At 33.3% G+C, this 70,922-nt stretch overlaps 7 protein-coding genes, 1 long non-coding RNA gene and 1 other non-coding gene across 17 annotated transcripts in view; 4 read left to right on the plus strand and 5 right to left on the minus strand.

Moving 5' to 3' along the window:
- Positions 1-3,798: 3,798 nt before the first annotated feature.
- Positions 3,799-10,283, minus strand: LOC115976858 (protease Do-like 8, chloroplastic). 3 transcript variants are annotated; one of them, XM_031098370.1, is made up of 13 exons: positions 9,951-10,281; positions 9,113-9,243; positions 8,535-8,617; positions 8,300-8,395; positions 8,003-8,069; positions 7,464-7,539; positions 7,307-7,373; positions 5,855-6,072; positions 5,589-5,656; positions 5,198-5,277; positions 4,688-4,774; positions 4,432-4,539; positions 3,799-4,001 (listed from the first exon to the last, which is right to left on the minus strand). In XM_031098370.1, exons 1-13 carry the CDS (start codon positions 10,178-10,180, stop codon positions 3,873-3,875), a joined length of 1,440 nt encoding a protein of 479 aa, XP_030954230.1. In that variant the 5' UTR covers positions 10,181-10,281; the 3' UTR covers positions 3,799-3,872. The 3 variants fall into 3 exon arrangements, with proteins under 3 accessions (XP_030954230.1, XP_030954232.1, XP_030954231.1); XM_031098372.1 differs by lacking the exon at positions 9,113-9,243 and having other exon boundaries at positions 9,951-10,106; XM_031098371.1 differs by lacking the exon at positions 3,799-4,001 and having other exon boundaries at positions 4,490-4,580; positions 9,951-10,283.
- Positions 10,284-22,380: 12,097 nt separating this feature from the next.
- On the plus strand, positions 22,381-24,439 carry LOC115967050 (protein FEZ). Its single transcript, XM_031086145.1, has 3 exons — positions 22,381-22,819; positions 23,320-23,621; positions 23,735-24,439. The coding sequence occupies exons 1-3, from the start codon at positions 22,639-22,641 to the stop codon at positions 24,437-24,439; spliced, it is 1,188 nt and encodes a 395-aa protein (XP_030942005.1). The 5' UTR covers positions 22,381-22,638.
- Positions 24,440-25,458: 1,019 nt separating this feature from the next.
- Positions 25,459-26,640, minus strand: LOC115972302 (F-box/kelch-repeat protein At3g06240-like). Its single transcript, XM_031092541.1, has one exon. It carries the CDS (start codon positions 26,638-26,640, stop codon positions 25,459-25,461), a length of 1,182 nt encoding a protein of 393 aa, XP_030948401.1.
- Positions 26,641-37,159: 10,519 nt separating this feature from the next.
- LOC115978353 (glutathione S-transferase T3-like) lies at positions 37,160-40,029 on the plus strand. 2 transcript variants are annotated; one of them, XM_031100373.1, is made up of 3 exons: positions 37,160-37,393; positions 38,775-39,223; positions 39,313-40,029. In XM_031100373.1, the coding sequence occupies exons 2-3, from the start codon at positions 38,777-38,779 to the stop codon at positions 39,982-39,984; spliced, it is 1,119 nt and encodes a 372-aa protein (XP_030956233.1). In that variant the 5' UTR covers positions 37,160-37,393; positions 38,775-38,776; the 3' UTR covers positions 39,985-40,029. The 2 variants fall into 2 exon arrangements, with proteins under 2 accessions (XP_030956233.1, XP_030956232.1); XM_031100372.1 differs by lacking the exon at positions 37,160-37,393 and having other exon boundaries at positions 38,501-39,223.
- Positions 40,030-45,474: 5,445 nt separating this feature from the next.
- On the plus strand, positions 45,475-47,541 carry LOC115976860 (protein STRUBBELIG-RECEPTOR FAMILY 6-like). 4 transcript variants are annotated; one of them, XM_031098374.1, is made up of 4 exons: positions 45,475-45,885; positions 46,802-46,848; positions 47,118-47,183; positions 47,279-47,541. In XM_031098374.1, exons 1-4 carry the CDS (start codon positions 45,670-45,672, stop codon positions 47,445-47,447), a joined length of 498 nt encoding a protein of 165 aa, XP_030954234.1. In that variant the 5' UTR covers positions 45,475-45,669; the 3' UTR covers positions 47,448-47,541. The 4 variants fall into 4 exon arrangements, 3 of the variants coding, with proteins under 3 accessions (XP_030954234.1, XP_030954233.1, XP_030954235.1); XM_031098373.1 differs by having other exon boundaries at positions 45,475-45,881; positions 46,802-46,873; XM_031098375.1 differs by having other exon boundaries at positions 45,475-45,881.
- A 3,205-nt stretch (positions 47,542-50,746) lies between these two features.
- Positions 50,747-54,394, minus strand: LOC115974694. Its single transcript, XR_004087993.1, has 3 exons — positions 54,268-54,394; positions 51,372-51,687; positions 50,747-51,258 (listed from the first exon to the last, which is right to left on the minus strand). It is a non-coding gene; the product is annotated as an uncharacterized LOC115974694 (long non-coding RNA).
- A 3,634-nt stretch (positions 54,395-58,028) lies between these two features.
- TRNAL-CAG lies at positions 58,029-58,109 on the plus strand. The gene has a single exon. It is a non-coding gene; the product is annotated as a tRNA-Leu (tRNA).
- A 2,720-nt stretch (positions 58,110-60,829) lies between these two features.
- LOC115976861 (60S ribosomal protein L34) lies at positions 60,830-63,125 on the minus strand. Its single transcript, XM_031098376.1, has 4 exons — positions 62,975-63,125; positions 62,700-62,779; positions 61,283-61,392; positions 60,830-61,151 (listed from the first exon to the last, which is right to left on the minus strand). The coding sequence occupies exons 1-4, from the start codon at positions 63,051-63,053 to the stop codon at positions 61,058-61,060; spliced, it is 363 nt and encodes a 120-aa protein (XP_030954236.1). The 5' UTR covers positions 63,054-63,125; the 3' UTR covers positions 60,830-61,057.
- Positions 63,126-70,552: 7,427 nt separating this feature from the next.
- The window catches only part of LOC115976862, a 4,479-nt gene continuing 4,109 nt past the window's right edge, over positions 70,553-70,922 (minus strand). For 2 of the 3 annotated variants that reach the window (XM_031098378.1, XM_031098377.1), the window contains exon 6: positions 70,606-70,922. This exon is cut by the window's right edge and continues 35 nt beyond it. In XM_031098378.1, the coding sequence (XP_030954238.1) occupies positions 70,706-70,922 (217 nt within the window). In that variant the 3' untranslated portion in view covers positions 70,606-70,705. The other variant, XM_031098379.1, reaches the window with a different exon arrangement.

Raw genomic sequence — 70,922 nt, forward strand, 5'->3', positions numbered from 1 at the left:
AAAGTTATGTCAGGATGATGAGGCAAGTTCATTAATTAGTGCAAAGCATGCTATGGATAACGTTAGGCTCAGATTAATTAGGCCTAAGAATTGCAGAAGGCATCACATAGCTCTTTTATCATGTGGTTAAACAAGGCCATAATTAAAATTTCAAATGAAAGATACAAATTTCATTATTAAACAAGTAGTATTTCTAAATTTTGAATCCATTAAAATTATCTATCAGAGAAAAAAGAAAATAAAATAATCCATTAAAATTTCAAATGAAAGATGCAAAGAACAATGAACATTCCCATAAAACTACTGCTTCTGGCCAATTAGAGAAAGACTAAAAACAGAAATATCCTTACTCAAATGCAAATTGACAAGTTTTAGAGCTCCTTCGGAACTTCATTAACTTCTGGCAAATACGAAACTTTGCCTTTGAGCTTAGATGACTTTCAACAGTTATATTCATTGTCTTTAACACTCTTGCTGCCTTCAGAATTTTTCTAACAATTTCCATTTCAAAATTTTTTCCTAAAAGGGTTTTATAATGACATGTTGTAAGGTGTGATGACAGACATTCAGGGACATCCAATGGCTCCTCCAACCGATCTTTAGGTGCATAGCAACTCCTGAGACAATGGGGATGCAATTCAAAGACAAGTACTTGTAGCTTTGGAGCCTGAGAAAGCAAGAGATATATCGCATGCCATGCATAACACTTAGATCAAAGCCAAGGATTACCATTAATCTTCAAGGAAGACAAATTATGAAACATGGGAAGATCATTATCATTATAAGCATTCCAGAGGATCTGCATGACCACATAACAATATGACAATTTCACAAAGTCACAATTCCCTCACAATAATATTATTAACTAAAGTAGCAAACTGATAGTGATAAAAGAGTTAGAGCATAAAAAAATTATACTGTGCCCTTACCCCTGCGGTGCTTATGCACAATTTCATGGACATAACATTATAGAGTGGTCTCATGAAATCCCATACCCTCTTTGCATAATCTTCAATATTCTCAAAATTACTTTTTCAGCATCAAGGACTGATTCAAATAAGCCGGGGAGGTTTTCTAACACAACATTGTCGCCCAAACGACCATGGAAATAAAAGTACTCGAGAGCCAGGGTGTTTATCCGGAGTTTGTACTCCCATGCAAGAAAAAGGCAACATAAATGTTATCTTTTTAATGTAGGTACGAGTACAGCGATATTAAACTTACTTGCCTGCCTTTATGTCCAAAATTGTCAAATCTGAAGCAATCACATTGAGGCTAAAATGTTGGAGGATCGGGCAGACAGCTAGGAGTGTGGCGAGAGAGTCGTAGTTTGCATAGTTAACAAATTCAAGTTGCAGAATCTTGAGACTTGGGAACTTGGAATCAAAAGGAGGATTGAGAAGAATGTGACCATTCAATTTGAGAACCACTAATGCTGAACAAAAAGTATAAACTACAGGGCAACTCGAAAGGTCTTTTATGATCATCAGTATGTATGGAGAGATCGAGCTCTTGCAGCACGCTACCGCCACGCAGAATGGTGTCTCGGACCAATGTGTGGACGTATAATGAGTCACAATCCAAGGACCAATGGAGGAGAAACTTGCGTAAGGGAATGGCTGCGTTGCGAAGTGTCCAGATCCTCGACACTGTATCCACAAAGGGGAAAGCGTCATCCGCCACCCATCTTAACATGTGACGATGTTGCATCTAGTCCAAGTGAAGAACTGGGACGAGTTTCCAGAGAGGCCTCCACCTGCTCGATAAAATGCCTGTGAGAACAGCGTCTCGAGTTGGGAGAAAGGAGAGGATGTGGGTGAGGAGACAGTCCGGTAGACCGCTGATTATGTCAATTCTCTGCCTCCGCACTCTCCTCTTCTCTGCTCTCACGTTTCTCTGCTGCAGCCTCAGAACATCCCTCCTTTTCTGCCCTCTCTGCTCTCTCCATTCTCTGCCTCTCTCTGTCCTCCATTTCTATGCTCTGCCGCTTCATGACACTAATGATGAAGGCACCAGGATTTGTAAACAAAGCTACCCAAAACGCTTTGTTTTGGGTAATCCTCTTTTCTAGCCTAAGTATCAGCATATTGGTTAACTTCGCGGAAGCCGTGTTTCATCATCACATGAGAAATTTGATTAAGTCCGTGCAATTGATAATAAGATTTTGAGTGTTAGTAAATTACTGCTGTGAGTAAGCCAATAAAAAACAACCATAGCCATCAGCTTCAATTTCAACTACGTTAAGATTAAGGTTAATACACATGGTCAATCCATCACATTGAAATATTGAATAAGAAAATGGTGCAGTGTGGGTTTTTGCAATCAATTTTTAGGAAAATATTGTGGACATACCAAAAATTCACAAAAATTTCAAATTAGCATATTAGAAAATTTAAATTAAAAATTGTGATGGGTCCATGTGTGAGCTGACATGCTAATTTAAGAATGTTGTGAAATTGTTATGACATTTTGTTGTGTCCATAGTATGACTCATTTTATTATTATTTATTTATCTATATTATCTTCTTTAATGTATATATAGGCTGGTATCTTTGTATTTTTAAAAAAAAAAAAATTTATTGGTATATATTATGGGTCCTGAATATGCGCTAAACACACATACACACAATTATACTCTCACTAAGCTCGAGCACATTACTTAACTCAAAGTATCATTATAGAAGGGTCTAAATCTTGTAGTAGTAGAGTGGTGCTTTAAGTAATGGAAAAGAGTTACACTCAAATGATGTGGGACAACACCCACTTTTTTTTTTTTTTTTTTTTTTTGAGAAACAAACTAACTATTAAACACATAGACTGTTATCTAAAAGCTAAATTGACATAAACAACATTTTTTGACACACCTATCATTTTAAGAATCGCCTTTTCAATACGCTTTAATTATTACTTTTAAAAAACGCATATTTACAAATAGCTAACACAAACATTTTAACCAGAAGTTGTTGGTTGGTTACAATGAGATACTAGAAACGACAAATGGAAGAAAATCTGGAAAATGCTGTGCGCTTTATCTTTCTCTAGTAACGCTCAGTATTTCGCCATGGGACACATGATGCTGCACGCAGTTCTCAGAAGATGCAGTGTGGTTTGAGGTGATAAGGACAATGTTAGGCTTAGATTAATTAGGTGTAAGAATTGCACAAGGCAACAAATAGCTGTTTTGGCATAATCCATTGAGAAACTTACCTCTTTGTTTTTTTTAGATAGAAGTTGAGAAACTTAACTTAATATCATATTGTTAAGAGGCCACTAAATCATAGAGCAATTAGTCGGTGTAGTGAACAAAACTGGTTGGGCTCCTGCACAAGCTGAAGCTAAGCTATTATGCTAGGACTTGTGCTAGCTTATCCAAGTTTCTCAAATGATTCAATTTTCTGTACCTAATGATGGATTTGGGTATTCAAATCATCTAAAGATACTAATAATTCATTCGATTATTGTGTGAATTTATATCTCATTGGAAGTAAGTGCCCATTTTAGATGCTAACCAAAGCACAATACTGTATTAGAATAATTTCATTTCCGTAGGATCAACAAACATGTTTTTGACTCTTTGTCACATATAAGTTAACAAAAAAAAAAAAAAAAAAAAAAACATAAATTACTCAGCTCTTGCTCAATAATCGAAAAGTATCAGTACATCCGGAATCAGCCACTTCCACAAATAGAATAATAATAATGTGTACAACAGTTAATCGTTTAAATTAACTAACTACCTGGGCCCTTTCGGGTCTGGTTTCGCAAAAAAAAAGAAAAAAAAAAAAAAACTAACTACAGCACAGTTGTTTTCCTAGTATACAGAACAAAACGAAATGATGATATCTTGTAAAACTCAATATCAACAGAACCTGTCACAAACTCTTTTCCTCCAATACTACAGGTAGCTCCACATACTCACTACCTCTCAGAATTTTCAAGACTACTTTATCCCCCACATTATAGTCATCCCACACTTTGTACAGCTCTGCTTTGTTTTTAACCTGAGGATAGGATGTAAAAGACTAATTGAAAAATACATCACACCTTTTACTGCTATATTTCAGAGTACAAAATTACATATTAGCAGAAAGCAGTTCTAATTATGTTCCACATGAGTACTTGTCACGCTGGCAAACCCACCATATGTGAAACTGGGTTTGGTTAACCCTAAAGTTCTTAAATTTCTATCTCATCAGTTATCACCCAAGAAGAGTGAAATTAATATATATATATATATATATATATATATACATATATCGGGTTATAAATTGATTTCTGACGGACTTTTCTCCAGCAGCACCACGTGTGCAATTTTTTTTGAAGGATATCTTAACTTTAATGATATATAATACTTAATCTTGCATTTTCTATTAACAAGCAGCATATCAGAATGCATAAATAGAAAAAGGGAACAGTTTTAGAAATACTCACAGATTTGTTGTCAACTGCAACAATGATATCTCCAAGCATTATATTACCAGCAAAACCTCTTGTAGTTGGTAGTAGCCCAGCCTTTGCTGCAAGACTGTTTCCAGGGACCTACAGTACCATACGATAAGCTTCGGTAATCAGAAAATCATCTGAAAGAAATTATCAGATGAGAAATGTAAATAATCAGATAACAGTATGGCAAAAAGGGAAAATCAATCAATATGCAATCTCAAAAGTCAAAACTCTGAAGGGATACCAGCAGAATGAGAGCTCCATTTCGAACGTTAAGTTGATTTGCAACCAGGTCTGGAGCAATCTCCACATTCAAACCAGCTCGAACAACCTAAGATAGAGAAAGTATTAGATAGGAAGGTTTGTAGCTTTTAGAGCATTTCGGGTGAAACAGAATACAAAACTTTACTATTACCAAATGAATTGTGATTCTTTGTTCACAAAGGCAATGTCATTGTCAAAATGCAGAAAAAACCACTAAGGATATAAGATAAAAAGTAACAAGGTTAATATATATTTTTTGATGGATAGATAGTGGGGGTGGGGGAGGGGGAGGTGGGGTTCGAGCCACAAACAGCAAGCACTACAAAGGGTGTCACTACTCGCTACCACTGGGTTATGACTTGAACCTCAGTAACAAGATTAATAATAGAATGAAGTTTCATATAGGTGGAGGTTGTGTTACGTATATTTTCTAGCAAAATATAACATAATGATAATTCGACCTGAACAAATATTTAGCAAGACCACTTACTTTGCCAAATTGGATCAACTGAGGTACAATCTTTAATACAGTTGAGGAAGGGATGGCAAAGCCTACACCAGCAGATGTCCCTGCCATACAAGAACAGAAGTACAACACTCAATACTATAGGAAGTGGTTCCTTCATATGCCATGTATAGATGGAGTTCAATAACGCCAAATAGAGGCTACACCTAGAGAACTTACATACACCTAGAAATTAACAAAGTGGAATGCGCCATTCAAATATTGATTCACTACACAGAATTCCAAAGGGTTTTCTTAATTATCTAATCTCAAAATATTTTTGGGTTTCTGTCATTTTATACTTTCTAATAAGACTGTAATAAAATTGGTGCAACAAACATACTGTCTGATTATTATCCAAAAAATGAAAGCATACCTGTTTGAGTAAATATTGCAGTATTAATCCCAATCAAATTTCCTTTGGAATCCATTAGAGGACCTCCACTGCCAGTCACAAGAAAAGTAGGCATTAGGCAGTGCACAAGTAACAATGGAAAGAAAGTATCACTAGTTTGAACACCTCTGAAATTCCAATGAGGGGAGAAATGCATCCACTGAGATACTCCTTAAAGCAGAGGAGGCAAAGGAGGAGAATTGGTCTTTTTAATGGAGACATTTAGATTAGAATGGTCCCTGACTGACCTGTTCCCTGGATTAATGGCTGCATCTGTTTGAACTCCACCACCAATTGTGACACCAGTTTGACTAAAAATGTCTCGATTCAGTCCACTAATAACTCCAACAGTAAGAGTATGATCAAAACCGAATGGATTCCCAATTGCTAAACACTGCTGCCCCACTCTCAGAGAAGATGACTGCCCCACCTTAATTGGCCTTAACAGATCTTCAGAGGCTTCCACCTAGTTTGTTAAAGATATTAATACCTCCACTACTTGTATTCTGTATAGTATAATCGCAATGCTAGTTGCTACACAGGTATACCAGTTCCATAGAAACTTCAAAGCATTGCATAACACCTCCAACTATTTCTACAGCACAAAGATTTACAATAACTGAGACAAGGAAATATAACATATAACTTCTTAATGGTGATGATCTTACAGATTTTGTTCCTCATGACAGCAGATTTACAGATGTCCGCTAAGTTGGTAACAAACATTCTAAATTTAGTTTTCTAGTGATAGCAGATCCCCTGCTTATTTATCTTTTCAAAGGAGTGCACAATAATTGACACGAGTTTTTAATGGAACAGATTTTGACAGGACTTGAGTTTTTAAAAAAAAAAAAAAACCTTGGATGTGAAAGATTAAGTAGTTGAAAGACCAAGAAAGCCTAAGATAACTTGTGCTGAGGCTAAAGAGTAAAGACTGTAAGTAGATACCAAAATTCTATGATAGATAGGTTCAACTTTGCTTATATAACCTAAACATTGAAGACAGAAGGACTACACTATGGTGTTCCAACGTGATGAAAAACTAAATCAATTCTCTTCACTAGGCTTCCTTGGGATTTTAACACTCATAGTCACTAATAAATGGATGAAACAAGTGACCAGAGGAGAAACAATATCATAACAGTCATCATCAACCTATATGGGTTTATATTCTATCTTAACATTTTTCAGAATGCATGTTTTTTGTTAGATTGATGAGACCAAAACACTGCATAAACTGCCAAGATAAACATCATGCAGATTTTAATTGAGTGAACGAGGATACCTAAGCATTCATTTTTAAAGCAGTGTATGAAACTTGGAAGTGTGCAATCTCAATGACAAAACCAAACTTAATTGGGGTCCATTACATGGATCCTTTTTTGTCACTCAGCCCTATCTAAGGCCATATCCCCTTTTACCTATGAATAACCCATGTCTTTCTGTATAACTTCTATCCATATCATTTTTGGCTTCCCTTTTGCCCTTTTGCTCCTTCCACATTATCGTAATCATCCTTTAACTCTTTCACACTGGCATGTGCATAGGCTCATAAGAAATGAGAAAAGTTTTACACTGGCTGTCAACATATCAAGACCCACATTTGTCTGGGGTGAGGACCCACTAAAGGATATGATATGTCATAGGCAGAATTAATGAAAAATATTATTATGAAACAAGAAGTTCAAAAGAAAACATACCTTCAAGACAGCAAGATCCTTTGCACGGTCAGCACCAATCAATTTACCCTCAAAATTCTTTTGTACCCTTGAGAAATAAAAGAAAATGAGAAATATGGATGAATCAATAACATAAATAAAAATAGTGCTATATACTAAAGGATTTTGTATGTCTCACCCTTCAGATGCTAGAATATTAACTCGTGCAACAACCTGGCCAGGGCTTGGATTTTTAGAAAGGGCATTACCAATTACTGAGGCAATAGAAGAACATAATGGTTAACTTGGGATTTCACAGTGAGTTTATGAACTTAATATCATTGACTAGCAGATTATATTCAGTTTAATATATGCATAACATTCACATACTAGTACATAAGAGCACATTATGTTCCCAAATCCTACCTTAAGAGAATACTCTCTAAATTTTTAAAAAGTGTTTAAAATCGAAAACGTACTGAAGGATGTATTATTTTGCTCAAGAAGAACCTGATAGGTGATCAATTATAAGGTTTAACATTATGGAAAGAGTAAAAGCATATAGATATCTCACAAGGAGGAATTAATTTAAAAAGTAATGTAGTGTGATGTTCTGGTTAAATCAAGCATGAGCTCCCCACTACAATGTGAAGCCATGTGTATACAGATAACATCATTCAATGGAAAGATGCATTCATCTAGTGTTTTGTACTTGTAAATTCACTCACTAGCTCTTACCATGATAATTTGTTACTATGTGCCCTTGTCCATCCCAAACTACACCCGAACCATTTCCTTCAGGAATCTGTCAATATGGACAATACGAATTATATGTGCTGCCACCCAATTTTTTGCATATAAGCATAGAAAGATATTATATTACTCAAGACAGCTATATGCTTAGTTTAGCAGAAAATTTCTTGAGAAGCTATCTAGTTTTATAAGTTTGCTTCTAGATACAAGATTATTCACATAAAGCCTTTTTTTTTCTTGGGATAGTAAATGAATCCATTCTTAATTTAACTGCTTATATACCTCAACCCCACCAGCATTAAGTTGAGGACGCAATGTCACATCAAAAATGTTGACAACAGAATATGTGTTTTTCTCAAAGAGTTGGACAATTCTTTCCTGCAAATCAGACACATCATTTTACCTACCATGAACATCTGTACAAAAGAGAATGTTACTTAGAAAAAAATTCAAATTTTCTTTTGGAATTGATGATTCAAAAACCAAGGATAAGAACAAAATATAGTTAATGATAAACCTCAACAGGGAAGAGTGAGCCAGATGGAAATACGGGAGGAGTTACTTCTTCAATTGTCACAGATGGATCCCCTAAAGCTTGTGCTGTATATCCACATGTAATCACATTTCAAAAGCAAGTTAATACGTCCAAAGTCAAAAATCAAACCAAATATTTCACTGATCCAATGACCATTGTAATGAAGGAAGAACTTATATTTAAGCAAACCCGTTATCTAACCAAGAAAGAAGAGAAGTATTAAGTAATCAAACTTCGGATTAGTTATAACAGAAGGAGCATTCTCAGTTATGCTAGAGTTTTCTCCTGACCAATATTTTCTTTAATCTTTTCTTTCACAATCTCAATGTACAAATTGTGTAGTTGGAGATCTACATGTCAGATGTTTCACTTTACTACATTCTGGAAAGTGGCAATCATATTTTTTCCTTCAAGGTTCATTTTCTAATTGAATGAAATTCATACAAAAAAAAAAATATTAGTTGAACACAATTAGTGACTAAACACAATTAAATCATACATTCTGAGGCCTTGAACAAATTGCTAGTCTACCATTGATCACAAAGCTGAACCGTGCGGACCTGATAAGTAGTACCTTGAAGGATGATAACAGGAATACACAAATAAACTTGCAAACAGCATCCGCCGAGTTGTGACCAGAATATTATTGCATACTACTTTCTCCAAATTCTTTGAACGGCTACTAACACTCCTAAAACCATCAAAGGGATTGATATCAAAATCCTCAAAACAGCTTATTGGAACTAAAATTGATATTGTAATGCAGCTTCAATTGCATTACACAAAATTTTCCTTTCAATTGGAAGCTACACATGTATCCAATGAATTTTGAATCCACTAGCTCACCCTTCATACATTATTGTAGTAAGAGGAAGTGTCATTTGAGTCAAAGCTCATTAGCAACATTGTACAAATACGCTTTTTCAAGACATTTTCACAAAATGCTGACATGACAAATCGTTCTTATTAATGTCACTTTATTGTTTACCAATCATAACTTGCCACGTCAGCATTTTACACCAAGTTGTGTTTATAGAATTACAATAAATCAAGAAAAACTACAAATTTCACATCTTTTTACAAAACTTATATCTGCTAAGGCGAAAGGTACACTATAAAGTGATGTTAGTGATGGTGGTACCATATTAAAGTAACGTTACACCAATCATAATTTGTCACGTAAGATGTTATGAACAAAGTTGTAAAATTTGTCGATAGACTTGATGTCATACAAAGCATCCCTTAAAAAAAAAAAAAAAAAAAAAAAAAAAAAAAAAAAAACATTTTTATGGTGTACAATACATAGCTTTTACCTATAAAAATTTGGACACTAGGCATAAAAAAATGCTCATATTTAGTTAGTACTATATAATATACTCAAGTAATGGAAGAGCAAACCTTGGAATGGAAATGGGTTGTTGGGAAGGAACGAAATGGTTGGAGTTGAGGGAATCATCGTGGGGTTGAGACTGAGACTGAGACTTAGAGCACACTACAGACGACATGCCGTCGAAGCAGAGCTGGCGGCGACCCAAAATTGTGTGAGGTTGGATTTGGTATTGGAGAGGCCAAGAATTAGAAGAAGAATTGAGTTTGCATGATGATGCTATTGCTAACACTAATTGCATTTTTCAAAAGCTTATTAGAACACAAACAAGAAACAGTGTACTGTGTACTGTGTTCTATTCTATGTTGTTGTAATAATAAGAATCAGAGGAAACATAGATAAGAGTTTCGGAGACTTGGCTCGCTAGATGTTAAGGTTGTCCCTGGTGGTTCAAGTTGAAAGTACAAGTGTGCCCTCTGTGCTTATACAAATTTTCCAGTTTACCACTAAAGTTAAGCGTATGAGTTCATACAATTTTCCAGTGTGCGCTCTGTGCGTTTGGATTGCGCTGAAAATCAGCGCGTTTGCGTTTTTCACCCTCTTTCTTCTTCTTCTTCTTCTTCTTTTTTTTTTTTTTTTTTTTTTTTTTTTTTTTTTGTTTTTCAGATGTGCGATTACTGTTTATGTACTGTTTAATAAACAGTAAACGTAAATTTTGACTTTTCACACTTTTTTTTAACCGATCAGAGCACATTGTGTACTGTTTATGGACTTACAAATTTCACTTTTCAGCAATTTTTTCATTAAAAATGGGTCTCATGGTACTATTCACACATTTAAAATTATTTTACTACAGTATTTTTTAGTTTTCAGTTTCAATTTTCAGTTTTCAGCTATATCCAAACAGAATTGTATCGAAATCAATGTTTAGTTGTTTTCTGATTCTCCTCTCCTCTTCGTTTTTTTTTTTTTTTTTTTTTTTTTTTGCTGAGAAACAATTTTCTGATACTCCAAGTCCTAAAGCATTTTAAAAAAGCATACCGAATATAAAACTATAATCTTATGCTTGAATATGTAATCAAGGTTAAAACTTTTCATATTTTTCTCTTTAGTGAGATTAAAGTTAAAAAAGGTGGAAAATGTTAATAAATTGGAAGGTATGAGTGTGCAACTATGCATCCAAACCATCAACTCAATTTGACAATGGTTTTTTATGGATTGATGGGTTTTTATTTTTTATTTTTTTAGGGTCTCAGTTTGGGTTGATAGTTTTTTTAACCTATTAATATGACCTAATCTGACCTAGTTTGACACTTTGAGGTGATTTTTCATGAATTGATGTGTTGAATTTTTCTTTTAAAGTCTCAAGTATGAGTTGATAAATTTTTCAAAATCATATGGCAAACCCGACCCAACTTTGCCTCAAAGCATTAAGGACACTATTTAGCCACCAAGGCTTACAATCCCACGAAGTTGTATTGATAACCTTGATAGCCTAGGTTATATTGTGCAAGAAAAAACAGCCCATTGACTTGCTACCATTTATGGTAATTGCCTCTAAGAGACTAAGACACAACTGCCTACTGTCTTGGATAGTGCCACTTCTGTCAAGGATCAATGGTCTAACATTAGGGTACTCTGGAATGTTGTATTAACAAGTGTTGGTAAAGAGCTGCCGTGAAAAAGGTAATCTCATTCAATAAATCCAGTGATATTAACACACAATTTTGCACAAACTATTTTTATTTGTTTTACAAATATGTCTACTGTTGTAAGTAGTATATAATAAAAGTGGTATTAATAGTAAATTCATATGAAATATATTTGTTTTAATTAAAATTTCCCAAGCTAAGAGTGAAAAAGAAAGTTATGAATTTTTTTTTAACCAAACATTGCTCAAATCCGGTTTTTTTATTTTATTTTTTTTTTTAACTGCGTCATGACTCGTATTATTTCTAGTTTATACTAGTAATAATTAGCAAGCACACGCTTAGCATATTCATAACCGGCTAAGCTTCAAGCAATGACTCTGGTCCATAAAATAAAAAACTAATTACCCTAATTGGGCTGGAAAGCTTTGGGCTGGGTCGCAAGTAACTGAGATAGTTTAGGCCTAATGAGAGACAAAAATAAATAAATAAAAGAAGTATTGTATACATCTACTAGGACCAATTAAAAGGGGGCATTGAAATCAGTTAAAAGAATCACAGTTTCAGCCTTTATAAAAAGGATATGTTTGGTTGAAGTGAAAATAGAGAGGATGAAAAATAGGAAGAGGAAAATATGGTATAAAATGACATTTTTCACTGTTTGATTGAGGAGAGAAAATAAGAGATATAGAAAATAGGGAGAAAAATTTTCCCTCCGGGCCCACATTTTTTTATCCTCCCAATTTAAAAGAAAAATGAAGAGGGAAAAGTACTGAAAGATGCACTTTACACAAATACTCTCAATTTAAGTTGCATTTTTCTTTCTTTCTTCTCTCTTCCTGGGCAACAACATTGCCCCTCCTTTTGTTTTTTTTTTTTCTTTTTCTTTTTCTGGGCAATCACGTTGCCAATTGTCACTATTTTTTTTTTTTTCTTGGGCATTAACATTGCCTCTTTTTTTCTAATTTTTTTCTTTTGATTTTTTAGGGCTTGGGCGTGATAGTTTATTTTTATTTTTACTGGATGTGAATTTTTTTGGAACATGTTTTTTATTTTTATAAAAAATTTTGGGTGATTGCTCTTTTTTGTATGGTTATTTGTCATTTTTTTTTTTTAATTTGGCATCATTCTTTAACAAGGGTATATGAGTAAATTTATTTAAACTCATTTTTTCCATCCCTCCACTTTTCTACTCCCAACCAAACAAAAAGAAGAGAAAATAAAATCTATTCTATCCTCATACTTTTTCATCCCCTCACATTTCCACCCCTCCAATCAAATGGACCCTAAATGATGTGAGACCCTATGAGAATCAATAAATAGTAATGCAAAAATTTTCAAATCCACAATTGAGATGTGACCTGACATGATTAATACATTATAAAAATTATGATAGCAGTGAGTGTATAAGAAAATGATGTTCTTCTAATAAATAATAACAACTTGTTATCTAAATAAGTTGTGAAAAAGTTTGTAAATTTATTTATTTATTTATTGTGTCTTGCATTGTTCTTTGTAAAATACCAATTAGAAGAATGTTATATGTTTCTATCTTCATCTCAAAAAAATAAAAATAAAAAAGAATTTTCTATCTTTCTATCTTCTCCTAGAGAACGAAATGTTTTATAAATCCTTGAACTTAATTTGACCATCGTAGACTGGGAGTTAATTTTCTTGAACCCAAACAATTGCCATAATATGATAAGAGCCGAAGAAGTGTAGATTTAAACCCAAAAAATGTGGGCCTACGCTTCAAAATTGGGCCCATTCAAAGCTTGTCTGTTTGCCTATGTCTCCAATCTCCAACAAGGAATTTTTTTTTTTTTTTTTTTTTTGGTTAAATAGGTCAATAGTTTATATGAAACACTTGTCCTGTTTTATATGTATGATCCATACACCTATACACGTGGAGCCTACATGCAAGTTAAAAAGATCTTTCAACAATTAAGTTAAAAGTGTTCTAGTTAATTTAACTCATAAAGTTTTTACACAAAAAATTAATTAGTGAATTATCTAATAATAAAAAATAATCAGCATGAGGAGGATGCCTTAAATTCAAAATACTATCATATCCATCTTAGACTCAAAATACTATCGTATACATAAATAAATAAATAAAACAGCAAAGTCAGGATTCCCTAATAAGTATTGATGCACTTTCTCCCTTATCTTTCAAACTTGCAGAAATTTATTAGCAAAGTTGCTTCTACCAGTGTTGCTTGCCATCATCCTATTGGTATTATTGCTGTTGATTTTTGTTTGGACTAATATTACTTCTCAAACGTAAAATTTTTATTCTTTTTTTCTTTGAATGCCATATGCTTCAAAGTTGCAGTCTAAACTCAAAAGATAACAGCCCTTCCTTGATTTTGCAATAATAGTACTGAGTCCTAACTCGCATAAATAAAGTTAAGGTTATAATTGAACACTTAAATTGAGAGACTCCATTCCACAAGTAAGATTTTTAATTTTTAGATTGAGTAATGCTACAGCTTACAACCACAAATTATTTTACAGTATTTTTACAAAATGTTGATATGGTTAACCTCTTATTGGTTTTTATTTAAACCTATCATTAATATCATTTTTTTTATTTACCAATAATCATTCTCCACATTATTAGTTTGTAAATTTTTTTGTATATAAAATAGTTTGTATCTCTAGCATTATTCTTTTAGATTTGATCATGTATTGAGTGTCAAGTTATTTAAAATTTTAATGGAGGTAATACTGGATATACCTTTAAATTTATAATATTTAATTTGAATCATGCAATGGATCCATTTCAAATGAAGTGAACCGCCTAGTTCTTATATTCAAGATTTACGTGGCATTATAGTGGAACTTTGAGTATGAAAAGGTGTGAGTGTGAACATGGAGTTTTAGTTGATGGCTTTGATGATGCTAATGTTACGGTCTTGGTGCGGTTCTTATACGTCGGCTATATGTCTTTTGTTTTGTTCTTACACGGAGATTAAGTTATATGCTGTGCTGTGCCACTTATGTTTATACACTTAAGTAAGATGTTATTAATTAGATGACAAATTAATAGGACAATTCCTGCATTTTTTTGGTGATAGTAATTGTCATCTTTTTCAATTGTCTTCTCTTTATCTTGGGCCAAAATGGGCATGTGTTCCTTTCGCCTAAAAGATGTAGCAAAATTCTCCTGTTCTGAAACTATCTAGTAAAATATCTCTGTTTTGAAACTCAATTTTTAGAAAATCGAGTTTCAATGAAAAACTCAATTTGATGAAAATCGAGTAATGTGAGGAATTTTACATGGAACTCAAGTTCCATGTATTTTTTTTTAGTTTGATTTCACATAACTTGATTTTCTAAAAATCGAGTTTTTCATTGAAACTTGATTTTTAGAAAATTGAGTTTAAAACAAAGGCATTTTGCTAGATAGTTTCAGAACATGGGCATTTTGCTGGAAAGTTTTAGCGAAAGGGACAAATGCCCATTTTGGCCCTTTATCTTGCATACTTAATTTCCTATTTTTTTTTTAATCTTTTTTTCCTTTGTGTCATTTGTACTTAGCAAGGAAAGATATAGAGTCTTTGAACACATGCATATTGTATATGAGGAAATTAGATACATCTTATTTTAAATCAAAACATGATACAAACCGAATTATAAGAAAATAATTGAAAGGTAAGATCATGATTCCATTGATTCTAAAACATTTTCATAAAATAACTGTCACAATCACTAGTCACATATGCATTATACCTCAAAAGACTAGTTAAGTTACAATTATGTGCACAAATATGGTTTTGTGAACACTCCCATGCAACCTTCACTCATATTTAATCAAATATCAATTCATATAATTCCAGAGAATCACAAATTCACAATAGCATAACATTAGATGATCATGATCTTTTCTACTACATGTTTTACATCAAGTCCCTACAAAATTAACCATCAAATCTCAATCGTTGTCAATTGTTTTGGATGCATACAGAAGACAATGTCTATATTAGAGATAAATACAAGAACTATCTGTATTATTTTAATTACATTACATGTCACCATCAATTCATCATCATGAATTCCTGATTAATAGTGTATTAAGAATAATTCTATTATCCCTATAAAAAAAAGGAATAATTCTATTTTCAATTACTATGTAAATTGCTATCATCTGCCTTCAAAATCCCATCAATCTATTCAGTTGGTTAATTCCACCATCAATTGCTACCAGTCAGCTGTATCGAGCACACAATTTTATTGATGGTCTACTTTCTGAATGTGGTCTCAAGTATAGTCCACACAAATAATATATATTTTTTGGCTGCATAAAAAATAAAAGAAATGTGATTTAATTTAAAGTTTCATCATTCATGTATCATATTATTGTTAAAGTCCAATTTTGTTTACGTGTTTCCGTGTTGCGTTTTTTACTTTTTTGCTTCCAATTAATAAACACCATATTAGAATGTTAAACTTCACAATGATACTGATATCATACTTTCCCAATAATCTGGCTTTTGAATACAAATTTCCCATATTATTCTATGGATTTGGATTTAGATCCCTCTCATATAAACTCAATCACACGGAAAAGAAAAATGAAATTTTTAGAATTTAAATTGGCATATTCCATGTGCTAAATTAGGTGCCAATGAAGGTTGTTTAAGTGTTAAAAACAAGTGTAATTAAGTTAGGTCGTAAGAGTTTTTCAAAGAACTGTTTGAAGATGTTGAAGAACATAAGATTTGGTCAAGCGAAATCAGGATTCACTCAAGTGATCATTAAATTTAGGTAGAAGTTCACACATCGTTGTGTGAACTTCTACCTAACTCTTGTTTTTGCGAGATTATGGAAACAAGATTTCTTCTTTTACATGAATACTGATTTAAAATAGTGTTTTGTGTGTGTGTATAAATATATATATATATATATATATATATTAAACACTAAGCAAGTTGTATCTAGCACTTTAACTCTAAACAATGTTATATTACTCAATATTTTTTAAATTCATGTAAATTTTGACAAATTCACTGTTAAATTACATTATCTTCGTATATTCTCCATACTTGCAAAATTTCAAGGCGATCAAAGATTAATAACCATGTCATCAATCAATTGTTTAAATTCAAGTTTTTGTAGTTTAAAATAATGCATAAAAGATGAATTTATGTATCAAATGGTAAATAATATCCAACTGATATGAAAATTGGCATGAATATTAAGAATATATAGAATCAATGATAAGATTTTCAAAATATGAATTATATAACAAGTTATTGAGTGGTGAAACATTACTTAGAGTTAAGTCAAGTGTAAGTGAGTAAATTTGATGCATGAATTTCAAGACAAGAATACTACTATACTTTCTTGAGAGCCTATATTGAAAGCCAGGATGCTTTCTCGTTGAAGATGTTGTTGGGATAAACACCTTGGGGAGCTTTCTTGAGTAATTAATATAACATATAGAGACACTTTAACCCAAAAGACCTAAAACCAATAAGTATGTGCTCAATTATATTATATTAACCACTCATTCTTCTCATATTTATTCAATGTAGAACTTCACTCACACGTGTAACCCAACAATCTCCCCCTCATGTGTGAGTCTCTGCCTCTCTGTGAGCTTCAAGACCTCTCTGTGGGCCATGAACAAGTCCTACTTACTCCCCCTTACCTAATGGGCTTTTCACTTCATCAACGCATCATCCATGGGAACCATGTGTCAACCCTGCACGCACATCCATGGGAACCTCACTCGTCCATGTCCATGGGAACCTCACACCACACCATCATTTAGCACCATTAGCAATATTCCTTTGTGGAGCTTTTCTTTTTCTTTTTTTCTCTAGGATCTTTGTGTGTGGGTCATTTAGGCTTTCTTTGTCCCCACTGGGTAGGGACTATAAACACCTCACCACCTTTGCCGTACACCATCATGGGCTTTGATACCGCTTGTTGTTGGGAGAAACACCTTGGGGAGCTTCTTTGAGTAATTAATATAACATATAGAGACACTTTAACCCAAAAGACCTAAGCCCAATGAGTATGTGCTCAGTTATGTTATATTAACCACTCATTCTTCTCATTTTTATTCAATGTGGAACTTCATCCACACGTGTTACCCAACAGGAAAGTTCTTCAAAGTTTTTCACTTCATCATCAAATTATATGAGCTTTTTATTGCTTTATTTTATTATTTTTGAGATTGTGGTGATTTAGTATTGCGGTATATTAATTGGTGAATTGCTAACTTTGTATTAAGTTATGATTAATCCCGCTAACTAGAGCTTTGGTGTCTAAATCATTTTTTCATACTGGTTCGAAGTTTTTCATTAAAGTTTTCCAAATCAAAACAACATTTTTTATAAAGTTTCGTAGTTTTTCATTTAGGTTTTCCAGATAAAAAACAAGAATATATCATGGAATATAAGATGAAAGGCCAACCGCGATTGAAGCTTTATAGTATTTATTTATTTTCTTGCTTAGATAAGGTTCAAAATAGTGACTTATTAGTTAAGCAATTAGGTTTAATAGGAATAAAAGTCATATGATATTGATGGAAGGTTACTTTCAAAGAGATCAACCTCGGCCTAATAGATAGACACAATATATGATTCAATATACTGAAAAACATGAATTAAAACGATAATCAAGGTATTGGATTTCTCTTTAATTACAATATATATATTAGTAGTTAAATTTCAATTCCAAGTTGATAATGGAGCTAAATATTAGCATAGTTGTTACTGTTGACCACTACCTTGAAATTCCTTTATTTATTTATTTATAATTAAATTGAGCCTGCTGTAGTTTTCACTAGGGCTGTATAAGCAATCCAATTCAAAACACAAAACTTTTTTTTTTTAATACTTTCATTAACATAAGGCAAAAGACTCAGGATTAACATTACAAAAGTGATGTATGGTAGAGGAGGTTTAATTACATAAATCAGCAATTAAAATTGATTTTGGAAGCAATCCACCATGAATGAATCATCTTAGAGGTCACAAGCCTATAGAACTTTTTTGGCTGAATCAAGCTGAATGCTTGTAAAATTATCACTTAATTAAAGTTGAATGCTTATAGAATAATGCATAGTGGTTCGAATTTTCCTTTTTTTAAAAAGATATTGAATAATAGAATTCCTTTCAGATTGATCATATGCAACCAAGGTTCTAAGTTACCATGGTCAATACTTAATAGGATAAATTATATGAAAAAAAAAAAAAGAAAGAATAATTAAAAAAAGTAAGGAATCTGGCACAAGAAGGCAATTAATATTCCGGGACAATGGGTTAAAAGTAATTTAGCCATGTGTCCATGTTCTTTTCTTTTGTTTCTTGAGTGAAGAGGTTTAAAATCATATTTAGCCAATTAGCTTCGTCTAATGTTTGGTTTTATGAAGTTTAGTCATCTCATGAATCTGGTGCCAAAATTAACCACTATAAGCCCCTAAATGAGTCGTAATTTACGTTGAATGGTTGAAAAAAATTGCGTGAGTATATAATACGCTGCATTGGAATGGAATGTAGCGTTAGCTTGTTTGGTTCAACTTATTTATACCTTAAAAGGGAATATACAGTTTTTTAAAGTCTCACTTTTTTCAAGTTATAAGTTATAACTATACTTGAACATAATAAACAAACTAAGTTGATGAAAATAAGCTCATTCACATGCACATACAAATTGCACACATATTTTTTTAATGGAAATTGCACAAAATTTAAAGCATAATAATTTTAAGTGATAATGGAATTTGGGTAGTCTATGAAAACTATTTTGGAGCTAGACCACCTAAATTATGGTGCTAAATTATAGAAACCATGTATTAGTCAATAACTCTAATGTGGATTTGCTACATTGGGAACGTGATTATGCTTAGTAGGTTAATGTTCACAAAGAAAGAGGTTGGAACGCTTTGGTTAAAAGAGTTTGACCCATTTTTCAACTTATGTTGCACGCATGGGTTCCAAACCCTAGGTCAAGGAACAGACAAGAAAGGCTTCAAACGAGGGCTACACTTAGGAAGTTGAGTAAATTTGGAGTTCCCACTTGGCCATTTGACTCTGAAGATCATCACCAATTCATTAATAGGTAATAGTTTGTTATCCATATGGCAGACATGGTTAGCAAACTTAAGCAATGATCAATTTCTTTATAATTAGCACAGTGATTCATTGATTTGAGATTCCCAAATTTTTTTTAATAGATATGACAGGATTTAAATCTACAATTTCTGTTTCATAATGATTGCTATTTGTTGTCTAGCTAAGATACTAATTGATTTCTTTTTGGCGTAGGCAAGATTCAATATTGATTTCTTTTTTGTGTAGGCACGATTTGATCCCTAATCCTTTATTTGACGGCAAAAGATTACCAATTGCATTCTTGGCATCCATTTGGGCTTCTTATTTTTTATCAATACAAAAATGTGAAAAAATAGTAGTTGACATGAGCAGATATGTCTTTGTGCTACCATTTTTTTGAGAAATTAGGGGAGTCCAATGCCCACCTACTCTTAAGTTGAAATGCGGCATCTCAAAACTGGGGTCAAGCACATTACTAAATAGTTTTGAAATTGAGAATTTCTTATTCCAATGTTCATAAAATCAAGGGGATTGACTTGTGCTTGAGATTGTAATGGCAAGCTCTTAGAAAATTAAGGTTAATTATCTAATGGTTCAATGTGAATGAATTTTAACTAAAGAAGAAGGGTGTGTATTTAAAGTTTAAAATGTTGCCAATAATATATAGAGAAATGGCATCTTGTATTGTTAAAAGAGATCCACACAATTAGAGTGCAGGTTACCAAATTCTAGAATTTGACTAAATGTGTCAATTTAATTATTATGCAGCTGATTTCTTCTGGTATATTGGGAGAAATTTTTTAGGTCCATATTACTATAGTAAATGCCAGGTTGACAATCTAACCCATGGAAAATTTGTCAATATTTTCCTAATTTTCAGTTTTTACCCCTTGCCTAACATGTTTTTCATTTCCACTATGTAAATCATACCTAAATTATAAACTGTGGTTAATCAAGAAAATAATTTCCCTCCCTTTTTTTTTAATGTCAGATGGCAGCATTAGTCAAACCAAAATTTAAGTGGTTCAACTGCAATTTTCTTACTATTTGGTAAACTGTCCAATTTTACCCTAAACAATGCAATTTAAAACATTAAGCCTTGAGCAAAACTGTTTGCCTAACCTTGCCATTACCTTCTTATATATCTGGGAAAATGTTGCTGGCATTGGCAAAAGAATTATGAGGGCAGGGTAGTTATAATGTCAATATGTCATATTGTCTTGGCCCTCCCATGGTTTTGGGGGCAGATTAGTAGCCACTTTATCATAATTTATAAATGAAAATTTTGATCATACAATGAAAATGTCCTTTCATGTGCTTAGGCCATGTAACAATCCCTTATTGGTCATTCTGTCTTACTGTGCATTTTACAAACAATAACTTCTATTTTAGTCATCATGTTGACTGTAAAAGAGTGCAGGGGTCTACTCTAACTTCAACTATCAAACAATTAGATTTTTCTTGTTATTTTTTTGCTGTGTAAAAGATGCTGAATAACAGTGCTTTATAGGTTATAAGTTCAACCTTTTCTGCTTAAAGTTCATGTACATATTATGTGTAAAGAATATTTATACATGTGGTTGACTTTGATTAGTCTCTTGAGAATCAATAACTTATCCCAAAATAAGGTGACTGAGGCTTGGTTTTTGTTATTGCTCTTATACTGGCACTTTGTAGAAAAAAAAGGAAGAATAGAATGAAAAGAAAAATTGTGTGAGAGAAATATAGCTTAGTAAAAAGCTGTCGTTCTAGACAAATATATAAGTCATTACATTCTGATTAATTAATTGTACATATAATTATAAATCAACATAAAATTATTGAGAAAGAGAGAGAGAGAGAGAGAGAGAGAGAGAGAGAGAGAGAGAAAGTGGTGTTTTTGGACTTTGGCTTAGCTTGCCAAGTAGTAGATCAATAAACTAGAGGTGGGAAAAGTTCAGCTGCCCTAAGAAAGAAGTTTGGTGGATGCCCCCTCAAAGGGTCAAATGGTTGTTTACTATATTAGTATATTTCAAATGTCTTAACTCTTAATTGGTCCCACTTTCCCTAATTCTCAGTTGAGGAATCACCAAGAGTCCAAATTTGTCCACTCTGACATGTCACATTGTTCATATGTGGCAGAGAGAATGAATGGAATAGAAGCCCTTGAAGAATGGAATAGAAATGGTATTGTTGGATCAAGGACACCAAAATTTATATTTTCCTCAATGGAATTTGCAAAGAAATTTTTAAATATTGAATATGAATTTCAGCTTTCTATATTGGAAGTTGCTCCATCCAACAGTTCACAAAAAAACAATTGAATCAAAGATTATTTTATAGGAAAACAAATAAAATATTATTATATACATGACATAAGAAACTTGCTTTGTCGTCTTGTTTTTGATTTGTTGAAGATAAAGTGGGGACGTATCAATGACTATTGAATATGAGGACGTATGAAAACAATTTGGTCTATAAAACCCTGGAAGCTGCTGATTTTGTAGTCATTGAGATCCTTAATTTGGATTTTAAAACTACCATATATGAGGTTCAAGTTAAGGCCAAGTGAGAACTTAAATTAATTAGTCCTATTCTCTTGACTTGTGTTCCTTGGTAGCTGTTTCTTAAAAGAGCTTATCTTCGGCCTCTTCTCACTAAGTCATCACTAAGTCATCGCGATTTTCGTGAAAACACACAATCCAATTTCCATTGGAGTCACCCTGAAAGGGCGGCTGAAGCTTCGGAAGCAGACCCCCTCTTAGGATGCATAAATGGCTTTGAACTAAGTGAACTGTACTGTGAACCAGTGCTCCTTTGAGTTCATGGTATTAGTTTTGCTTAATAGCTTGAGCAGTTAATACTGTTGAATTAGTTGTTCTTAAAGACTTGACACTCGAGGGGGTCTGCTTTAGTTTTCCAAATTTTCTTTGCTTAGTACAAAGCCTACTTTGGTTAGCATTTTGGTGGTGGCTATAAGAAAATATTTATTTTTAAGTTCTTTGCAATTCTAGTGCGTATTTCACCTCTTCAACTCCGTCAATATTTATAAAGGAGAGGAAATGGATGAGAAGAACGATGTTGATAAGGTTGATGATGTGATATTGCCTGGTTTTCGGTTTCATCCAACAGATGAGGAACTTGTTGGGTTTTACCTCAAGAGAAAGGTTCAGCAGCGAGCTCTCCCTATTGAGCTAATCAAGCAAGTTGATATTTACAAGTATGATCCATGGGATCTTCCAAGTAAGATAGTCCCTCCCTAGTGCATGGTTTTATTCACAGTTTGACTACTTGCTTTATCTTCCTTGTCTGACTTGTTCTTTTATGTTGGGTTAGGCTGCAAAGCATGGATGAAGTTTTCCTTTCTTTTCATTGCTTCCCTTTTTCATTTTTTAGCTGCCTAGCAACAAGAGCAATTTCCTTTCGTTTTCTTGCTATAGAATATTATCTATTGTAATCACTGTTAAAATTATTCAAATAACTAGGAAGTCCCTTTAGTTTGGTGTAGAGTTTCATGTCATGTTCAGATAACAAACAAAAGTCTAACATCATCACTGTACTTTAAAAGCTCTGTGTACTATAATATTTTCCAAAGTAATGTTTAATCTTAGAGCTTTGTAACTGATTTTGTCTTTCTTGAAACTTTTGAGGATAAACTTTCTGTAGTTATGATTTTGTTCAAGTTTTGATGAATAGTGAACCTAATGAATACTTACTTACCATGTCAATTTTTTCTTCAAAAGAGCTGGCAGCTAGTGGGGAGAAAGAGTGGTATTTCTACTGCCCAAGGGACAGGAAATACAGGAACAGTGCACGGCCAAACCGAGTGACTGGAGCTGGGTTCTGGAAGGCCACTGGGACTGACCGGCCGATATACTCCTCTGATAGCACCAAATGCATTGGTTTGAAGAAGTCCCTTGTCTTCTACAGGGGTAGAGCTGCCAAAGGGATAAAAACTGATTGGATGATGCACGAATTTCGGTTACCTTCTCTCACAGAATCAGCACCACCAAAGAAGCTCTTAGATAAAAACATTCCTGCAAATGTATGTGTTGTATAATTGTCCATCTCCTATTTTTTCTTTAAAAGCATTTCTGGATCCTAATACACTACTTTATATATGTATACTAAATCATTATTTTCCCATTGGCACCACAGGATTCCTGGGCAATTTGCAGGATATTTAAGAAAACAAACTCTATGGCACAAAGAGCTTTTTCTCACTCTTGGGTCTCTCCACTACCAGAAACTTTGGTATCTGATATGTTCACTCAAGGTACAAACTGCACTCAGTTCAGTTCAGAGAACATCTCTTGCGCAACTGAAATTGGGTCTGCCATCCAGTTTTGCAGTACTAATGACTTACAACAAGCCCCTTCTAGCAGCTTCTCTGCTTTTGATATTCCTTCTTATAAGCCCATTAATCCTACAGTCTATAAGCCTTCCCTATTTCCTGCTTCTAATGGAGACCTTCAAAATGGCTTCATGTTCTCTCCACTTGTGTCAGGACCCATGAAGTGTGCAGTTGATACCACTTCCATGCTTTTGAACCCTGCCTTAATTGGTGATGTGAGTAATGCCTCTAGGACTACAGACTTCGAAGGGCCACCACAGCAGTTTAGTGGCTTCTCAATCAGTTTGCCACAGGAGATGCAAGAAAACTTGGGCACAGGAGAGGATGTGTCAGGCCTCAGGAAGAACCAAGGTGCAGCCCTCAATAACCAGTGGGAAACCATCCAATCAATTGGATTTCCCTTCAATTTGCCTTCAAATGATGCTTGGAGGCCTAATCTTCCATGGGATTCAGCTCCTTGTCCAAGTGAGATGTCTACTAATTACTCCACAAATAAATGCTATACTTGAAATGAAAAATTGGGGAAGTAAGCCATATTCCAGCTCTGGGGGATTATGTTGGGCCAAAAACACGACAAAGTTTAGCTCCAAACCAGTTTGGAGTTATTTCCTCCAACTCACTATGTGGTAGTTTGTAAGACTATCCATGTGTGTTATGTAAACCGGTTTGGAGTTAAACTTTGTCCAAAAAAAATTATTTTGTTTACTATATCATTGTATAGCTCCATATATTCCATTTATACAAGTTAAGTCAGTTGTTTCCTTTTATCTTTCTCTCTCTTCCTTTTTATATATATTTTTTTTAATTCCTGCCTTTTTGTCAACATAGCTATATGAAAGAAAACTAAAATCAATAAGCAGAGTCAGTAGTTCTTAACTCTGTTTCATACTTTCATTATGTAAAACATTCACAGATTGAATAAAAATAAATAAATAAACAAGCAAAGATGCCCACCAGTACATACAAGGATTAATTCCTGCCTTTTTGTCAACATAGCTATATGAAAGAAAACTAAAATCAATAAGCAGAGTCAGTAGTACTTAATTCTGTTTCATACTTTCATTATGTAAAACATTCACAGATTGAGTAAAAATAATTAAATAAATAAACAAGCAAAGATGCCCACCAATACATACAAGGATTGATGGACTCCAAATAACAGATTCTAGTATCTTTGATTAAGATCAATATGTGAAATATTCAATCATAATTAGCAGTGGTGATCATAGACTTGCTGACCACTGTACCGCTACTCTTCAGGTTCAGTGCAGCACAAAGTGAAAATACATATCCTAAGCAATAACCAAAGTTTGTATGTCTTCCTAGACCAAAATAAATACCAAAGGAAGGAATAGTTGAGATGGTATGCAAAAAGGTCTACCCAATCCTCTGAGATGCAGGTGTTGCAATCCATCACCCAATCTTCGTAAGGCATGTTCGATTATACACAGCTATCCATTATGGTCCTCAAGGATGCCAAGATCAAAACCCTATTTGCAACAAATGACTCCGTTAAGAATAGAGTTTTTTATCCTCTCTTCTTGGCCTCCACCTTTCCTCTTGCGACTGAAACTAGACTCTCCACATAAGTAATAGCCTGTGATACAAAAACTGAGCCTGGAAGATTTCTAAGTTGAAGATGCTTAATTTCCTGAGCTCCGAAGTCATACAACAGTATATGTCCTTTGTCGTTAATTAAAGCAAGCTTATCATCTACTAGAAGAAGCTGATCATGCAATGTTAATTCTACTATGAGGGGTCCAATTACAAATTGTTTGGTCCAAGACTCCTCGACCCCATATTCATTCATCACCCATATATCAAATTGTTTTGTCTGTTTTAAATCATAAATAATCAAAGCAGCACAATCATTTAACACAGCTGCAGTTTTCCAAATCTTCTCAATATGTGAAATATCACCAAGATTTGGCATCTTCATTATTTGAAACACTTCGTCCCTCATGTCAAAGCATACAATGACCTCACAATGTCGTCCGTGTTTGTCCAAGATGATACAACCAGGCCAATGATAAACTCCATTCAAGTATAAGTTATTACTACATTCACCAGGAAAATTAAGGATTGAATGATCAAAACCCGTGTCGATTTGCCTCCAGGTATCAGTACTTAGGGTGTAAATATGAACAACTGGATGTAAAATCTGGTCAATTAAGTCATATAGAACTGTCGAATAAGTGCCAATCTGAACCAGCTTATAGTCATTAGATATGTGATCATAACCAAATGCAAATGTGGGATAATCGTAGCAAACATTAGATGGACTATGGACATGACTAGGAGGATTGGGAATGACCTTATATTCTCTAACTGCTGGATTCCATAAGACCAAGCGTGAGCTTAATTCTCTTAAGCAAATTATTCCGTTGATGCAATCAGATATATATACCAATCTCTCTGGAATAAACGGCATGTCCAGACTGACTCCAGAATTAAGACCCTCAGCTAGGTGCATAGACATGACAGACCTTTGGGGGGTGGTGGTACTATCTTCAACCTCAACGAGAAGACTTGGATTTTTTTGAGAAGAATGGTGGCGATGGTGTTTGGCAATGAAAGTGTGGTTTTCAAAAAGATTGTACCATGACTTGTTTACACACTTGAAACGTATTATAGAGATCACTGGAAGCCTTGTGAGAATTTCTTCCAACAAGTCTTGTGGTAGATAGGAATAGGACCTTAACCTCCCCATGTTTGTTTATTGATTGATTGTGGAGGCAAATAATTCATAAGAGCAATGTTAGAAACAGAGAAGAGAACCGACTTAATTAGGGGCTACTATTTTTAACGTAGGAGTGTTACAAGTTACAACCCCTCTAGAGTCCTTTACTGGGTGTGTTTTATTGTCTACCAAGAATCTGTTTCCTTTTTAGAGAAGGATGAGGATGACACGTTTTTAATTAAGGAAACCCTATTTGATGGGTCCAAAAATATTGGCCAGTATTTGTATCCTTCCCAAACTTCTAACAAGAAGACTTTAAATTTTAAGCATGATGATTTTTATCATACCAAAACATCACTTTTTTGTATAAGTACATAAGAGTTAATGGAAGTTAGGCCCACGGATCATTTTGTGAATATGGAAACCTCAAAGAGTTATAAATAAGAATTGAAACCTAGGAGTATTTTTGCAAATGACCCAACCCTATCGGATGTTTTTGCGAAATAAAATTTTGTTAATCATAAATTCCAGTGGGTAAATTATAGGTTTGCATATACTATTAATATAAATCTTATATTGTACTTTTTTTTTAGAAACAAAATCTTATATTACTAGTACAATGTAAACTAAGAAGTTTCAATTTTCCAATTCAAATTATATATGTTCAAAGTGCATAATTTTGTTTTTATCCTTTTATTTTTTGGGTCAATGTGGTTATAAGTCAAAACATTAATCTATAATCAGAACTTATTGCAAATGTGTACAATATTGTACACATTTGTTTAGTGTATAATGTAAATCTTACATTACTAGTACAATATAAATTAAGAGTTTTCCAATTCGAATTTTAGATGTTCAAGTTGCATAGTTCATTTTTATCCTCTCTTTTTCGGGTCAACGTTGTTAGGACATATGTGATTTAATGTTAGAAACATATGCCGATATTTTATGTAATTGGCTAATCCTTTGACAAAACGCACTTTACTTGTAATTGGGTAAATCTAGGATGTGTTTAATGCTTCAAGAAATAAAGTTTCAAGTTCAAGTGTTAAACCATGCAAGTCTGTCCAAGATACAAATGAGAAAATGCTGGATTTTAAAACTTGATAGCTAGCTCGATACCTCTCAATAGCTCGCAACAGATACGAAAATCAGTTTTTCAAATCTGATTTTCGGCCCATGCTAATGTATTTGTGTAGGGTTTCTTTTCTCACAACCCTAAACATATATAAAGCTTATTTTAAAGGCCGTCACACAAGAGAATACAAGTAAAACACATGCAAAAAGTGATCGATGCCTTATTCTCTTTGAAAGAAGCTATTACGTCTTTTGCGCCTTAGGGTTTTATAACGAAGTGCTTCTCGATCTTCATTGTTGATGAAATAAAGAACTTTGTGGCCAACATCTTCTTCAAGTTGGTGAATTAGTCATGTACTAGGAGTCGTGCATCATTGTTTAGTTACGTACTGGGATCTGTGCAAAAGGGTGGCATTCATATATTGAAGAGTTCAGAGGTTCGGAAGCAGTAGAAGGTTTCTGTTTTAAGTTCATCTACAGGGATTGTAGAGTCTAGAGACAAAAGTTTTGTACTAGATCTAAAACTTCTCTTTACTATAGTGGATTGCTTTTCAGGAAGGTTTCCTTCCAGGTTTTTTTACTGTGAAACTAGTTTATTTCATTGGTTTTCCTAGGTCATCATATCTTGTCTTATTTATTTTTCCACTGCATGATATTGACACGATATATATGTTTGTATGTTTTAACAAAGTTTATTAATAATAAATCTAATTAACAACTTGGGTTTAAAACTTGTTAATTCTATCAACCGGGGTCTATATTTCCTAACAAACGTGGTTATAAGTCAAAACAAAAATCTATAAATAGAGCCAGTAGTAGTTAACCCTGTTTCAGTAAACAAACAATTAATTAGAACTTAGTTTGCAATTCTTACAGGCACACGCGTCCTCACGTGTGGGGCCCACACTTCCGGCTAGGGCATGGCTCTGATACCATCTATAACGACTCCGCCTCAACTGTGTAGATATTGTCCGCTTATGGGCTCATGTCCCTCACGGTTTTGTTCTCTCTCAAAGCACACAATACTGGGAGAAAAGACATCTATCTACACATTAAAAGGAGGTCATTCCTTATAAATACATTCTCATGTGCTTCTCTAGGCGATGTGGGATTCTATGGAATGCAAGACCCCCATTTTTGGGTCACTACAAATGATTATCCATAGAGCTCAGATTTAGATGGTCTCCAAGGAGACACTTCTGGAATTGAGTTTTCACCCAAAAGTAACTGAGAGTACCAAATTCATCTTATGTACCAATATGTTGAGATTTACTGAACAAGTTTTCAGTTTGTCCTAAGTAGTTTAAAATCTCTTTATGCCATTTGATACTCTCATGTTCTCCAAAATTTAATGCAATATCTTACGTAGTTGGGTCCAGCCAACAGATTACATAATTACTTATGAGAACCATCCAAGTTTAGTGAAACATGGAAACTTCATTGTACCATTTAAGACTATCCGAAAGTCATGAAGAAGTATCAAGAAAGTTGATTATGCAAAATCAAAATCAAATCATGTATTGGAATTCAGTGCCATGCATTTACAGATGACAATGACAAGCACATACTAAATGGCCAATTCGACGAATTCGTGTTCATCACCCACCTCTAACAATGTGATAATATAAAATTCTTTGCTTTTGTGCAAGAATCCATTGCCCGAGCTGAAGATTGGCCTGGAAGGGAGAAGATAAGAGCCCAAGAGCCCAACAATGATATGTCACATGCTCTTATGCTCATTGCTCAGGTATAAATATGACCCCCAAAAAAAAAAAATCACCCTTTTAAATTTCCAAAGTAGAAAACTAAGGCTATGTTTGGATGGGTGGATTTTAGGGAGGATGGAAAAAAAAGAGTGGAAAATAGGAGAGAAAATGGGTGGGAATGGTGTTTGGATGAGAGGGGGAGGGGGAGAGAAAAGTGGTGGGGCCTAGTTATTTTCTCTCTGAGCCCACCACAATTCAATCACTCCAAAATGAAGAGAAAATGGGGGAGAAAAGGAGGAAGAGTATATTGGACAAAATTGCCCTCCTCTATCCCATGCCAACTTTTTGTCTTTCCAGCGTGTTTTTTTTTTTTTTTTTTTTTTTTTTTTTTTTTTTTTTTGGCCTGGATAAAATCTCTACAGGTTTGCACAGTACGTTCACGTTGGTTTTGGTTTTGGTTTTGTTTTTTTTTTTTTTTTTTTTTTTGTGGATAAAATTTTGCACAGTAGCGGTTCTTCTTTTTGTTTTTTTTTTATCTCTTTTTTTTTTTTTTAAATATCCTTTTAGCATTTGCTTATTTTATATATAAATAAAAAAATTAAAGTGTCCATACAATTTTTTTTTAATAATAAATGTGTTACTTTTTGTTTATATATTTAGTAAGGATATAATGGTAAATTTATATCAACTTCATTTTTCATCATCTCATTTTTTATCTCAACTAAACAAAAAAGTTTTCTATCCTTCCACTTTTCCACCCTTCCAACCAAACACAAATAAGAGAAAACTAAATCTTTTCTATCCTTCCACTTTTCCATCCTCCCACAATTTTCTATCCTCCCACTTTTCCATCCTCCCAACCAAACGGATCCTAAATGTCGACACAAGCTAATTTCAAAAAATCTTTATTGGTCCGGGACGTTCCAGAATATTATTTACATGTTAAGACTCAATTATCTAGATTGAAAACTGGTTCCAAACACAAGTATGAAATGTAATTGGCATTACCAAGCTCTAACTACACCCTTCACAGCTCCTTAAGTACCATTCTATGCAATTATTTATTTATTTATTTTATAGAAAATCTCCACGTTAAATTGGAATAGGACGCGATTTTTCTCGGTCCAAAACCAAGTTTCAGATTTCTGATATTAAAATTACAACAAAATTATAATTGCACAATGTGTAACTATAACTAAGCATTGCTATTACAGTTCAAATAGAAGTGGATGGGAGGAAAAAAAATGCTATCTATATAATATTTAAAAGTTGAAGAGTAGGATTTAATATTACCACTCTCCTATTGAGTCACAACATTTGCCACCTCATTCAGCAAAAAAAAAAATTGCCACCTCACCATTTTTTGTATTGATTTATTCCTCTAATTTTTTGGATAATATTAAATATAGTAAACTATCTAACATATTATTAGAAAAAAAATCCAAGATGAATGTGTAAAGTTAATTAGTTAATATATTTAATATTATCAAAAAATTAGAAGAACAAATCAATAAAAAAAAATGGTGATGTGGCAAATGATTTAGTCTAGTTTGGTCCATTTTGGTCTATTCGGTTTATTTAAGTCAACTTTAGCCCATTAGGACCAGTTCGGTCCAGTTTGATCCATTTTGGTGTTTACTTAACCAAACGAAAAAAATAAATAAAAATCTACATAAAAAATTGTATTGTTCCATGCATTGCATGGACTTGCAACTAGTTCCAAATAATAACCAACAAGAAAAGAGATAATTTAGCAACTTTGTTGTGAATATATTGGAGTGAGTGTGTTTCAAACACTTAACCTGTACTTTGTGTCTCACATTGGTTAGGGATAAACCTTGTTATAAGTTTATAAGCCTTTGCATATCTTAAGTAGTAAGTTGGAATACAATGAGCTAGGTGTTGGCTTGGGCTTGGGTTTGTTATACCTCTCTTGGGCCTCATTCCTTTTCCCTTTCCTTTCCTTTAAGCCCAATTCGGTTCTACCTGTTGGGCATTAACCAAGCAACCTGTTTGGGCATTTAATGTGCTACCCATTGGGCATGCACAGTAACCGTTGGAGCAGCCCAAGTCCTTTGCTTACTTGGCTTATAAAACCCCACAATTCACACTATTCATATAATTCATTCTTCATCTTCTCTAGCCGTCTCTCTTCTCTGTTTGCTCTGGTTTTTTTGCATAGAAATTTCAGCTTCATTTTTGTTTTTAGTTTTAAGGAAAGGAAAATTAAGATTGTTCTTAGTTATTCTTGCTTGAGTGTGTGATCAACTTGAAGAAATCACTATAGTCTAATCTTGGGAGGCTACTTGGCCAAGAGAGCCATTCGCACCGAGTTCTATTTCAGGTGGCACGAATCAACCTTTAAACAACTTTTAAAGACAACGCATTTTGAGTGATTCTATTGTTTGTGAGATCTTTCTAATTCTATCTATTTATTTTTGTCATTGCTAATTTTTAGGGTTTGTATTGTTGGATCAAAACTGGTTTATTTAGCCATATTTTCCAATAGAATATACATCCATTTGGGAGAATATTAGAATATAGCTAGCATTGGTGATCATATTGCTGACCACTCCACCATTAGTCTCTAGTTCAAGTGTAGCAGAAAGTCAAAATGTAGATAGCAATAACCAAGTTTGTATAAATCTGATTAGACCAAATACACACCAAAGCAAGCAAAAGTTGAGATGTTATGGAGAAGTCTACCCAATCTCCCAACCAACTCTCACTCTAGCTTGACCCACACATGTTGCGAGGCATTTCCCATTCTTCACGAGGCATGGTCAGTCTCAACAAACATAGATTTATGCAATATAAACAAAGATACATTAATGACTGAAATGTTTCGCATTATTTACTTCCCCCAAACTTTTTAGCACAATCCAACAAATTAATTATACATTGACCCATCAACGAATTATAGAGATTGAGTAGGAATAGAGAATTGAAATGTTACAACACATTATCTATATTAGATACAATATCACCTTCTCTAAAGCACTCATTATACTTAAAAGATACACATTAAAATACATAGTATAATTCCTATATATATATATATATATACACACACTTTAAATATTATTGATATATAATCATTTTATATTTTGTTAACTCTTTAAAAAATCTTGTAAGAATATTATTAGGTAAAAAATGTAAATTGTCCATATTATTTTTATTAATTCTTAGTTTTTGATATTGTGAAGCACTTTTTTTTTTTTAATAGTTCATTAATTTTAGACTTTTTGGTTTTTGTATTCAATAACTCATTTGGATTAATATTTATGATGTGATCCTACATTTGGCTACAAAATTAAGAAATAAAAATCTTTAAAAATAAATAATTTAGGACACATGCTATAAAAATTGGACTTCCATTGTAGAATTTAATTGAATTTTCTCTAAGATTTACCTCTCTCTCTCTCTCTCTCTCTCTCTCTCTCTCTCTCTCTCTCTCTCTCTCTCTCTATATATATATATATATATATATATATATATATTTAGATACAGTATCACCTTCTCTAAAGCACTCATTAACAATCATTAGTAGGAAAATCCTTTAGACTCAATTTTTAGCTCAATTGATACATCAGAAAGAAACTTTAATGGTTTCTTGGCATGATGTTAGAAAAATTATCTTGGAATTTCAAATCCTAATGTTAATTAAAAAAAGAAAAAGAAGAGAGAAACAAACATATGGTACACAAATAATTATTAGGAGCAAGGATATACTAACTCTTAAAGACATTTCCTCCCGTCACTGAAACTAGACTCTCCCCATAAGTAATAACATGTGGTAAAAGAACCGAGTCTGGAAGATTTCTAAGTTTAAGATTCTTAATTTCATGAGCTCCGAAGCGTACATTAGTATATGTCCTTTGTCCCTAATTAAAACAAGCTTATCATCTACCAGAAGAAGCTCATCATACACTACTGTGAGGGGTCCAATTACTAATTGTTTGGTCCAAGATTCCTCAATTCCATATTCATTCATCACCCATATATCAAAGTCTAGTGTTTCTCTATCATCGAGTCGTTCAAATCATAAATAATCAAAGCAACACAATCATTTAAAAGGGCTACAGTTTTCCAAATCTCCTCAAAATGTGAAATATCACCAAGATTTGGCATCTTTATTAAACACTTTATCCCTCATGTCAAAGCATACAATGACCTCACAATCTCGCCCGTGTTCATTCAAGAGGATACAGGTAGGCCAATGATAAACTCCATTAAAGTATTCATTACTACAATAATCGCCAGGAAAACAAATGATTGTGCAATCAAAACTAGTGTCAATTTGCCTCCAAGAATCAGTACTCAGGGTGTAAAGATGAACAACTGGATGCATAATGTATTCAGTCATGTGGCCTTGATCTGTCCAATAAGTGTCAACTTGAACCAGCTTATAGTCATTAGATATGTGATCGTAACCAAATGCAACTGTGGGATCATTTTAGTGTATGTTAGCTGGACTAGAAACGGGACTAGCTAGGACGTTTAGGAATGGCCTTATGTTCTCTGATGAATTGCTGGATTCCATAAGATGAATAATGAGGTGAAATCACTTATGCAAATTATTCCCTTGATGCAATCAGATATATAATCCAATTTATCTTGAAAAAATGGCATGTCCAGACTAACTCCTAAATCAAGACCACCAGCTGGGTGCAGGGACATGACAGACCTTAGGGTGTTACCATCTACATTCTCAATCAGAAGAGTTGGATTTTTTTGAGAAGAATGGTGGCGATTATGTTTGTAAATGAAAATAGGGTCTTCGAAAACAGTATACCATGACTTGTCTACACACTTGAGACGTATTATAGTTTTCATAGGAAGCCCTTTGAGGATTTCTTCCAACAAGTCTTGGGGCAAATAAATGTTGAAGCTCTCCATATTTGATTGATTGGTGAAATGTGAAACTCAAGTGCCTATTGATCTCTCTTCACGCAGGTCACAACCACTAACCGCAATGCCCTCACAGCGCACACACTCTGAAATTTGAAAACCCTCATGTCCTATATGCTATGTATGAAACGTTTTGATTTGTCCCACTCCTATGCGGGTAGGAATTCTTCTCATAGCCGACTTATATGCTCTCTTTTTTCCACTTGGTTTTGGCTTTCGATATAGCAAAGAACTTCTAGTTGTTTGGACCAAATTTGACAATTCCGCTTCAGTTTATTCATTGGAAATCATCTTAGACCAAATAATTAATTGAGATGTCTTTGACAAAAAATATTAGACATCCTAGGCCAAATATAAATCATCCTAAACCAATAACCAAGTTTGTATAAATCATCCTAGACCAAATTACACACCAAAGCAAGCATGAATTAACATGATTTATGTCCCTTGATATATTTAGGCAATATGAACAAAGATACATTAATCTACCAAATTTTTTCTCATGATTTATGTCCATAATTTTCTTTTTATCACAATACCAATGCAAAACAAATTAGCAATCCATCAACAAATTCTAGAGATTGAATATAAATACATAATTGAAATTTAAGCTTCACTTTTTTTGATGTAAAATATTTGATGGAAAATGTTTTCCTATTTTCAAGTGTTTGTTTGCTTGTAAAATGTGGTTGTAAAATATTTTCAGTTAATTGTAAAATTCTTTATAAAAAGTTGTAAAACATTTTAGTTTTAAAAATTTGGTAAATTTTTTTACAAAAACACACAATGGCTTCCCCTCACCCCATCTAGTGGCTAGGTCACTAGTTCGATAGGCTGCGTAGCCGAGACCAACAATTCGATGGCCAAAACTGCCACTTTGGCAACAAGTGCATGGCCAGAGCTATCGCTCCGGTGATAGGTGTTGGTTGTCTAGTCAATAATGATGGAGGTATGATAATTGAAAACACCTTTCCGACCATCGATGATGGTGGTCTAATGGGCTGAGACATCTCTCCGACCACTGGTGCTGGCGGTCCGGCCACTAGTGCTGGCGGTTTGGTCACTAGAGACACCACTTTGGCGGCAGTTTCTGGTAGTCCGACTACTGATTTCGATGGTTTGGTCAATTGACTTCCAACACCGACAACTTCAATGGCTAAGTCACTAATTTTGATGGTTTGCTTAAAAAATTTTACTTGTCATACCAAACACTTAAAAATATTTTACTAAAAATGTTTTATATGTAAATATTTTACGTTTGAAAATATTTTACTTCAAAACAAGCAGAGTTGTGTCACATTATTTATATAAGTTGCAATATCACCTTATCACCCATTAACATTCACTATTAAGAGAAAAAAAACGTAATTGCACTTAATCTCTTACATTCTGAATTTAGCTAAATTGGTACATCAAAAAGGCACTTAATGGTCTCTCGGCTTGTTGATAGAGAAATCATCTTGGAATTTCAAATCCTCACGTACTTCAAAAAGAAATTAAATAGCATATATGGTATACAAATAATTATTTGGAGCCAAGACATATTAAATCTCAAGCAAGCACGCTTATGTAGGAGAAGACACAATCACACCCTCAAAGCTTATAATAAGATGCTGAAATTTTATTAGAATCAATCTCACTAAGAATATTATTGACTACAATAAAGCCCTTTATATAGGCTATTATTAAATCCTCTCCTAGAAGAAATAGACTCTAAACAACATAATCCTAGAATGACTAGATTAGTAATAAACTAATGGCAAACAAAAAAGAACTTAAGAACTTCTAAATCAAATAGGAAAATGACTTAAAACATAATAAGATGGTACAGCCAAGGACAGTCCATTCAAGGTTTTTGGAAAATATTAAATAGCCCTTATTGTAGTACAACTTAATTAAAATTTATCCAAAAGTTTTCTATCCTAAAAAACTCAATAACAACTAAAATAACCTATGAAAGGTGTCAAGAAGGTCACACATTAGATCTTGCATTAGGTATGCAAAGGCTCTAACTCTCATAGAAATTTCCATCAATGACAGAAACTAGACTCTCCACATAAAGCACAACCTTTGCTACAAAAAATGATTTTGGAAGATTTCTAAGTTGAAGATTATTATTTATCTGAGCACCGAAGTCACACAAGAGTTTGTCCGTGACCCGATCAATCAAATGAAACTTATTACCTAATAGTAAAGGCTGACAGCACATAAGTACCAGTAATTCATCTGGGAAGAAAGTTCTAATTACAAAACTTTTGGTCCAAGTTTCCTCAACCCATATTCATTCATTATCCATATTTCAAAGTTACTTCCCTTCATCCTCGTGTGTATCGTAAAAAAAATCAAAGCAAGACAATTACTTAACACAGATAAAGTGTTAGAAATGTACCTGATAGGCCATGTATCACCAGGATTTGGCATCCTTATTGTATGAAACACCTCATCTCTCATGTCAAATGATACAATGATCTCACAAGTCCTCTTGATCCCCTTGTGTTTGTTCCTAGAGCGACCAATCCAATGATGAACTCCATTCAAGTATATTTCATTTGAAAAATATAATGGAAAATGAATGACTGAAGGTTCAAAAGCGGTGTTAACTTGTCTCCAAGAATCAGTTCTTAGAGCATCTCCAACAGAGCTAGGCATATCTAAAATTTGGAGAAAAAAACTACTATTCACGCCCAAAACGAAGTCCAGCAGCCTCTCTATCTCTATTTTTTTTTTTAGATTTGCTACAGTGACTCTCCAGGTCTGGAGAGCACTGTAGCAATCACTGTAGCGTTTCCAAAAAATATTTCTCATTAAACTAATACCGGTTGAATTAAAAAAATAGTTTTTTCTCTTTCCTTCCTTTCTCTTTCTTCTTCACTCCGTCTCTCTCTTGCTTCTTTAGAAAAAAACTCTCTCTTTGCTTCTCATCAGAAAACGACGGTGAAGCATAAAATCGACGAAGCTCTCTCACAAAACGATCTGCCCAGATATTTTGAAGCCCAAATCGTGGCTCAACCACCAGTGAGGAAGAACGGAAATCTGAGAACATCGGTCAACAATGGAAATCTGAGAATATCGGTCAACAACGGAAATCGGTACCCAAAATTTTATTTCATGGTTTTTTTTGAATAATGTTTGAATTTATTGGTGGTTTTGCATGATTTGCTATTGCTACTGTCTGGATTTAGTTTTGGATTTATGGGTTTTTTCTATGTATCTCTGATTTGTGTTTTTCTTTTCACTCTGTTTCTTGATCTCATCTATAGATATTTAATCAATCTTATTTAGAGTCAATAAGCTAATCTGATTCCTTTTAGTTTCTTATTTTTTAATAAATTTTTTGGCTTCATCTCTATTTTTGCATGCCAACTGTTCGACTTAAGGCCTTCCCTGATACAGAGCTTAATCCCTTTCTTTCTTCCTTCCTTCTTCTTGTTCTTTTATTTTTTTTTCAATGCATTTTGATTCATGTGTTACAGTAATATGATTGAAATCTTGCTCTGAGGAAAACAGAGAAGGCAGGGGGAACTTGGGAAATTTTTTCTTAGACAGTAGTTGTTGAATATATATATAGACACACACCAACAGAGAGGTTTCTGAGAGAAGCAATGGACGGGAATAAGAAAACGGCGTCATCTTCTTCCTTGACTTCTGAACTTTTTAGGTCCAATTAAAGAATCTTCTTCGTCATCTGGGATTTTTGGGTCTATCTTTGTGCCTTCAACCAAAGTATTGGTTTTAATCTCAGTTCAATTCTGTTGTTTTGAGCTAATGTTTAGAATCTATAAATATGTGATGTATTTTCTTTGATTGTTTCGATTTGATTTTCATTGATTTGATTTTTTTATGTTCGTCTGTTTTTTGCATTTTATGGTATTGGTATCAATTTTCATTTTACAGTGGGCACCTTCTACAGTTTGTCCATCTCTCTCTCTAAAACTTTCTCTCTCCATCTCAATTGAACTGATTCATACTCCCTTGTCATCTCCAATTGAATTGATTCATCTCAAAGTTCAGGGAGTGTGTGAGCTTTTTTTCCATGTTCTGTTATATGTCTTTATCATACTTTATGTTTCGGAACCTAAAAGATTGGAGATTGGATATAATTTTTAGTTGCAAGGGTGATACAATAGATTGCAAAGAGATGAAGTGGTAATTCCACAGTGCAAGCATCCTATATAATCATGGTAATTCCACATTGCTAATAAGAGGGTATTGAGTTACAATTGGAGGGTAATAAGGTAGCTTTTAGGGATGAAAAATGCTCATAATATTGCCTTTATTTTTGCATTTGTTGCTGCACTAGTTTTATCTGCTAAAGGCAGTCTTGACATACATGCTTATTAATAATGTCATGTAATGGAATAAGTTGTAATAAGTAATTAGTGTTAACTATCAACTAAATGCATATGGAAGAGAGCTTGCTATGTTTATTCATTAGCATTATGTGTTTTTATTTTTTGTTTTTGTTACTAGGGATGGATTCGGGTATTCCAAGAGGCACATCATTCACTGATCTTATAGAAGATAGCTTTAATGATTATATGTCTGGATCTTCACATATTAGTGATGAAGACAGTGTTCCACAAGCCCAAACATTCAGCCAAATGTCTCCACCCCAAGTTGAATCCACAACCAAGAAATCACAACGTGGCATCAACTTCTCCATAGAAGAAGACATCCTTCTTGTGTCTGCCTTTCTTAATGTCAACCAAGATGTAGTGAAAAGTAATAACCAAAAACGCGAAACATATTGGACGAGAATTTGGGAGTACTACCACAAGTGGAAGACCTTCACTTCTGAGCGTACGGTGGGTTCTCTTATGAACCGATGGTCAACGATTCAACTTTCCACCAATAAGTTTTGTGGGTTTTTGTCACAAATTGAATCGAAGAATGAAAGTGGTAAGACTAAAGAAGACAAGGTAAATCTTATAAAGAAATTTGTGTTAATTTGCTAATTTATTCCAATTGTTTCAAGATAGTAACTATAATCTATTTGTTAATTGTTCAGCTTGTTGCAGCAAGAAACCTTTATAATGCAATCCAGGGCACCAAATTTCAGTATGAGCATTGTTGGAATCTGTTAAAGCACTCACCAAAATGGCTGGTTATTGTTAACAATCAACAACCAAAAAAAATGAAAAAAAGGAGATTTGAGCCATCTTCACCTTCTAATCTGGAGTTTGAACATTTAGAGGATGATGATGCTCTACAAGTTCCGATTATAAACTTGGAGAGACCACCAGGGGTGAAAGCTGAAAAAGAAAGATTGAAGAAACAAAAATGCAAAGAAGGTACGACTTCTCACATAGAAGATGTATTGAATGTTATGATGGAAGAAAAAAGAAAAATGAATGAGATGAAAATGGCTTGTATTGAGAAAGGACGTCTTGCAGACCATGAGCAAGAGATGGCTCGAATTCTTCTTGAGGATAAAAAACTTGAAACGGAAAAAATGAAAATAGAATTGGCTATGAAAAATTTGAAAGAGGCAAATGTAATGGAAAAAATGAGATTGGATAGATTGAAGGAGGACAATGAAATGGAGAAAATTAGAATGAAACAAGTGAAGGAGGAAACAGAGATTATGATGATGGATGTAAGTACGTTGTCTTCAATGCAACAAGAATATATTCATCAGCGCCAAATGGAGATCCTTGAAAAACGAAGGTCTAGTCATTAGACTATTATTTTCATCAATGCTCTTGTTTTGTATGATTAAGAGAGCGCTTAAAACTTTATTTTGTTACAATATGATTCTATTGACTAAGGATACATGTTGGGTCACTCACTTTTTTTTGTTGCAATGTGATCCTACTGTACTATATACATGTATCCAAGATGATGTTCAACTTTACAGCTAATTTTCATTAGCTTTTAAATTGTAAAGCTTCTTTTGTATCAATAGCTTGCTACAATGAAACAGGCAGGTTTAGTATTTAGTGTTAACTGTGAAATGTCAAACTTTTTTTGTATTGATGTTTTTATTCTTTAATGTAGTACTGGTGAGATTCATATATGCTTCCCATGACTAGCCCCTATTGGTATCATTGCTTATTTGCTGGTCGTTGACAGGAGGAGTGGGGTTAATTTAATACATTATGTTCTTTACAATTGTGTGTTAGTTCTAGATTTTATTCTTAAGCTCAGTTCTAGATTTTATTCTTAAGCTAAAACAATATTGCTTTATCCAACAAATGAGTGACTATGCGATTTTCATGAATACTTCTAACTGTAGCTTGATCTTCATGACTATATGTCTTGTACAAGTACTTTAAAAATTCTATGTAATTTGAAATTTATCAAAACTATGTAAATCTTAAAATTTATCAAGTTTTTTGAAACATATGACTATTGAGAAATATTACCATTTGAAAAATATGACCCTTAAAAAAAAGCCTATATAATTGTTGAAAATTTTGAAAAAGTTTTGAAAAAGTTTTGAAAATTTTGAAAATGTTACCGTTGGGAAGTTTAAAAATATAGCTGTTAGAAATTTGAAAAATATAGTTATTGGGGAAGAATAAAAAAATAATAAAGAAAGATTAAAGAAATAATAAAAAAAGAATGAAGAAATAATATTTAAATGAGATAGAGAAAGAATAGAGAGTCTGTTGGAAAGTGTATTTTAAAAAGTGGGTAGCTAAAAGCTAAATGTCACTGTTCATTCTCCAAACAGGCAAAAATTAGGCAAAAATTTAGAGAGGCTGCTGGAGATGCTCTTAGGTTGTAAACATGAACAACTAGATGTAGAATATTGTCTCTGGAATAAGTGACAATTTGTACCACCTTGTAGTCATTAGAATTGTGATCGTAACCAAATGCAAAAGTGTTACCATGGAAAGTGTTAAATGGATGACAGATATGAAATGGAAGTTTAGGAAGGACCTTATATTCTTTGATCGCTAGATTCCATAAGATGTAGCCATTAGTTTCATCGCCTAGGCAAATTATGTCGTTGATGCAATCAAATATATAAGTCCCCCCTAAAATAGACTTCTTTAAGCTCTTTGAAAAAAAGGGTATGTCCACATTGATTCTAGGATAAAAACCCCTACTTCTTCATCAACAGAATGAGGGGAAAAAGTGTATTTGTCTTGGCCCTCAATGAGCAGACTTGGAATTTTGTGAGAAGAATGGTGGTGTTGGCATTTGGCAATGAAAATAGGGTTTTGGAAAAGAGAGTACCATGACTTCTTTACAAACTTGAATCGTATTATAGATTTCACTGGAAGCCTTGTAAGGATGTCTTCCAACAAATCTTGCAGTAAATAGTAGGAGCTGGACCTGATCTCCTCATGTTAAGTTTGGTGAAATTGTTGTCTCTGGCTGAAATATGAAAACCTTTACGTACATCCTCTATTTTTTATATGAAACGCGGTTTGACTAGTCATATGCGGATAGGGATTCTTCTTCAATAGTGTTACAACATAATCAACGATTAAGTTGGCTTCATTCATCAGCCACTTAGAATACACCCCAATCCTTTTAAAACCATTTTCTTTCTTGAGGAGTTGGATTCATCATGGGCTTGGGCAACTCTTTTTGTAAATCTACGGGAATTGAAAATTTTAGTCTCTGGGCATTTTGCAAGAGAGTCTGTGTTTTGGGCCTGTTATGTTTGTATTAAGTAAGCTCCAAGTGGGCGGTTTTGGTTCATGAAGAGATCCTTAAGGCCTGATCTTATTTCTATGGGAATTTCGGCTTCAAAGCCTTATAATGAAGTTCATTAAAAAAAAAAAAAAAGTCATAAATAGATAGCAAAAAGGGTAAAAAGTAAAATACAAAGAAAGTCTTGAGATTTGGGTTAATGCTAATCATGTCTAAAATATTTTTATATTGACCAATTTTAGGTTGGTTATGGATTTAGTTTTTTTTTTTAATAAATCGTATTTTTGTTCTTCTAAAAAACATAAAGAAAATAAATAAAAGACAGCAAAATATGTTTGGACTTGGATTTCAACATAATATAAGACATTTATGACCTGTTTGGTTGGAGGGGGGAAGGAGGGGGAGTAAAGGGGAGTAGAGTAGAGTTGGCTAAAAATAAACTAATTTTATGTTAAATCTACTCTACTCTACTCCCCTTCAATCCAAACGGACCATTAGCAAGCAACTAGTGTTGTATTTGTTTCAATGCAAAATGTTTTCTCCAATTTTGGATGTTTTGTCTTTGGTTGACAATAAAATAAGCCCACTGGGGCTGCGTAAATTGTTTTACATTGGGCCTAAAACACTTGCTTAGATTATTAGAAATTTATAACTTTCATTGTCACAATAGGGACCTCTTTTTTTATTTCATTTTATACTCAAACAATCACAACTTGCGTATTTATCTATTTATTTTAAATAAAATTACTTAAATTTAAAATAGAAAAAAAAAATTAAACACATCACAAGTTGTAATTGATGAAGTATAAAGTGTAATACAAAAAACTCTATGGACTATTTGTATTCGAAAACGCCATATACATACAAACAAATACGAATCCATTTACCTACTCTTTATGTTCTACTTCATAGTTTATACTTCATCAATCACAATATTTCATGCAATCATTTTACTTTCCTTAGAAAATAATCAAAGTCTGTAAATGGAAACAAAAAAAAAAAAAGTTAATCTATACGTTTATATAAAATATATAGGATAGTGTTCATGCCTTGTGGTATTGTGAATCAGTGAAGCCCATCTGGATGTCTGACAACAATTTTTCTTTTCTTCGTGCACAGAATTTCTCCAAATTTGAAGATGTGTTTTAGGTTTTGCGTGTGAAAGTTTCTCCTAAAATGGTTGCTCTTCTTGCCATTGTTGCATGGAGTATTTGGGAGCGTAGGAACAGGGGGAAAGAGGCAGAAGACTTGGGGCATTGATGCAATTTTTAGTCGGGCTTCGGAGCTGTTAAAGGAGTTTCAGGATGTGCATAAGAAGGTTCCCCAGGTGGCTGCTCGTAGTGAGGATATTCGATGGAAGCCACCCGCATATGGCCTTTGTAAAATCAATTTTGATGGAGCATTGTTTGCGGATCAGGCTTGTGCAGGCTTAGGGGTGGTCATCAGGGACTCAGAGGGGCAGATTATAAGGGCTTTAAGGAAAGTAAGACATCCAGGGTCAGTTGATATGGTGGAGGCTTTAACTGCAAGTAGGGCCATCAGTTTTGCCAAGGAGCTTTGTATTCATCAAATGGTGGTTGAAGGGGATTCGTTGTGGGTTATCAAGACCATTAACAATGCTAGGCCATCGTGGACTATGTTTGGACATGTTATTGCAGAATTTCAAATTTTATCTTCCATTGTTTGTTGTAGTTTTAATCATGTTAGGAGAGAGGGTAATAAACTAGCTCATGCCCTCGCTTATAGAGCAGTTTTATTTGCAAATATTGACGTGTGGTTGGAAGATCTACCACGAGATTGGATGATGTATTGCAGTTTGATTTTCAGTAATAAATTTCCTTACCTTTTCTCCAAAAAAAAAAATTATATATATATATATATATATCGTTCTACTAATTTTCTATATATAAACATATAGATTAACATATAAATAAATTATAGAAGATCTCCTCTGGGCTGGAGGGGGAGATTGTTGGGTGTTTTGCACCTTATAGGTCCAGCTCACTTGTTTGTCAAAGCTCATTTATGAGCTTGTCTTCTCAAGCTTTACTTCAAGTTAGTTTTAGTTTAATGAGATATATGGCTTAAAAGTATGGAACACACTAAAGTAAAAGAAAATTTGAAGGAAAAGAAAAGAGGTAATTCGACCTAGTAAGAGTTGAAGCAAAAGGTGAGAGCCAATTAGCCATTTACTGAAGAGAAGTTCCAGAATGTTGAGAGAAATACAAAGAGGTTCATGAGGTGCAATCTGAAATTGAGATAGATACACAACGAGAGTGTGAGAGAGTGAAAAAGAAAAATGAGATATTTTTTCTTTGCTCAAGCAAAACATTAGGAAGATAAATTGGCAGAGTTCTCTTGGAGATTTGAGTGCTGCAACCACAGAGTGTTGGAGTGTTCAAAGGAAGATCTTACTAGTGGGTTTTGTGGTGAGATTGTATTTTACTCCTTGAGATTTATTTGTTGTATATCCAATTTATTATGAAGTCAAGTTTAGCATAAACTTGAGAATTGTAATCTCTATTTTCATAGTAGAAATTTTTTGGAGTTGTCTCGTGGTTTTTCCCACTACACTAGAGGGTTTTTCATGTAAGATTTGGTATTCTTGTGTGGTTGTGTTTCAGTTGATGCTTGCTGAATTTTTTGTTTCCATATTATATTACTATTGTTTGGTAGTTATTTATTTTAATTCACACATAGACATTGAGGGGACTTATGATTTTTCCCCAACAATTTCACCATGAAGAAACTTCAAGTTTTGAGTCCAGAAAGTATTCTAGCTTATTGCAACTATGATAGGTGGCAATACTGTTGCTCTTCAACTTTTATGCCAAAACTGGCCTTTTTTTTGTTCTTTGCAGCACAAATGGAGATAAGCAATGGATTATAAAGTAATTAAGAGAGGAACATAGAATTAAAGTAAAGGGTAATTGAAATCTTTTATTAAGCAAGTAAAGTTTGATGGGCTACAAACAACAGCTTTTAGTATCTTGATTGGAAACCGTCCACGTTTAATGGAAACAATGTCATTTTTATACACAAACAACCCATGTTTAATAGAAATAGTGTCATTTTTTATACATAGCAGAAACTTCATTGTACTATTTAATATTAGGAAAAATTTCTCTAAACTTAGGGCAGGATTCTATGATACTTACAGTTACTACAACACAAAGCAACTGGTGGCATCCCCCATAGTCTCAACGTTGGGTGCTGACCTATCATATTCAAATATCCGAATTGAAAAAAGTTTGAAACTAAATGTAGCTTCTTTAACTTCACTGAATTTTACTACATCTTTAGTATTATCCAACTACTCCGACAACAACTGACACAAGTCTATAAGAACTTCAATGAGTGAAAGCTGAAAGGGGGCCACAAAAATAAGCATCTTCCCCTTAGTAGTAATCATACTGTCATCACTACAAGAAAAAGGCTATTTTGCAACAAAGTTATTACAACAAAAAAACATTATGGTGGCAATAAGCATAAACATGTGTATATTACTTTTTGTTGCAATAAGGAATTAAAATACTAATATATTGCATCAGTATTTTATTTGTTGCAATAACTTACTGTTGCAATAGACTTTTCCCAATTTTAAATACCCCCCTTCTATTATGCGCACAAAATATCTGAGTCAACCTTAGCGTTTAGATCGAAGAGTGAGTTTATAGTTTGGAGAGAGTGAGATTCCGGAAGTGAGAAGCCACCTCGAGATGGCGGTAGTTGGTCATCATGGCAAAGCAAGGAGGCCATGGTGGTCCAATTTAGGGAGAGAGGGTTGATGAGGTTGAGGAGCAAACTATCGCCGTTGATAGCGACGATGAGCTTGAGTGAATCGGCCTTGGTGGTCCAATGTGGAGGGAGACAAGGAGAGCCCAAAGAGAGGAGAAGAGAAGGTCTAGAGAGAGACATTTTTGGTGATGATCGAAAGGGCTTAAAGCTCCAGCCATGGAGGTTCAAATGGCAAGTATTATCTTAATCCACTGACTCAATCACTAATTGCAATTTATTTTGTAATTTAGGACTTCAAATCATCAATAGTTTGATTGATTGAGGGTTTATTTAGGTTAGTTGATTGTTAATTCAGTGGCACAAGTCACTCATAGCAATAAACTTTTTTTTTTTTTTGTTGGTAATTTAGGGTTTCAATTCATCATCAGTGTTTTGATTGACTTATTAGTTGATTGTTAATTCAGTGGCACAAACTCCCTTATAGCAATTTATTTTGTAATTTAGGGTTTCAATTCATCACCATTATTTTGAATGATTTAGGGTTTATTTATGTTTGTTGATTGTCAATTCATAGCAATTTATTTTGTAATTTAGCTTAAATGATTGTCAATTCAATGGGACACTCATAGAAATTTATTTATTTTCATTTTCAGTTTTATAGAAAGTTCTTTTTTTTTTTTTTTTGGCAGTTCAATTTGTTTTCTATTGAAACTAAGTTTAGTAACAGCAAAAAAATTCATTGTTGAGTTTATTTTGGTGTGATGAAGAATTTTCTCTTTCAGCACCTTCATTTCTTAAATGCAAAAAGAAGTCACTGTGTACAGAGCTGCGCTAAATGATTCCTAGAATTAGTTCAATTCTAATATACAAAGGCCCCATAACAAATTTATTTTAGATTATCTTGGATAGAATTCATGGTTGAATTGTCAATAAAGAGGTGATGATGGGGTTTAGATGGAGAAGAAAGCTCTTTAATTTGAAAGGGTACAATTTAGCCAGGGGGAAATACAGAGAGACTTCATGTGATGCTCAAGCCATACTCTTCACTTTTAACTAATCCTCATCCATGTTTTCAGATAATTTGTAGTAAGAGAATATTTTCTTATTTTTGAGATTTTTTATGTGTCATGCCATCTTGCTTGTGAATGTAGGGATGTCTCTTTCAACAAATTTTCTGGAGATCTTCCAGTTTCCTTAGGTTTGGCATCCTATCTTTCTTTGTTGTGAGTATTTAATTGTGCTACATTTTTCTTAAAGAAGCATTGTTCTAAATATTTGTGCACATGTTTAAACTTCTTATGATATCTGAGCTTGTGGTAGATATTTGTAGAACAATCAATTGACTGGTTCTATTAATGTTCTTACCAGTTTGCCTTTGACTAATTTATAAGTTCTCTTTTTTTATCTTGTGATTTAGAGTTACATTATCTACCTTCCTACTGTTATAACACCCTATATTTTCTACAGAAATGTTGCGAACAACCAATTCAATGGATGGATACCTCAAACTATTATTTCAATCCCTAATTTTATGTAAGTGGTCATGCATCTTGTTTCTTATATGCCAATTTATTTAGTAAATTCAACCTTTTGCAACACTTTTAACTTAGTTTTTAGGAATGAAACAGATATGATGGAAATTCATTTGACAATGGCCCTGCTCCTCCTTTGCCACCATATACTCCTCCTCTTGGAAGATCAGCTACTAATCGCATTTATTCTGGATCTCATGCACCATCGACACATAATTCTAATGGTGGATCATCTAATTCTGATAAGGGAAATTTAAACTTATAATATAGCATGTTTAACCTACAAATTTTATTAATTCAACTAGTTGTATATTGATGATTTATGATAATGAATTTATATGGTTGAATATATATATTGAGTATGGATGAAGTATTATACAATTTTTGTCTAGATTTTTTTTTTTTTTTTTTTTTTTTTGATTTTGTGAATATATGTTTATATTGTTAACAAGTTAAATATGATGTGTTTAGTGGAAAAAAATAGATTTAATATATGTAGTGGGCCTTTTTGGTTATATCGGGCTAGGCTGCCTTCTACAGTACTGGACCCAAATATTCAGAGTAATGGAGTTGAGGCTGGTCCAGCTACAACTCAATTTGGTCCGGCTTGTGCGCAAACTATGCCTCATTCGCCAAGAGCGCGCTTACGGCAGACAGAGTTTTATAAAGAAAGCAAGGGGAATAAGTGAGTAGTATATGGGTTAATCAAAAGAAGAAAGAAACTATATCAAATCTGATCCGCAAGACCAAAACCAGAGAGGGAAGAACGTCTCTTCTCAACATTAATAATCTCCTAGGGAAATCCTGCTGTGGAAATTAATCACTTTGAGAGAAACGAACCTGAATGGTTGGTGTACAAGAGAATTCTTTGTTTCTGGTAGAGAGCAGGACTTTGAAAGGAAGAGAGGGAATCAACCCATTGGTGCATGCCTGCCGCTCTAACTCTCTATCTTTTTCTTTCCTTCTCCTCTAATATTCCCCTTTCTTATCTTTTTTTCTTTCTTCTCTTTTTCTCAGTCTTGTTTTCTATTCCCAAGTTTTTCAAGTTCCTATACCGTGGTCCTGGTGTCGTCCCCTGTACACGGCAAAGGCCTCTTTTTATAGTGCCTACCGTGACCAGGTTTTACTATTTTAGCTCTTAACCACCTTTGTCTGGTCTGGGTGTACTTGCCGACCACCACTGGTCTGTCTGTGTGCCACTCCCTATCACCAAACAAAAGAAAACTATTTTGTTTGTTTGTCTGTTGTGGCACCCTTCCCTACTATGGTGAGGGTGTCTTCTCTCTCCTTATCCCTAATGGCATGCACCTAGTGGTTCCAATTCGACTTTATTTCTTTTAGGTAGTATGTCATCCCAGTAGGACACTTCCTCCAAAAGAGCCCGAGCAGGAACCTTAGAATAGAATTTTCCCCTCTCCCCACCGCCAAACCATGCCCTCTTACCTCTGACTCATGACCTCACTGTGTCTTATATTGGTTGGGTACAAGCTAGTGATGTCTAGGCCTTGTGCGTGCCTCTCTTCCATGTATGTCCAAAATCTACCTGCTGCTCATGCGTTCGCCGTGGTTGGCCTGCACAGTTTGCCGTGCGTTTTTTGACTATTTTCTGGTTTCCCTTTCTTTTATGGCTTGCCCCACTCAGGGGCTGGGCCTTGCTTAACGGTGGGCTTTGCCTTTCTTCAACCCACCCTTTTTTCTGCTATCATCTTTTGCCATACCACTCTATCATTCCTGCTGCGAAGTTGTTTACCCCAATCCTGCTGGGCCTCTTTGAGCCTGCCGTTTATTTTTCTCCTAATGGCCTAGTACAGTCATTAGTTCTTTTATTACATCACTGGCGGGCTCTTATCTTCCATTTGTTTTCTCTTAGGCGTCCCTGACCCATTTGCTTTCCTTGGGCTTCCTTGGCCATTTTCTTAACTTTGCATTCTCATGGGCTTTTACTGAGTTCTTTGGGCTTCCCTGGCCCAATTACATTATCTCTCATTTTTGGGGTTCATGGGCTTGCCATCAACCCCTTACTTTCTTTGCTTTCATTACTTTGAGCTTGTTGTGGCCCATTCTTACTTTTCTACATCATATACTGCACATGGTTTGCTTTTTTTCTCTCTTTCCGGGCTCCTTTAAGCCCATTTGCCTCCTTAAGGCTCATTTGCCTCCTCAAGGCCCATTTGTTTATCTCATGAGCCTGAAATCCATTATTCCTACCACTTGGGCTTAATGGGTTCTCTATCCATTTACTAACTCTTTTCTGTCGCATTACTGGGCTTTTCCTTTCCACTTAGACTTCCAAAATAACCATCAATAATATATATATATATATATATATATATATATATATATAATTTATTGCAACAAAAAATTATTGTTGTGGTAACTTATCACAACAAAAAGTTTTGTTGCAATAGGTTTCTAGAGATACTTTATTGCAACAAATTATTGCTGCGGTAACTTATAGTAACAAAAGGTTTTGTTGCAATTATTGTTGCGATAACCTATAGCAACAATATTTTTTGTTGCAACAAAGTATTTTTAATAATAATAAAATTATTTTATTGCAACAAACTTAAGGCAACAAAAATTTATTACAACGAAATTTTTGTTACAATAGGCTATTGCCCCAGACTTTTTTACAACAATGGGCAACAAAAAAATTTCATTGCAATAGAGGTTTATTGCAACAAAAAATTTTGTTGCAATAATGCTATTTTCTTGTAGTGCATCCTAAGTCTCAACAGTATCCTTATCAGAATCACATCGGATGAAATGAGCCATAACAAGAAAAGTAACAGAAGGTTTTGTTGCAATTATTGTTGCGATAACCTATAGCAACAATATTTTTTGTTGCAACAAAGTATTTTTAATAATAATAAAATTATTTTATTGCAACAAACTTAAGGCAACAAAAATTTATTACAACGAAATTTTTGTTACAATAGGCTATTGCCCCAGACTTTTTTACAACAATGGGCAACAAAAAAATTTCATTGCAATAGAGGTTTATTGCAACAAAAAATTTTGTTGCAATAATGCTATTTTCTTGTAGTGCATCCTAAGTCTCAACAGTATCCTTATCAGAATCACATCGGATGAAATGAGCCATAACAAGAAAAAATTTCCTATTTCCTAAATAGTAACAGAAGGTTTTGTTGCAATTATTGTTGCGATAACCTATAGCAACAATATTTTTTGTTGCAACAAAGTATTTTTAATAATAATAAAATTATTTTATTGCAACAAACTTAAGGCAACAAAAATTTATTACAACGAAATTTTTGTTACAATAGGCTATTGCCCCAGACTTTATTACAACAATGGGCAACAAAAAAATTTCATTGCAATAGAGGTTTATTGCAACAATATGAAAGTTATTGCAACAAAAAATTTTGTTGCAATAATGCTATTTTCTTGTAGTGCATCCTAAGTCTCAACAGTATCCTTATCAAAATCACATGGGATGAAATGAGCCATAACAAGAAAAAATTTCCTATTTCCTAAATGGACCAGATTAGGACAGCTACCACAAAATTTAGGAAACACCTAGAATGACAACACTTGCTCAAACAACATGTTTCTAAGTTAATGAATTAACTCATGCGGCAATTAAAAAATATCATTTATATTTAGCCCTAGAGGTAGTCTCAAAAGGAGACACCTCAAGAACTTCAACTTTGCCAAAGAAGGGAAGAGGTACAGAATTGTCCAAGTTAGGAATAGCTCTATCTTCATCTGGCCATTCAACTAACAAATTATATCTCTCCCATTCATGGGTATCAAAGTCAAAGCAAAACAGAGCAGTGTCAATTTTTGAAATGAAAATCTTTTTGTTACTGCTTGAAATTGCATGAGAGAAAAATGGGGTGAGCTTATTGATCCAAAGGAGAAAAGGGTCAATGTTTTCGTTGAAGTGAGGGCTGAAAGGCTCAGGGGAGTCTAAGTCCGACCATGCCATGGTCTCAGGGTTGAACACCTCAAAAGATAATTCTTCTTGCTCATTTAGGGGAGCTCCAGCAAGTGCATAAAGATTTTCTTTTTCCTCCACCAGGACTGGGTTTACCTTTGCTTGTCGAAAATACCTGAAAACCCAATTAGAGCCTCCTTGGTCTTTAAATAGTGGTTCAAAATTGATATATAAATCTTTCTTGTAAGCATAAAGGCTTCGGCTAAAAGTTGGCCCATGTATACCTACCATGTATTTGCAACCACAGGCAAGAATGATTTTGAACCCGAATGCCCCGCAACCCATGAAAAAGGGATATTGTCACCAGTCCGAATCTCCACTTCAATTCTATCTTGTATTATAATTCTCCTTTGGGAAGGCAATTGGAGCACGTAGTAGTAGTGTAGGTAAATTCATGGAGTGGATCAAGTAAGACATGGATTCCCTGTTAGCTTCAATACACATGTACAAAGATCTGTTTTGCACCCCTTCCACCATTTCCTCTTCCATCATTTCCCACTTCTCATTCAGCTTTTCCACTTCAGACCTAAGGAAGTCCATAAGACTAGAATAGAACAACTCTATTAGAGTTTTTTTTGAAAAAGAACAACTCTAATCAAATCCAATACAGAATAAAGTAATCATTCAAATAAATATACTCAAATCGAACAAATTCTATGTTTTTTTATCTAAACATTAGGGTTTTCTTAAAAGAAACAACTTAAATCACTCTATCTCAAAATCAAACACAGAGTCAAAATATCATTCAAATTAACATTCTCAAATCAATCCATTTCTATTTTTTTAATCTAAACATTTGGGTTTTCTTAAAATAAATACTCTAATAATGAAAAGAACAACTCTAATCATATCCCAAAATAGAATACAAAATCAGTTCTCAAATAAACTTTTACTAATTTATAATCTAAACAGCAAAAACATTACATTCCCTAATGAGAACTCTCTAGAATCATCAACAATCACAATTAAATAAAAATCATGACTTAATCAATTGCTCCAATATCTATTTAATGAGAAATTAATTGCTCCAATATCATATGACTCTTAGACATTGTGTTATCCTTTTCTTTTGAAATTAATCAATTTTATTTTTTCATATATAATATTATAAATTCAAAAATACATTGCGTGTCATATCATTAAAATTTTTAAATAGCATGGCACTTTCTACATTGTCAAATTCAAGAATAAAATCTCAACCATGAAATAGATAGACTCCATTATTAAAATGCCTAAATATAATGATGATAATTTTTTTTAATGGTTTTGCACTATTTTTCTCTTAAGTGATATTAGAGATATTACAATATTTTTTTATTATAAAATATTACAAATTTTACTACATAAAGTTTACAAATTGATATGCCACCAATAATAATAAGTAATTCAAACATTGTTGAAATTAACCAATCATATTCATTACCACATCAATTTATAAATATTTTGTAGTCAAAATTTGTAGTAGTTTAGTTATTTTCTTTTTCTCATCTCTAACAATGTCTCAAAATACCATATCAATAGAAACTTAACTCAATTGAAATCTAGGAAGCACCTGCACAGATTCGGGTGCTATCATGCCTATTTGTATTGCTACAATTATGCTTACCGATATGCAACTGACTAAACAAGATATATGGCCAGGCAGGATGGCTTTGCTTAAGACTGGAATGCTACCCCCTTTTGAACTCCAGAACTAAACTTAACTCATTGCTCATTCCCACTTTGAGACCCTTTTCTAGTTACTATAATGTAGCACCTTTATTTTTAGGGCTTACTTTGGAGAGTACCGCTGCTATTGTTTGAGTATAATCTTGGCATCTTTCTACAATCGTCTTTGTGGCTCCTATTGTTGCAAAGCCTCTATGCTGTTTTACCTTGCCCAGTAACGGGTCCTTGAATATTCTCAGGTTCCGATTATCGACAAAAAAACCAGCTATGTTTTTTTTTCCTTCCTCCATTAGGTAAGGCAATAAGTGGAACGTGTAACCCGATTGCTGTCTCATTCAACTACATTTGTTCCTGTAATCCACAGCCTAATAGAATGCAACAGCGAGGGACAACCCGCTCATACAGCTAGTGGGGAGGATGGCACTACTAGCAAAAACCATCTGGTGATGCGGAGACACGACAATTTTTTTTAAAAGTAGGACACAGGTGCGGTGGGATACATTTATTAATTAATTATTAAATATACTCTTATTTTTATTTTATATATATTGCTAAGAATTTTTTTTCTTTATATAATGGTAAACATATATCAATTTAAGCCCAATAGTAGATAATAAAGTGAATACATAACCATTACATGATAAATCAACAAAAGGAAAAAAGCAATCAACATATTTTTTACTCATCAAAAAAGGAAAAGAAATCAGCATTTTTTTTTCAATCAAGAAATCAACTCAAAATACAACTTATCAAAAGTAAATGGTGAGTCCAAATGAGAACCATTAACAACTTGTTACCAAAAATCTGTTGTGAAATTTTTGCAAAAATATTGTGCTCATAACACTACTCTTTATATAATAAAAATTTTTAATTTTAATATTTTTTATATAAAATATTTATGCACATACTTGGAAGTTGTGAAAAAAATAGGTGGTAGCGGATTGTAAAGTGTATGGTTTATTAACATAAACGTGGGCACCTTGGGATTGAAGAAAGAGAGAAGAAGGGAGAAACTGCCGGCTTTTTTTTTTTTTTTTTTTTTAAAAAAGGTTCGTTGGGGATGCGCGTGCAGCCGTGTCCTGGCTGCATGTTGCGTCCCCAAGAGTCCAACATTGGTGCGGCAACTAGATTGCTACACCCGTGCTTCCCAAATTGAAATTCTAAACAGTTTAAGAAAATTATTTTAGAATGTGCTAGATTATCAATGAAGGTTAATTTCTCTTAAGAGTTTGAGACTTTAATTTTTAATTTAATTAAAATAGTGTTTTGGAAAAGAGTGTACAATGACTTCCAACAAGTCTTGAGGTCGACCTCGACCTCCCTGTGTTTATTGATTATTTTTTCATAAATTATTCTATAACATGCTCATTATTGAAAACGACTATACAGACTAACTCTAGAATTAAAACCATAAGCTGGATAGTGAGATAAAATTTTTCCAAACATTGGCACTAACCATCCAAGTTTTAGTCAAGGAATCCAGGGCCATCGCATTTCCAAGCTATAATTGCAAGTAGAATCAAGAGTGCTCATCATCCAACTCTGAGTGTGACAAAACAAAATTATTTAGTGTTATGCAAGGGTTCAAAGGACAAAGGCTGAAAGGAAGAAGTTTTGAACAAACTATTTTACCAAAACTAGCAAACACCAAGGCTCAGACAACCCAACCAAGAGCTTAGACGACTATTTGAAATAATAAGACAAAACCTATACCGTCAAATACTCTCTTGATATACTATCCAATCCCATAACTAGCTCTATTGCAAGCCATTGCCGAGTGTTCATGAAACTTGATTAATTTGTCTCGACAAGTAGATTTACAATCAAAATGTTGCAAATAATTTTACCTCCCCAAACTTCTATCACAATTCCAATGCATTATAAATTAACAATATGTTGATTTAGGCTAAAATGCAAATTGCACTTTCTAAGTTTCTCTCAAATTCATTTTAGTCATCTAACTTTATTTTCGTTCAATTGAATCATCTAAATTTCAAATTTATTCAATTCAGACTTTACATTCAATTTCATTAAAAACTTTCCATTATAAAAATATTTTTCTCACATGAAAAAAAAAAAAAAAAAAAAAATCTATAAAAATAATAAAAATATTTTATAGTTTTTTTATGTGAGAATTTTTTTTTTCAAAAAAAAAAAAAAAGTTAATTGCATGCTTAACAACAAATTTTTAACAGAATTGGACAAATGCCTGAATTAAATAAATTTAAAACTTTGAGGACATAATTGAACGAAAGAAAAAATGAATTTCAGCTCAATGTAGAGAATGCAATTTGTATTCACTAATATAAGTATTTCCATTAATTACATTAACTAAATATTCTAAAATTTAAAATAATTTCATTTACCAAACCTTAACCACGGTTTGGTGATAAAGAACATTTAACAAAAAAAAAAAAAAAAAAAAATTATTCACTAACCATGATTAGGGTTTGATCAAGGGAATCTTATCAAATTAGCAAACCAACATTTATCCTAAGGCTTTCTTAAAACAAGGCTATAGGCGTATTGTTTTAGCCGCATTTATAACAAACACAGCTGTAAATCTCCTATAGCCGCGTTTTTTGTAGTGGTTGTACAAGCAAGTAATTAAACAATATGAAGCAACGTTAATTGTTCGAGATTATTCACTTCAAATTAAATCAAAGAAAATAAAAGTATTCATTTGGTTTCTCTGTTTTCTCTCTCTTATATATGGGAACTAGGTACAATTATTTCCAATTTGTGCAACAATGGCTTTTAACTTTAAAAACTGAATGAGTAATTGCAACACTGAACTGAACTTCACAATACAGGCTTTAGTATTTTTAATGCATTTGGTTTTCATTATAATCGGTATGATTATGGTTTGTGTTTTACATATCAAAATGTTTATATAAAAGAGTTGAATTATTGGCCAAAGTTGAATAGACGAAAGTTTTGGAATTGTTAATGGAGGAAACATCAAACATGGTACCTGTTCAGAGGATGAGTTCAATCAATTCCAATACTTTAACAATACATTAATATTGAAGAAAATAGTATATCTTTTAAAATATCTAAAGAAAGCAAGAAGCATGTCATTGCCCAAAAACGACTCAAAACTCTACAAAATTAGTAAGATTAGTGAAACCATTAAACGTGGAACAAATTTTATACCATGTTCATGAAATAATAATTACCCTACGCACTTTTCAACTTTAATGATGAATCGGCACAAAACTTCATAAATTGTCACAGAACGGGTAATACATGCAAAAAAAAAAAACAAGTGACAATAATGATAAATTGCAGTGAAGTTTAATGTTCTATTTAATAAAGTACTCCTAATGAATATAAACTACCTACATTAGTATTTATTTATATAGGTGCAATTCCACGTTATCTCTTGCGTATAACTTGCATCTTTATAAGATATTATTCTATAGATAGATAGATATTATCTCTTACGATTTATATATATATATATATATATATTATTTATAATGTGATATAATGGTTGTACTGATAAATATATCACTAACCTGTTATTAATTAATTTCCTCCAATATTTCAAAAAAAAATTATAAAAATCGTAAATCTTTTTAGATGAAAAAATTATAATCTTTAGCATTCTATTTGATAGACAAATTCAAAATAATAATAATAAGAGCGATGTAGTGATTTAATCATACAATATGTATTTACAAATTTGAAAATTGCATGATATAGTAACTACTGATATAGATAAACATGATTCAGGCTACCTACTCATAAATGCTAATATCATTTTGATAAGATAGAAATGCAAAAATCCATCAATTAATTTTTAAATTCTTGATTGTATGTTATTGAATTGATTATTTTCTTTTGTTGGACTTTGTTTCAATTTTTGCAAAAGCAACTAAATTTGAGCAAGAATACAATATTTCAAAATCAATTGTTTCTCATATTGTTGGAAAAATGTCATCAAAATTTTATTATACTTAAATAATTAATGCACCACTTAAAATAATAAATATGAGGAAGCATGTCACATTCTCAATTAATCAATAATAATAATAATAATAGTTTCTTTTATAAAATTTATAAAAATGATCAAATAAATTCCTTTAATATAAATAATTAATACACAACTATAGATAATTAATAATTTCATTTACTTCATTGGCTAATTAATTTAATGAACTAATACTTTGATATAAATGCAAAATTTATTGATCTAGAAGCCTAAATTAAGAAAATCTCAAAGAATGCCCCACATAACAAACTCTCATGCTCTCCCACGTTAGATCTCTACTTTTATATTCATATTGATGGATTGATTCTCTATTTATGTGATCCATCTCTAGAATTTTTTCATATATGAATATATTTTATACACATGGGAACTATAAACTATATACACTAGGAGTTTGGGTCTTCCAAATCATACTTGTGCCATGTAATCAAAATGTATTATACATTAATTATATGATTTGCTTTAATCCTGTAATACACTATAAGTAATTTAAAATAGTTAGTAATACAATTTTCTTTAGTAAAACTATATTACCAAAATTTAAGAAAGATTAAATATATCATCTTATTGAAATTATCTGACTAAAACTTTTACTTTTTTAATATTATTATTTATTTTAAATTATTTTAATTACTTACCATAATATTTTGTTTAACAAAATACTTAGATCTTACATATCATACTTGTACTATGGTTCAACATAAATATTGCATGTTATAAGGTTCTTTTGCTATGTCTCACTAAGTACATAAAATTTGCTAACTAACTTTGCTTTTAGTAAAACTCTTTATAGCTCAAGTTTCCAAAAATTTAAAGAACTGCTCCAATTCTAATTGCACAATATCGCTCTTCCATACTCATCCCTTTTATTCCAATTTGTAGGTTTTCTCTTTTTCGTTTTTCAAAAACTATATATTGTTTCATTGGTTTCGGAAGAATGTAGAAGCTTTGCCGCAATTTATCTTCTCATTATATACCGTAGCAAGGATTTGCTCTTTTGAAAGAATTTTGATGCATTCCATTACTTTATTTATTGTTCTAAATCACTACATTGTTTTTGGTTTTGTTGTTAGGTGTTAGAAAGGTAGTTGGGACTGACACTGAAAGCAAGTATAAGCATAACCCAAACAATGGATTGCGAAGCCCATTAGTGCTATTTTTGGGTATATAAAAATATCTTCATGAAATATAAATTAATTGTTGAATTTCCCAACATAAACGTCAAGATGGCCGAGTTGGTCTAAGGCGCCAGTTTCAGGTACTGGTCCGAAAGGGCATGGGTTCGAATCCCATTCTTGACAGTCACTTTTCTTTTTTTTTTTTTCTAGTCAACTTGGTGAAGAGTATATTAACCAACCATTTTTCATCATAATTATTGGGTTAACAATAATATGGTGGGGAAGTGGGTTGGGTGGACGTGAATCTCTGCCATTATTATTATTATTTTTTTTTTAATTCGATGCATTTAATGAGAAAAAATTTATTCAAAGCTCTGCCATTGAGGTATTTTAGTTCTCCTAAGTCCTAACAATGATTTCCCCTCAAAAAAAAAAAAGTCCTAACAATGATATTGATTTTCTTTATTTAAAATAAAATAAAAATAAAAAATAAAAAAAAATAAAAAAAACATTTTAACCGACCATTTTTCATAATTATTGGGTTAACAATAAAATGGTGGGGAAGTGGGTTGGGTGGACGTGAACATCTGCCATTATTATTATTATTATTATTATTTTAATTCGGTGCATTTAATGAGAAAAAATTAAGGCTGTAAATGAGCCGAGTTTTGTTGAGTAGTGAATGTTCAAGCTCAACTTAATAGCAAAAGTGGAATGGTCAAGCTTGGCTTGAGCTTGATACGAGCCTACAAATAATGTTCAAGCTTGAGTTTGTTATAAAGTATAAAAGTTTGAGCTCGGTTTGACTTGACTTGGTTCATTAGTCAAGCCAAGCTCGAGCTCTATATCAAGCTCAATATCATGTTTTTGAGCTTGAGATCCAACACAAGTATATTATCAAATCTATATCAAGTTTATTATCTAGACTATATCAACTTGTAATTAATTAAAGTCTTAGAATGATATGAGCTTATATGTCAAGCTCATATCAGTTTTATTACCAACTCATAAATAAACTTAAGCTCAACTTATTTTGTTACTTTTGTATCGAGCCTTGGTGTTTGTGAGTTTGTTCATGAACAATATTTTTTACTTAGACTCGGCTCATTTATTAAACAAGTCTAAAACTAAAGCTTAAACTTGGTTTGTTTATAAACAAACAAACATGAACGAGCTTTTTATTAAACCAAGCCCGAGCTGTTTATGAATGGCTTGGTTCATTTACAGTCCTAAAAAAAAAAAAATTCAAAGCTCTACCATTGAGGTATTTTAGGGGGCGTTTGGTTCATCAATTTTCATAACTTATATCTCTGTTTCTATAACTCATAACTCAAAAATGGTGAGACCCATAGCTAGAATTCCATTTGACACCACCATAACTCTGTTTTCATCACTCAATTTCCATAACTCATAACTCAATAGCATTTCTGTAAATAACACTACATAAGGGATTCACTGTCAAACTTTAGCCGCAACTTTTGACCATCTTCTTTTTTTTTTCACTGGGTTCGATGGGTGCCTTCATCTTTTTTTTTCTTTTTCTTTTTCCTTTCACACTAGGTGGCTCCTTCTTCCTTCTGATCTGGGTTTCTCTTTTTTTTCATTTTTCTTTTTTTTTCACTGGGTTTGGTGATACTAAAAAAAAATTGCACCAAGTGACAGGTATGAGGTCAAGCATGTACCATTGAACCAAGGGGTTCTTGACTTATCAAGCATGTACAAAATCTTGTAGGCATACCATTGAATCAAGACCTCTTGACTTGAGCATTGACGTATAAGCCTTTCATTTTAGCTCTTCTTTGATTCAATAGCTCGACGAGCATAGGCATTGGTCAAGTATTCTAGCTCTTCCGACATGAAGGTTACACTCGCCTCAAAAGTCTTAAACTTAATTGTATATAGACACCAAGACAGTGCTTACAGCACTGGCACTCAAAATCCCCAGTATAATTGGTTTAATAGTTGATGTAATTGTGAATAATGGCATAAAGGTTGCGCATTTCATTTTACGGAGCAGTTAATAAGAATCACAAGTCCCGGGAGAACTTTCTTTTCCATTTCAAACTAAAAAGATCATTTTAGAAATGTTTAGGCCATTTGGTAACGTTGTTTTAATAACGTTATTTGTATTTTTTTTGAAAAAATATGTGGATAAAAAAGTGTGAAAATACATATAATGTTATTTAAAAACTGAAAATTATTAATCAAAATCCCATACCAAACAGCCCCTTATATTTCAATAAATTTGGAGTAATAGATATAAAATTAACCAAAATCTGATTTTACAATAAGATTCAATAACTTACCTTAAATTAGGATGATATAATATAATAACCGTCTTCTTCTTCTTCTCTTTTTTTTTTTTTTTTTTTTTTTTTTTTTTTGAGAAGGAATATATAATGACAGTCAAATTGGCTAAAACTTTTAACTTTTAGTTTTTTATATTTTGTATCAGTTTTTTTCATTTTATTTATTACTATTTTTTAATTAGACAAAGTTAGCTTTTTTTGAAAATTAGTTAGCTTTTAATTTTTATCACACATTTTTAAATATAAAAAATACAAAAAGCTATATCTTAAGTATAATCCCATCCCATGCAACTACAGGACATCCAAACAGGCGCTACAAATTTCACTGAAAAAGAACACGCACCCCAATCGACCAGAAATGGTAAGCACAAAGCACATGGCATCCTAGAAGTCGGTACACGGTGCATGTATACTGGGGTAAAATTAAAAAGAATCACCAACCAACTAATGGCAAGCTAATGGCATTTAGAACAGCAAAAGATTCATTTGGGAGACCAAATGTAATTCTGGCAGCAGATGACAACAGCCGATCGACATCAAAAACAAAATCAAACAGAAATGAATATCAAATCCAGCAATATTACTAGAAAAATCAAATTCCAAGGCAATGCCATCGATGCAAATATTATCATAAAAGAAGAACCAGGTAAATAATTTGTCATCAGAGTAAACAAATAAGTAGTCAGGTAGCAAACAAACAAAAATTAAAAACCATTCAAATATCGTTTAACATTTCATCAACGCCAACCTAATTCAAAATTTCTCTAGACTCTCAAAAGCATATTTCATAACTCAAGTAACTATTGCTTTATCCACTCATTTTTAACTCTTTGAGGCTATCTTTTCCTTCGCCTTTTGAATCTTCAAAACCTTTTTCACAATCTTTTGCTCTTCAACCAAGAAGGCTCGGATTATCCTACACACAAAAAACCAAAAGCAAAAACAAAAAATATATTAACTCAGAACATGCTCTATTGACTTTTAAAAAAAAAAAAATAGAACAAAATCATTAGGTGCTGCACCTCCAGAATAGAACACAATCATTACCTCTCCCTAACAGCACCTCCAGACAGCACACCACCATATGCCCGATTCACAGTCCTTCGGTTTCTAGGCAATCTAGACCTTTTGTATTCAGCAGGTCTCAAGTGAGGAATCTGCAGAGAGACCAACATTGAATTAGATTTGACTTACCTCTTATCATATTCATGATGATCATAAAATCTTTCAAGTAAAGCAAACAGGAAACTATGTTAATTGTGACAATCAAGATACCTCTCTCTCTCTTACACACACACATGCAAGTCAACACAAATGCACAATAAATGCTTTTTGAACACTCCCGTTCCCCAGAGTCAAAACCAACGTCAGGCCACACCATATATAGCTCTTCTTATAGATTGTATGGTCTTAATAATTGTAGTAGCATGTGATAGTTTGAGATAAATGCAGCATCTCTATTTTCATTGGGCAAGGAATGTAATAATAGAGAATTCGCATTTATCATTTAAATTCACCTACAATTTACATAATTATGTAATAAATTGCTAATTAGAGAAAATAAAATCAGTAATGGTTCGCGCATAAGTAAGCTTGTTCAGAGTCAAGCTCAATTCCCAGCAGCATCATCACTTTCATGGTTTGGGGGTTGGGGGGATCCTGCCCAGAAATAATTACTCTCCAATGTCAAAATTGACTTCAAAAAATGCAATGCAACTGTTGATCCTTACATTCTTGTCCCTCAAAAGTGAACCAAATACCACAGACATTACGGTTACAAAATAAATTCAGGGCATAGCACTACATATTAACCACCATAACACCATGCAGACACTGATTGATCAAAAATGAAGTTCAAATAAACGTTAGATGTGAGTTACAAGACTTTTGGTAAAAGGCAATGTAAAAGTACAAAATCAATATTACAATACTATGTAACCAGCTAGAACAAAATCTACATAATTGCAAGTAGCGTGCATAAGAATTACTATTAGGTAAAAAATGAAAATCATTTCCTCCACCCTTAGCATCTTGCCTTCTCATGTCTTCTAGAATGTCATCTCTCTATGAACAATATCAAATCCTATAAAAAAAATTCTAATTGGACAAGCTAAAATGAGCTGAGCGTATTAATGCCTCACATAGGAACCACATATATACACATTTCAAAGATTAAAACTTGTTATCACCAAATTGGACTCATGCCTATCTCACATCAACTACTATACCCCTAAATAACACATTACCACAAATTAGGTTCCCATAATCAGACAAAACAAACAAGGAACCATGACAATAACAACAACAGTGCACTCGTATATTATCACATCCACCACTACATAAGTTACAGATCCACAAATAGCAAAATTACTATCACAAATTATAACTACAAAATCAAAGACACATTTACAGATTTAGCAAAAGACCCAATACTCCAAAGCACAAATATGTAGATACTACATACCCCTTGGATTCTCTTGCCAGTGACAGGGCACTTGGGTCCACTTGCCCTCTTCTTAGTGGTCTGATACACCAACTTCCCACCTTAAAAATCCACACAAAAACACAAACATTAACACAAACCCATATCAAAAAATCAAACCCAAACCTCAAAAACCCACAAACAAACACAAACCCATATCCAAAAAACCAAACTAAAACACCATTTTCAAAAAAAAAAAACAAAAACCCAATATCAAAAATTTAAGATTTTTAAGCAAAGTTCAGTGGTTTTTTTACCAGGGGTCTTGACGACCCGGTGCTGGTTGGACTTGGTGGCGTAGCTGTGGCGCTTACGATAGGTGAGCCGCTGCACCATTTTCAGGCACTCTCCGTTTGAGGCTGTCTCAGATGGGTGTGTGTTTTTGTGTGAGAGTGAAAAACAAAAGGGTTATAAATGGTTGAAGAAAGTGTATAAATAGGGTTTTGGGTCTAAGAAGCCCTAGATCTGACGGTTCTGGTGAGATTGTGATTATTATAATAACGGTTGGGATTAAGTTAAAAGTTATGGGCTGGACAAAGGTATGGTATGTGATATGGGCCGGACTATTTTCTTCTAATTTTTAGTATGGGCTTGGATGAGAGGGTGCAATGCAAATTTATATGGGCTAAATTTCTTGTGAATAATGCCCTATTATTGAAACAAGCCTAATAATTGTCATCCAAATAATAAAAAAATAAAAAATAAAAATCCCCAAATTCATTAGGTGTGTTTGGCCCAAAACGTTAACCTTTTTCTTTTTGTTTTTTTTTTTTCTTGAGAATTTTTTTTAAATTAAAAAAATTAGTTTTTATTTTTTTGTAACACATTTAACATAGCTACTAAAAAATATATTTTTTGATAATTACTATGCAAATAAGCTATCAAAATTTATGGTTCCCAAACGGACTTGTATACATCAAAAAAATCTATTAGGCTTTGTGGAGCTTAATTGTGTTTGATCCGGATGACGACCTGATTCGAAATGATATTGACGTAGTTTTTGAGAGAGAGAGAAACTGTATTGCCGCACTTTGTATTTTTCCCCTGATAATAGTGAAATCCCTGCAACTTCATAGATGTAAGCAAATTGCCGAACCACGTAAATACTGTCTTGTATGTGTGATTTTTTTTTTTCTTTGGCGTGTGTTTTTTCTAATTTGTTTCTCATAGGTTTAGGAATTTCATGTTAATTCCCTACCAAATCTTGTCCAATGAATATACAAAAGTCACATCTTTATAGAGTATAAGGAAGGTGATTGGTAAAGTAATCTTTAAGTCTAACTTTTTTTGGTTGACAAATACGCAGTGATTTAAATTTTTAATAGTGGGTTATGTAATTGAAGACTTGAAGTGTCTTGGGATACTCATATGTTAGGGAGCTTTAATATATATATATATATATATATATGTAAGGACCCATTTTGTGTTCCTAGCCCAACACGTGGATGGACTTAGGCCCAAGAAGCCCAAAAACAATGAATTTATAGAGAAAGGGTTAGAAAAATGGGCTTTAGTTAACCGAACAATGAGTTAGATAGGTTTGATAACAGATGAATGAAAATACACGAGTGTAAACTGAAGAAAAAGACGTACTCGGCAGAATCCGAGGACATTGGTTCTTATATAAAGTTCTATGGTAATGTTACAAATTTGATTGTAGATTGCTATAGTGTTTCTTTCTTGGATTTTCTGATCCTCCTATCTTACCCCCTCCTTCTCATTTTATACTATCTTCATCTTTCATTTTCACCTTCCACGTGCATTCTAGACGGTTGATTTGGATACTTGTCCCACCAGCACTCCCCATAAGTCCTTATGTAGCAGCTGTAAGACTGAAATCTACTGTTCAGGCATCACCTCTACATTAATGCGACTAGAGAGTTAGCTACAGTACATTTAATGTGGAGGTAGCAGCTTTCTTCTAAGATATTTTAGGACTCCTCCTTATTTGATGTCTTTGCAATGCTTGTCTACTCCAATTAAATTTTCGGGATTGTCACCCTTACTGATAAACCATCTCTTAGGACCTCAGCTTTGTCTAGCCGAGGACTCCTTCATCCTCGGCACACTCTCTTGAGCTATTATGACCAAATCCCACCTTTTATTCATCAACATAGTCTCCTCTGACGAAGACTTCTCCTCCTCAAGCAGATCCTTGTTCTCAGCTTGGGCCACAGGCCCAATATACAGGTAGATAATGAACTTTTGAACCCAAGGGCCCTACAATATATATATATATATATATATATAAGGACAAGGTTTAGCTATAACCTTACTCAATATCTTTTTACTAGAGATAAATTTTAACAAATTCACTATTGAATTACATTTTCTTCTTATTTCCTCTATACTTGCAAAATTTCTAGAAAATTAAAAATCAATAACTATGCCATCAATAATTTTTTTAAATTGCAAGTTTTTATAGTTTAAAATTATGCATAAAATATAAATTTATAGATTATATAGTAAATAATATTCGACTAACACAAAATTTAAAATGTGTACTAAGAGCATAAAAAATATACAATTCAATGGTTAAATTTTCAAAATATATAGTATTGTTTATTTTATTGAGTAAGATTGTAGCCTTAACCTACAACAAATTTTATAGCTAAACTTTGTCCTATATAAGAGTTAATTAAGTGGATTTTAGGTTTAGATTTTGATGGTGTACTAGAAAATTAACCAACTCCAAGTTCGTCCATAATAGTCATCCAGGGCAAGAATGGAAAAAGCCGGCCTATATGGAATACTCGTCCATGACAAGGTCGTTTGTCCATAAAATGTGTGGAAGACCTCTATACATCCCAACTCTGCACAAGTCTTGGGTGACCCCCGCATTCCTACCGAGCACAAGAACCAAGGTTCATTACTACAAACCATTCCCAATAGTGGTTATGGAAAACAAGACTGAGCGATGTAACTTCCATAGTGGTTATGGAAGTTACCATCGAGTTTTCTGAGCTCCTTAATTTTAGGGGAAGTTATCAGATAAATAACCGTTTCCCTAAACCTATATAAACACTTATCTCCGACAATTAAATGTATGTTCTGACTTCCTAAAAAGACAACCCCCAGAAGTTTGGAATTCTATATTTTCGAAAGAGAGGAACTAACTTCATCATCGGAGGATTTGTGGCCAGTCAACCCTGGTCTCCTCTGATCTTTGTTTTCTTCTTTTTCAAGCCCTCCAAATCATCAAAGTCCGCACCATCCAACTTACTGATTTTCTGAGAAATATCAGATTAATGTTTTTTTTTTTTTTTGGGTGTAAGTATAGACATGAAGTATAAATTTTGCCACTTCTCTTTAATTGTAGCCCCCAACAAATTTTCAAACACTAATTAATGCAATTAATAGAAGAGACTATTTAAGACGAGAATAATGATTTTTTTTAAGAGGAGAAGGGTGGCAGATTGAACCGGCAATACAAAGTCTGAAGGATGGGTAGTTAGAGGCTTAGAGCTTAGTCCATTGGTAATAATAAGATGTGACTAGTTAGGCCATACTTACACTTAGCCCATAGCCTATGAAATCTAAAGTTTAAGCCCAAACCTGGCAAAACTAAAACTTGGGCTTTACGTTGTTAAGCTCAAAGGTAAGCCCAACATTATATTTGCTGAAAGTAGAATTCTGTATTCACTAACTAAAACATGTTACAAAACCTAAAAAAAAAAGTTACAAAATAGATGAGGAGGGGGAGGGGAAATGTCATATGTATCAGTCTACCAAGGGTTATACCCCTTAAGTCTTATACAAAATTCTGCAAATCAAAATTTGAACTGTAATTGAATTTTACTAGTTTTTCTGGTTGTAAACTTACCCTCTTGGCCAACAGTTTGGCACATTGGTTAGCCTTACGCAACATGTGTCAAGATACCGTATCACCCTCCTCCATGGTCAGCTTAGCAGTTCCCTACTATGCAAAACCAAAGGAGCCAACACAGGAGGAAAACAAATGCGAGACTTAGAAGTTATAAAATTTAGTATTGTTATAGAATCAATATCAAATATTACATCACTGTAACCCATCTGCCAAGTCATGTATAATCTTTGTCTTACTGCCTATAACTCTAATTGCTTGCTTATGGATGTTCCAATGTTTAAGGAAAACCCCTTGGTCCAATAGCTATTAGTGTCACGAAGAATTCCAATTGCACCTACTTCCCAGAGGTCTAGAGAGCTCCATCAAATCCAAATGACTTTGGTTACTAGGAACTGGTTAAGTAGAAGAATTTATTGGCTAATAGACATTTTGAAAAGTGGTTTGGTGTATGTATTGGTTGATTATTTCAAAAAAAAAAATAAATAAATAAAATCACTTTGAGCTACTGATTTGATCTAAGAATTCAACGGAGGGTCCGGATTAGGTCTAGTGTCCACTGTCTAGTGACACTAGACTTGTTTAGATTGTAATACATGTCTATTTTTGGACACGTGTTATCATCCGACTGGATCTAGTGCACTGGAAGCACTGAACCCAAACCTACCCCTTCAACGGAAGGGAAGGGTATATCGATCATTGATGATTTCAATGTTTTGATTCGCCCATAGGCCCCACACTTGTTGACCCAATAACACTCTCTAAGAACCTAGGATTTGGTTTCTTTCTTTTTTTTTTTTTTTTTTTTTTTTTTTTTTTTTGAGAGTTTCAACTTATGACGTCCGCTCCTGATGATAGCTTTTTATCATCAGACCAAGACACCAATCAATTTTTGATGTAGACAGGGATTGAACCTTAAATCTTTTATTCAACCATCAGAGACTTTATCGGTTGAGTTAACTGAAACCCACATTAAGATATGGTTTCTATGTGATCGTAACGGGGGCATTTATGAGTTATTTTAATTTTATTTAGGGCTCATGACTTTCATATTCAATCCCACTTTTCAACGGGAGATTAGGGAAAGAATTAAGATGATGGTACCTTGAAGATTGGGCCACAAATAAGAGAGTCCTGAGTTTGATGGAATAGTGGTAGAGTGGTGGTTTAATAATAAGCTCATTCTTAAGGTTCGTTTGAATACAGTTTATTTTGTTGAAAATTGAAAATACTGTAGCAAAATAATTTTTAAATGTGTGAATAGTACCGTGTGACTCATTTTTAATATTTTTCTAAATAAAGTAGTTATGAGTCCTGTAAACAATGCATGAGTAGTGCGTGACCAGTGCATGAACAGTGTACTTTGTCTCCTAAAAACTGAAACGCGTGCATAAAAAAAACAAAAAAAAAAAAGTGAATAACGCAAAACACCATACGCTAGACGCAAGAAAATAATTCCTATCCAAACGTATACTTAATTGGTAATTAGATGGTTAAAGATTGAGATGACAATTATTTTATATCTAAAAAATATTGGCTTCCTCCAATTGAATTTCCTCTCTAAAAAGCGGTCCTAGACTCCTAGGACTGCTTGTCTAAGAGGAGAGGACCACAAGAAAGCCAATTGTTAATCCAAACGTTTATACGGTCAAAGCCTCCCATAAATTTTTTGGGTTGGTCCAGAGTCTCCATGCTAGGTTGGTAAGTAGAGCCAAATTATTTTGTTTGGATTTATGAATGAAAAGGCCCCCATAAATTTTTAGCATGGTGACTACGTCTCGAGGACTCTGTCCACAAGAATGCTCAATTAAGTTTATCAAGGGTTTGGCAGATTTTTGTTTGTTTGTATCTTTAGTATGCCTATTGTTGTTTTGGTGAGGAGAGTTTTGGATTTATTTGGGCTAACAACTTTTTTTGAGGGTGAATTTGGGCTAACACTTGGCCTAAGTATTTACAAAAATACTGAATTAGGTATGAGATTTTGACAATCTCTGTTTTGGCCTTACAAAAGAGGGTGATATACTGATATTATCGACAAATAAGAGGTTTAACATGAGCAAGGCAGTGCAATGTTCTCTAGTGGCTTGATCAAGTACCATAGATAATTTAATCAAGCATGATAAAACAAGTATGGTGAGAGTGGATCTCCTTATCTTATGCCTTATAAAAAGGAAAATTATGGAAGAAAAGTACCAATCCACATCATGGAAAAAGTCACACTAGATAGCATATCCATGATAAAATTGACAATGTCCTTTGGAAAATGGTATTTCTCTCAAGTGTTTCAAATAAATCTCCATTCAAGCCTATCATATACCTTATTTAAATCTAACTTCACCACTACAAATTGAATACAACTTTTTTTCCGAAGCATAGTTTCAATTAGATCTTGAACACATTAATGGAGTGGAACCAGTTATCACTAGCCACAGGTAGATGTGAAATATTTGTAGGGCTACATCCATTGACATATTTTTAGTCTTCAAATCTTCCTTACTCTAAAATTTAGGGAGTGAAAATGTAATAATTGAAAAGTATGTATGACAAAAATTTTGTATGGCCAAACCCCAACAGGTAAATAATCTATCCATAAATGACAAGATTTTTTAATTTGAACGGAACTCTAGCGCTTTCATTTTACTTTAAATCTTAAGGGGTCAAAGGTAAAAATTGAAAGTTTATACTAAATTGTGATAGGTCAAACCACATAGGGTGAATTTTAGTTTTCCCTAAAAGCTAGGTTCTACAAACTATAATTTCATCAGTAAGTCAAAAAAAATAAAAATAAAATAAAAGTGTGATACATTATATGATGTGCTTTACCAACATAGTTTACAAAGTATTTATTTATAATATTCTAAATGAAGCTCTATTGCTCAAGTTTCAAAAAATTTAAAATACTACTTCAATTTATTTTCAATGACCTTAAGCTTCAATAAAAAAAAAAAATTAAAAATTAAAAATTGATCTAATTTTGTTTTTTAATTTCCTAAATACAAGTTAGGAGATGAATCAAATGATATATCTTGAACATGTTGTATATAGCGAGTCTTTCAAAGATGTGGGTCGCACTATTGTGTGGGCCCACGTGTTATGAGAGTACCTGTTGTATACAACGGTTACTAAATATCCTTTCACATATGTAAGAGAATTCGATCATTGGATCTTTAACCTACAAAGGAGAGAGAATATCTCCTCATGAAAGTGTTTTTTTTTTTTTTTTTCTCCAACCTTTTTATTTTGAAGAGGCAAAATTCTAAGGAAAAAAATCCACAAAAATAGAGGGGTCCCCGACTCCCCTATATTCAACAAAACAGTGTTATGAAAACTTTGGAATTGACGGATTAAAAAGGCTAGTAATTGGTAGGTCATAGTTGGGGTGCTCATCTTTGAAGGACCGACATTCGTCTAATGCATGCAGGGCGGAAAATTTTCCCATTGATGATTGAACCACCACTTTGTCCAACCTGCCGTGGTGATAAATCCGTCTAGAACTACAATAATTATTGTGAAACGAATCTTTGGCAGAGGTTTTTTATTTATTTATTTTATTTATTTAACTCTTTAGTTTATATATTTATGTACAAAATTTTAAAATCTCATACTCTTGTTTAAAGTTTTCAGGTTTTCTTCTCCAAAAAAAAAAGCATTGGTCTTGATAGAAATTTGATCATGACACTTGGGGCTAATACTTGAATCTTATAACTAGCACTGTCCTCGTATAGAATTTATTTTGTATAAAAAAGATCATCATATTTCATGAAGAGATTATTTTTGTATAAACACCAAACTTATGAAGTTGATTGTCTTCTTGAAGCTAGACTCTCTCTCTCTCTCTCTCTCTCTCTGAGTGTTTTTATTTTATTTTGACAAAACTTAAAACACCATTCTTTAGAATATGTATTTTAAGTTCTCCAATTAGATTTAATTATGTAATTTATTGACCAATGCAACACATTCATGTGGCTTGTTGGCTATTGCATGTACAGTTACAGCTCTCAATGCCATGTGATTGAATTTACCCTTTAATTTTTACATAACTAATTCTAATTGAAGCAATAGTAGTTAGACAAATACATCAGAGCAGTATTAGCATGGCAAAATTTTCCAAAATTTTCACTAGGGATCTATGATATGTACATATACACTGACAAAGCTAATACGATCAACATGGAAAAAGCAAGAATGAAGGTTCTATATGCATCTTTCGGTTGACAAAGCTAACCTGACTTAATTTACTGTGACACCAAACTAGTTGGTCCGTTGCTATCCTAGACATGTTTAAGACCCTTGACACTAATTTCATATCTACTTGAGAGAAGAAGTAATGATGATCTATGCCATCTTCTTGATGCTTTTGCAACCTCTTTAATATGCAGTTT

The sequence above is a fragment of the Quercus lobata genome, chromosome 2, assembly GCF_001633185.2.
Source record: "Quercus lobata isolate SW786 chromosome 2, ValleyOak3.0 Primary Assembly, whole genome shotgun sequence".
In the NCBI taxonomy this organism is placed as follows: Eukaryota; Viridiplantae; Streptophyta; class Magnoliopsida; order Fagales; family Fagaceae; genus Quercus; species Quercus lobata.

Coding starts and splice junctions, on each gene's coding strand:
- LOC115976858 (XM_031098370.1), bottom strand. CDS start 10,180: ATGCAATTAGTGTTAGCAATAGCATCATCATGCAAACTCAATTCTTCT. Junction 9,244..9,950: donor CAACCCATTTCCATTCCAAG/GTTTGCTCTTCC, acceptor TGATGGTTTTAG/GAGTGTTAGTAGCCGTTCAA. Junction 5,657..5,854: donor GCCATTAATCCAGGGAACAG/GTCAGTCAGGGA, acceptor TGTGACTGGCAG/TGGAGGTCCTCTAATGGATT.
- LOC115967050 (XM_031086145.1), top strand. CDS start 22,639: ATGGATGAGAAGAACGATGTTGATAAGGTTGATGATGTGATATTGCCT. Junction 22,820..23,319: donor TGATCCATGGGATCTTCCAA/GTAAGATAGTCC, acceptor TTTCTTCAAAAG/AGCTGGCAGCTAGTGGGGAG. Junction 23,622..23,734: donor ATAAAAACATTCCTGCAAAT/GTATGTGTTGTA, acceptor TTGGCACCACAG/GATTCCTGGGCAATTTGCAG.
- LOC115972302 (XM_031092541.1), bottom strand. CDS start 26,640: ATGGGGAGGTTAAGGTCCTATTCCTATCTACCACAAGACTTGTTGGAA.
- LOC115978353 (XM_031100372.1), top strand. CDS start 38,702: ATGCATATGGAAGAGAGCTTGCTATGTTTATTCATTAGCATTATGTGT. Junction 39,224..39,312: donor GTAAGACTAAAGAAGACAAG/GTAAATCTTATA, acceptor TTAATTGTTCAG/CTTGTTGCAGCAAGAAACCT.
- LOC115976860 (XM_031098373.1), top strand. CDS start 45,670: ATGGTGGTCCAATTTAGGGAGAGAGGGTTGATGAGGTTGAGGAGCAAA. Junction 46,874..47,117: donor GCATCCTATCTTTCTTTGTT/GTGAGTATTTAA, acceptor TATTTTCTACAG/AAATGTTGCGAACAACCAAT. Junction 47,184..47,278: donor ATTTCAATCCCTAATTTTAT/GTAAGTGGTCAT, acceptor GGAATGAAACAG/ATATGATGGAAATTCATTTG.
- LOC115976861 (XM_031098376.1), bottom strand. CDS start 63,053: ATGGTGCAGCGGCTCACCTATCGTAAGCGCCACAGCTACGCCACCAAG. Junction 62,780..62,974: donor CCGGGTCGTCAAGACCCCTG/GTAAAAAAACCA, acceptor TGGATTTTTAAG/GTGGGAAGTTGGTGTATCAG. Junction 61,152..61,282: donor GGAGGTGCTGTTAGGGAGAG/GTAATGATTGTG, acceptor TTTTGTGTGTAG/GATAATCCGAGCCTTCTTGG.